At 35.6% G+C, this 61,053-nt stretch overlaps 3 protein-coding genes and 2 non-coding genes across 7 annotated transcripts; 2 read left to right on the top strand and 3 right to left on the bottom strand.

Moving 5' to 3' along the window:
• The first annotated feature begins 13,262 nt into the window (after positions 1-13,262).
• Positions 13,263-51,205, top strand: LOC115452072 (homeobox protein SIX2-like). 3 transcript variants are annotated; one of them, XM_037437884.1, is made up of 7 exons: positions 13,263-13,478; positions 26,284-26,805; positions 33,207-33,417; positions 34,095-34,222; positions 34,942-35,046; positions 37,192-37,250; positions 47,735-51,205. In XM_037437884.1, the coding sequence occupies exons 2-7, from the start codon at positions 26,701-26,703 to the stop codon at positions 47,892-47,894; spliced, it is 768 nt and encodes a 255-aa protein (XP_037293781.1). In that variant the 5' UTR covers positions 13,263-13,478; positions 26,284-26,700; the 3' UTR covers positions 47,895-51,205. The 3 variants fall into 3 exon arrangements, with proteins under 3 accessions (XP_037293781.1, XP_037293784.1, XP_037293786.1); XM_037437887.1 differs by having other exon boundaries at positions 13,263-13,557; XM_037437889.1 differs by lacking the exon at positions 13,263-13,478 and adding an exon at positions 22,607-22,795.
• Positions 19,783-19,854, top strand: Trnae-uuc. Its single transcript has one exon. It is a non-coding gene; the product is annotated as a tRNA-Glu (tRNA).
• Positions 42,922-42,993, bottom strand: Trnae-uuc. Its single transcript has one exon. It is a non-coding gene; the product is annotated as a tRNA-Glu (tRNA).
• A 613-nt stretch (positions 51,206-51,818) lies between the features above and the next one.
• On the bottom strand, positions 51,819-55,192 carry LOC115452069 (spherulin-2A). The gene is made up of 4 exons (XM_037437876.1): positions 55,127-55,192; positions 54,261-54,736; positions 53,603-53,784; positions 51,819-52,387 (listed from the first exon to the last, which is right to left on the bottom strand). Exons 1-4 carry the CDS (start codon positions 55,129-55,131, stop codon positions 52,136-52,138), a joined length of 915 nt encoding a protein of 304 aa, XP_037293773.1. The 5' UTR covers positions 55,132-55,192; the 3' UTR covers positions 51,819-52,135.
• Positions 55,193-56,276: 1,084 nt separating this feature from the next.
• LOC115452070 (spherulin-2A) lies at positions 56,277-57,547 on the bottom strand. The gene is made up of 2 exons (XM_030180523.2): positions 57,456-57,547; positions 56,277-57,225 (listed from the first exon to the last, which is right to left on the bottom strand). The coding sequence occupies exon 2, from the start codon at positions 57,218-57,220 to the stop codon at positions 56,321-56,323; it is 900 nt and encodes a 299-aa protein (XP_030036383.2). The 5' UTR covers positions 57,221-57,225; positions 57,456-57,547; the 3' UTR covers positions 56,277-56,320.
• Between the last annotated feature and the right edge of the window lie 3,506 nt (positions 57,548-61,053).

Here is a 61,053-nt window from a genome sequence, read left to right as displayed (position 1 = left end):
TATTTTTAAATTTATATTGATTTTATAGACATCTGTTAAGTATTATACCCCTCGTACTTAGTATCATCATCAGCCACATAAATGCCACTGGTGGACATAGGCCTACCCCAAAGAATTCCAGACGGACCTGTCGAAAGTGGCCGGCATCCGTGTTCCTGCGATCTTTATCAGGGAACACTAATTTATCTTTGTTTCACAACGAAATTAATTAAATAGAAAGATAGGGAGGAGTTGGAAATATTAATTGTCCACTTCCAACCATAGCAAAGTGGGAGACTAAATAATGAACTAAGGAGACGTTTTAACCTTAAGGATAGGGACGTTTACAATTAGATAAGCCAGTTGTAAAGCACCCCGGATAAAAATAAAAAGAAAGGGTCCTATAACATGAGCTGTTAGATTTCTTAAAATAATAAGCATGGTAAAAACGCCGGAAAGCACGGAATTCTCGTTTCGTATCTACTAGGTCGATATAACAAGGTTATAGCCGAATATGACAAAATGTCCAAATATTTAGATTTGGCACACGAAGTTACTGTTATGAGAGATGTAGATTCTACAATTATTGTCCCAATTGTCGTTTCTGTCCATGATACTAAAGAGCCTCAACCAACACCTCCAGAAGCTCTCTATTAGTGATGTAACGAATGTCATTTTTTGAACATTCGCGAATGCGAATGCGAATGCGAATATCTGCTACCGACATTCGCGAATGCGAATGCGAATGTTTAGTTTTTGTTCAAATTTGGCGCCAATTTACTATGGCTAAATAGTTAATTAATTGGTATGTTTTAAGAAAGAGTTATAGTTTATTGTAGAAGAATATTGTTTTAGTTTATTTAATATATTCTTTAGATATTTATTCAAGATGATAATTATCTAAACATTAAAAAAGTTATGTAAAGACTGATAAAAAATTATAGAAGAATTTGTTTTTGTTTCTTTCAAATGCTTTTAATTTCTTACTTGCTATTGTGTTACAAGATCTAATGAGAATTGAATTTTTAAGTTTTATTAAAGTAAACGAAATAATTTTGTGTTGACCTCAGAGCGCTGCCGTACCGCACATGCAGTAGAACTATGCCACTGAGGCAGTCTCCTATTATCTTCAAATATTTTTTTTCTGATATTGACATTCGCAAAACATTCGCAGAAATTTTGCGAATGCGAATGCGAATGCGAATATCCAAAAATATGCGAATATTCGCGAATGCGAATGCGAATGCGAATATTCGTTACATCACTACTCTCTATAAGCCTTTGATTCAAAGGCCAAATGCAGAAGGCAGTATTGCTGGACACGGCACGCATTGTGAGGAGATTCCTCACTTTGAATCTCTAACCGGTGGTTTGGGTCTTGAGGCTCGCGATCGAAGGGTGTTTTTTTTAAAATATTTTTATGTGTATTTATATTCTTGATATATGTATAAAAATGTAAAAAAATATCTTTAAAATAAAGATAACAATAAATGCGTAGTATATCCCATCCACAGACCCAGTATAATTCCCATCTTTTCTACAATAGTCCCTGCACCTTGCAAGCGCTGTCTTTAGCTGTATTTCCATAAGTACAGACAGAGAGAACTTGGAAGGTGTATAAACCCTAACTAGACTAATGTATCTTAAAGGGGCCTCTACGTGTAGGATCCATGTCCCCACGCCATTCAAAAGGCCTTTATATATATATAAATGCCTAGTAATGATACCGGCTATACTACCAAAGCATAACAGCGCATTTATTGCTTGACAGCAGGCATAGACAAACTCTCTACCCAAATGAAATGATTTATTTGAACCCGTAAAATGTTATACATTATTTAGATTCTGTCAATATTAACTCTACCAGTTCGGAATGCAGTTCTCATCAGAGGTGAACGGGCAAGAAACTGGTGTTGCTCTTTTCAAAATCAGTTTAAGAGATGGTCACATTCAAGTCTTATTAACTACTAGGTTCCGCCCGCAGCTTCGCCCGCGTAGATTTCAGACTTCAAAAATGGAGGAGGTGCTCAATTTGTCGGGATGTTTTTTTAATGTATGGTGGTATGCAGGTGGTCCGATTGTCCGGTCAGGGTCTGATGATGGGATTCTGGTGAAATCGAAGGAAGCATATAGCATGATTCCGTATTCACGCGTAATGGCTTATTATTAGCGTATTTCATGTATAACTTTGGTTTTTCTGTACCGATTTCTATGATTCTTTTTTATGGAATATTTAATAATGTTAACTTTTTTAATTAGCGATGACTGAGAGTGTTATAAACGTAAGAGTAGACAAATATAATGAGAAAGCTTCGAACTGCTAAGCTATCGGGAGTTACACGTGTTATTGTGAGTCAATCATAAAAGATAGACATAGGAGAACATTTCCGTCATACATGATTTCTGTGTAGCTTTAACCATTAAGGTTGCACACGCGACGGAAGCTTAAAAAATGGAGGAACTTTTCCCGTTTTCCCAACATTTCCCTTCACTGCTCTGCTCCTATTAATTGTAGCGTGATGAAAAGTATACTATAACCAGCCCAGGAGTATGAAAAATTATTGTACCAAGTTTCGTTAAAATCCGTCGAGTAGTTTTTGTTTCTATAACGGTTATACAGACAGACAGACAGACAGACAAAAATTTTACTAATTGCATTTTTGGCATCAGTATCGATCCCTAATCCCCCCTGATAGTTATTTTGGAAATATATTTCATGTACAGAATTGACCTCTCTACAGATTTATTATAAGTATATAGATTATCGACTCTACTCTGAGCTGGAGGCCCCAGGTAACGTCTGTCTGTCAGAGAGTCACCGGTACCCTTCGTGCTCTTTACCGTCTGAAGAACTTTCTCCCGCCCAAGACCAAGACTCTGCTGGTGCAAACCTTAATCCTTCCTATAATCGACTATGTTGATTTGTGCTATTTTGATCTGAATGCAGACTTACTCAACAAACTAGACCAACTTTTAAATAACTGCATTCGATTTGTGTTTAACCTCCGTAAATATGACCACATTTCTTCCTATCGTCTACAACTTAAATGGCTGCCTATACGTCAGCGGCGTTCGTTGCGAGCACTAACGACTTTATTCTCTTTTCTTAACTCCCCTACTCCTCCTACTTACTTATCTTCAAATTTCCAATTCCTCTGTAATAGTCACAATAGGAACCTTCGCTCAGCTAGCAATCTTCTCCTTAAATGCCCACCTCATAGTTCTGACTTTATTCACTGTTCTTTCGCTGTCCAATCAATTCTTCTATGGAATTTACTCCCAACCGAAATCAGATCGTTGACCACTCGGTTTGCCTTCAAAAGGAGAGTTCGACAGTTACTGCTAAATGAAGCGGTAATAAGTCACCACCTTAAGTAATAGTCACCACCTTATCTTATAATATTGCATTATATTTATGTATTCTGATACTTATAATGTTACTTATATTGTATTTATAGTTATTATAGGTATTTTGTATATTTTTCTTCTTTCTCAGTGTCATATTGCCGTGATGCACCTACCATGATTATCTCTGCACCACCCTAAGGTTGGCTGGTAGAGAATGCCTATGGCATTAAGCCCGCCTGTATACATTTGTATATTAAGTGCAATAAATAAATAAATAAATAAATTAACATAGAATCAGATTTAGTAATTATAATAAAACATCAGCTCTATATTATGGCGTACTTATAATAACTCCTTACTAATATTTTATGATATTAGTCCAACTAGCAAGCACGGGGATCTTCCTCTAGACCAGGCATCCTCAAGCTACGGTCCATCTAGCCTTTGCTTAAAGTCCACTGATTAGCAAGAGACCAATTTTGCTTCAAAAATTTCACTAAAACTAAAGAAACATTTCCTAAGATACCTTTAGTTGACCTTTATTTATTGATTGGAATGACGAGATGATCTTGCCATTCGCCTGATGGTAGCGATACGACTATAAACAGTAGAAACAACATCCAACACCTTGAATTACAAAGTATTGTGAGGTCCACTTCCACAAATACCGCCTCTATAAGAATAAAAACATTCATTGTGGATATTTAGTTAAAATAAATAAAATGTATAATTAATTATGTGTTTAGTTAGGTCAATGACTAGATGGACTTTAAAGCTCGGATAAAAATATGGTGGAGTGTAGCTGCTTAAGGTTTTAAGCCATGGCGAAGTGTGTTCTCATATATTACTATGTAGAATTCTTAGGTTCTCTCAAGATGTTTTCATTCACCGCGATTTATTTAGAAATCGTATCCACATCCTAATGACATCAAAGCTGTTGAATAAATAACAATTATGGGCGTGAAACTCTTGGCCTGGTGTTAAGGGAGGGGTCGCCACGCCCTCCTCTAAAGCCTTCCATCTCGTGGTTTCTCGCTCACTCTACATCATTTGAATAATAAACAATGTTTTTATGAGGTAAGTTGATAAATTAATGTTTATGAGTTATAACATTGAGTGTGAAAAATGTGTTTGTATGTTTAAAAATAAAATGGCGTCGAAAGTGTGCGGGGAATCGCTTTTTATTTTTGGCAATTTATAATGTATATAAAACAGTTAAGATATAATTTAAAGAAAGTTTTCTTAACAAGTTAGCAGAGGTTAGGTTCTTTTCGAATTTACATTTATTATTTTAATGTTGGATAGCCCACTTATCGAGGAAGACTATAGGCTATATATCATCACGCTATGACCAATAGGAGCGGAGCATCAATGAAAAATGTTGCAGAAACGGAAAAAAACCTTTTTGAGAGCTTTGCTTGCATGTGCTGAGTAAACGGTTAAAGTTAGACAATAAATATGTATAAAGGAATTGTTCCGCTTAAAAAGTTCTATTTGTATTATAAAACAAAGTCCCCCCTGCATCTGTCTGCGGATCTAAACGCAAAAACATTAAAACTAAGTACTTAACAGATTTCCATGAAATTTGGTATGGAGATGATTCGAGCAAAAGCTATTAAAAAGATAATATTCAGATTAGAGCATTCCAATTAGATTAATTGACTCATTATTCTAAAGCCGTTATTTACTGGTGGTAGGTCTCTCATATGTGAGAGTCCGCCTGGGTAGGTACCACCGTAATGTCTATTCCTTCCGCCAAGCAGCAGTGCAGTTGTGTCACTTTCCCGTGTGTAGTCACTGTTGTGTTACAGTTTAAACGACATTGTAGCCAGTAAAACTACTGGACATAATAAGGCTTAACATCTCATGTCTCAGGATGGCGAGCGCAATGGAATACCAAACAATACTTTGTAATTCAAGGTGTTGGATGGTGTTTCTACTGTTTATGGGCGGTCGTATCGCTTACCATCAGGCGAACGGCAAGCACGTCTCGACATTCAAAACAATAAAAAAAGTTAGATTTTTTTTGAAATTAGTACATACGAACATTGGGGTGTTCTGATCAATAGCCTCAACTAACGCGAAGCTTCAGGCGACAGATCTTTATGAGACATTATCCATATGCTAATGGACGGTAAAGTCTTCCCTTTGTCCAACGCGAAGTCCCCATGGATAGCTGAGTTGTCAAAAATTTATTATCAAAAATCGGAGTAAGGAAGTTTACGGTGTGATACTATGCCACAAAAAGTAAGTAAAGCCGTTGGTCCAGCGTCTGATCTCTCTCCAGTCATGTCGGATTGCCGTCTCACCGGACTATGAGAGTGAAGAAACAGAGAGTGCACCTGCGTATTGCGCACACACTTATGCACTCTCCTGCATGGCTGATATCTCGAGATTGGCAGCCGTGGCCGAAATCAATCACGATGGTCGCTATCTCGGCGAATACAAACATCCTACATCTCAAATGGATTCCCGCGTTCTACTCTTTAAGACAATTACTCTTTATAACAAAACCAAACGCAGATAAGAACCATTTGTCTAAGATTGCACTCCATAGGGAGATGATATACTAAGGCGAATCTTTGATGTTTAAAAATATCTACAACATGAGTAAAAAATTGTTGCACAGATCCCATTTTAAAGTCGTATAAGACAGAATAATACTAATAAGATTATTGTAGAATAAAAACAATATAGTTATAATTTTATCCGTAAAACACATTAAGATAGATAGATAGATAGCGAACAGACTTGATAAAAGTCGCAGGAACACGTTGGATGCAGATCGCTTTTATAAGTGCATTTTAATCTTTAAGAGAGCTCAAAAGAAGAATTCATTTTGCTGAAGATTATAATATCAATATAAAGACTGAGAGTGAATGAAAACCCCGTTTTATATTTAAAAACGTTTCAAAAGTCCTGTAATGAGATCAAATTAATCCGACAATTCTATTTTCAAATTTTCTCTCAAGCCTTCGCCACAAGAATACGTAATCGAATTATCCCCAGCATTTAAATATCAAAATATAAAAATCAACAAGCATAGCGCAATAAATAATGTAGGTGTGGTACATAAAATCAATAATTTGATGGTGGCGGCGATAAAATTTGTCATTCGGGGCATTCCTGGCGTTGTCCCGGGCTGTCCGGGGCCTGCCCGGTGCTGCTCGGCGAATTTATCGACTGAACGGAACGGGGTACGGTTGGGAGAAAGTACGATCGTTCATATTTTTTACAATTTATTATAATTATAAATGAATGGATGTGGACATTTGTTAGGAGTAAATACTGGAATTTCAGATTTGGAAGTTTGGATAGATAGACCATATATCTAAGCTACTTTTAATGCCGGAAAAGTTCATAGCAGATATTTATCAAAGAAAAGATGTTTCTTATGGTGTTTCTAGAGCTGATTAATATTTAGTTTTCTGGATTCATTAGAGTTTTATGTAAATACTACTGCGACCTCCATTAGACTTTGTAAAAATAGGAAGCCCCGTTTATTTTTTTTGTAAATACAATTCTGTGACGTGATGGGTATGTCACTTGCACGATTGTTAGCGTTTAATCGTCTTTACTTAAAATACAAACCACTTTATGAAATAAAATTTTTTGTTTATATTTTCTCGGAATAAATTCCTAGCACACAGAAGTAACATAGCTTCCTATTAGTGAATTATTCAATTTTTTTACTGGTTGAACCGATTTTGATTCTTTGTTTATTTGAAAGCTGGTGCTTCCCTTGTGGTCTCATATAATTTTTCATTATTGGACCCTTGACTTCGGAGATACATTAGAAAACTCGTAAAATGATGTCAACTATGACACCTATACTGATGTTTACTAGAAAGAAAAGCAACAAAAACTTTTCAACAAAAACTTATGCCGCCTTCAAAAACCACTAAAAACCAAAAAAATATTTAAAATTACCTATAATACCTATACTGGTTATTAATTTTGGAGTCGATGGCTAATTTAAATTGATAGTTAAGCTAGATAAATACATGAACAAATGTACGAAAATCAAAGACATCAAACTATATAGTTAGTATAGACTGGATATCACAGCCAAATTTTTGCTCCAAAAGTTATTACTAATTGGTAATAAGTCGCTGTCTTATTTGAAATGTCCATATGACAAGTCACAGCGTCCTTGGATATTAATACAAAAATAATATATTTACACAAAATATGCTAATATTCGCGTTAAAAACGTGCAAATCATGATATTGAAAAATATGAAGTATTTACATCGATTTTGCTATTTCACCGATTGAGTAACCATAGCATAAGCGCGAAATTTTTCTATGACAATCTTCCCTATGTCCGCTCTATATAATTTTAGAACTCTGATACCGACAGCATTAGCCCGGTTTTTTTATATTCGTGCGAGGGCTGAGGAGACGAGATGAGAGCATGATGCTTCGCTGTTAATGCGATACGTTAACTCACCATTTATGTTGCAACCATTGATTTACATTAATTCTCAGTTATATTTAATTGTTACTTTCTTTATATCGTACGTGGTTTGGACGGACGGGCCCACCGCGCGGTAACGCGACACCCGCCTGCCCGCGAGCTGTATCTGCCTCGGGTTCCCTCACCTCATTACCACCGGGATAGGGACCGGACTAACCTTCAGTTCGGGACGAGATCTCACCCTCAAATACCCATTGCTCCTGTGAGAGATTGACAGAGCGGCAGTGGCGATGGGTCCAGTGCCGGATTTATATTTTTTATGAGTCCAGGCCACTTTATTTCCGCCGCCCCATGTAGGTAGGTTTATGTATGTAGGTTTCTAAAATACTTAATAATTTTCCATTTGTTTGTATTATGGATGGCACTAAAATTAAATAAACGAATGATTAATTAAATCGAGTGAGCGTCCTCTGAAATCTGCCGCCCCTAAGAGGCTGCTGCCCATAGGTCGCGGCCTATACGGCCTATTTACAAATCCAGGACTGGTAGGTCCATATAGCCCGATGTCTGTCGACTTCCTTTCATGTAGAATCTAATTGTCATTAGATTTGCAGTTCGCATTCATATATATTAGTACCTATATGTTTTGTCAGGTTCCTTTTCGGAAAATTTCACCAGTCGCCACTGCAGAGTGGTGTAGTTTGATTAGTCTACTTTTATTCCGCAATAAATTAATCAAAAGGATAGGGAAGAATACGAAATATTGTCCTTACATAGCAAAGCGGAAGACAATAATGAACTTCGAGACATTTTTATCTCAAGTATAGGAATGTTTATAACTAGAAAAGCCAGTTTTTAAGCAGGTATGGTCTATCAGGGTCGTAGCTAGTGTTGCCAGGTGTCCCGATTTCCGCGAGACGTTCCGATTTTCAGAGTTCTGGGGACGTGTCCCGATTTGCATCTAATTGGGACCGTAAATGTGCTGATATTTATTGATTAAATTTATCAAAAATCACTTGCGCTGTAGATATAGTTTTGTTTGTTTGCTTAAAGACGCGACTGTACCGCGATCTATGCTTTACCAACAATTTACCAACTTTAGCAAAACTTACAGTATTTTTTTTATGTCCCGATCTACAACCATAAATCCCAATTTGTTTTACCTGTTGCCATGATTTTAAAGAACTAGTACTTAGCAACACTAGTCGTAGCTATTTTAGGGCTAGGTTACACCGTGACCTCGGAGGGTTGGGGCCTTGGACCCTGACCAGTGTCTTTTTTAAGTCACTGTTCTGTCTACTATCAAAGCAGCTTGCTTTCTATAAAGTTCAAATGGTCTAGCTAGACGTAATAGGAGTCCGCTGATATCCTTATAAGATTTCTGGAGAGCAAACCCACAGTGTAGAACAGCACATTTGAGATATTTTATTTGCTATATTATACATGTTTAAAAAGCAGCTCATAGTAAAGCGGTTTCTGGTTGTAATAAAACTATTATGCGGATTATATCGCAGTATTTTATATTATAATTTACTCCCGACGTATAAAAAATATAATTGTAAAATAAAAAAAATATTACATAATTGTAAATGTAGATATTGTAACTAACTTTGCGGATGACCAACACCTCAGTCGGCTCCGTGGCTACGAAGGCTGCAAAGTCCTCGAAACGTCGTGAGAAAATTATAATATAAAATACCGCGATAAAGTCCGAAAAATACTTTTATTTCAATGTCAAACATTCGCGTAAACATAAAAAATCATTATGGTTTCTGTTCCAACATTTAATCCCTTTAGAAGTTTTTGCGTTTACTTCTATCTCGTGCTATAAAGAAGTGCTACCAAGGGTGAATAGAGCGGCTTCCATTGGGTCAGAAGTGACCAGATCAGGACCAAGTTTTGGGCCATGCCTCATGCATGTTGTAGTTAATATCATTTATCAGGTATAAACACTCTTATTGCTTCGGTAGTGTTGCATTGCGTGTGCTGAAAGCCGTTCAGAGATCCGGTGTTTAACAAAATTATATTAGGTTTTTCTGATCAGTATCCCGGAGTCCGCTATTTGTGCTTAATATGGCGATAGGGCCATCACATCATGGGACGGAATATACTTGGCGAATAGATGGTGCCTTGGTTGCACCTCTGCTTAACCTTCGGGTGACATGATGCGTGACTCTATATTACATTTTCTACTATAACTTCTCAGTCCGCCTCGTGAGCATGAAGGCTGCAGACTTAAAACTTCGGGAGAAAATTATAAAAAACGGCGATACAATTCGTAAAATACTTTTATTTTATGTTTTAAACATAAGAAATCTTTTTTACTATTTATATTATAAGATTTTAAGGTACTTTAAACGCTTGCCTTCTAACAAACATCTTTACAAACTTGCATATAACAGGATAGTATCACATGACTGATTTAATAAAAAAATGGCGGCAAAAATAATTTCCAAACTTGCAAGTCTTCATAAAATTAATAACAATATGGGAACATTCACCCTAATCCAACCCTCAAACCCCATAAACACATTGTCGACACCCCACATTAAAATGGAGAGCCTCTTGATTTGTGTCAGAATAAAATATTGTTTACTTTGTGCTGTATTTTGGCAAATTTATGGTTTCGGACTTTATCACTTTAATATAGTATTCTTGTTATTTTGGGCTATTTCACGAAAGTAACAAGGCACTCTTCTGATGGTAATATAATAGATAGGGCCTAAAAGTATTGTGATAGTTAAAATTAATAATTTCAGATATTGCTAGAATTAAATGCAGAAGCTGTAAAACGATTTGAAATGAAATTTGTCATATATGTAAATTACGTCCCGCATTAACCTATGAAGTAAATATTACTCTTCACCTAAAACTGATATTTTAATTTTATCCGAGAAAAGTAAACAGTTACATTTTATAGGCAAAAAGTATTTCGCGCCCTGAGTCCCAAGCAACACCGAATAAAACGTTACATCACTCAAAATTAATGAAAAAAGTTACATCACTCAAAACGAAACTACCATACTACCATTAAAATAAATTTCCTTATCCCTAAACAAAGGAGTGGCTGTACATTTTGCTTCCTTCCAGCTGATTTGGCGGTAAAAAGATTTCAATGGCGCAATGTGTTATCAAGATCTATACATTAAACCTATTGATCCTTTGTAGTGTACTTGACTGCCGGTGTTTGTGGATAAAAAAAAAATCAACGAGAGTTGAGAGCGAGGTGATGGGTTCTGTAAGATTTTGTATCTAGGACCTGTTTTTTTTCTGTCAGATAAATTTTGTAATTTCGCTATAATGTGTTTTATAATACTTCTGGAACAATTTTATCTAATAACCTAGAGTCATTATAGATGCCTGAAAGAAATCTAGGTGTGGCTTTCCCGTTGTCTTTTGATTTTGTACGATTAGCGAGTTGCTACAAGGTTCTTAAATTTTTATGGTCGAATAAAGATTTTATCGTCTGAATTCCTTTTATTTCTTAAAGCTATTTAAATATAACTTACAATTGTCATGTTAGCACAACAATTTGTCAATTACATCGCCCTTTATGAAAACTGTAAAATCATCAATTAAGCCAATTAAATTCTAATTCACAACATCCGGAACCCCAAAACTGTCACCCACTGTGACGTTTCAAAACAAGATGTCTGCCACTAAACGTCATTTAACAAAAGGCGCGGTCCCACAAAAGGCGCGAACAAAGCCCGCCAAATACGCGTGTAATGATCGCATTCAGAGCTACCAACTTAACTTTACACATGTACGAACCTTATCACATGTTGAGAAAGTTTAAATTTGGAATGACAAAATGGCGGGTTGTTTTTTTTTTAATTCTTTCATTGTGATGAATAGGTCTGAAATGAGCAAACTAGCGGGTCCCGCCTTAGATAATAGATGTATTTGTTTTTTTACGGATTACACGGTTCGCTTTTCTTTAGATATTTGAGGGTATTCTTTGAAGGATAGGAAAGAAATTATAGATTATAGATGTAATACAATCCGCAGTAATTTCTCTTTGGTGCGTTTAATTTAAAGTTGGTATTACGAGTCAGTTTCTGTTTTGCAATATCTAGAATTTAAACAAATACTTTCTTAATATTGGATCTCATAAATATCTGATTCTTTTTTTTACGGGCACTAAAAACAACATCGTCTGATCTGACATTTGATTAGGCAACGTTTTAATTTCCCTAGTAAAAGAGGTAAGTATATTATTCTCCAGAGATATTACGTCTGGCGTAAATATTAAGCCAAAATGTGATATATGCTATAAAAATATGTTAGTTTTGCTGACCACATAGCCGGTTAGATCCGAAGGGAGAAAAGAAAGAAGTGTAAAAAGAATTGCTTAACGATTCTTATTTGAATATCTTTATCAGTTAGGTAATTTATGCCCAATTTGTACTATAAATAAGTGACATTACGGCTGTGTAGATTGTCACTCACCAAAAATGAGTGCACTTTTCGTTACTTATTAAATTTATTCATTACTCAGTATAATGTAATAAAATTATTATTCATAAAACTTATTTATAGCTACGTAAGTAGAATTCCGTGTATCAAAACAAATGAAAATAAATAATTAATGCCGCTAAGAAGACTATTTTTACATCTGCACTTTGATGTATTTAGCTCTCCTTTAGGGCTTCGACTTTTTAGTTCACCTTAAGGAAGTTTCTCTATGTAGCCTTGCTTATACAGATCCATGCTGAAGAAGATTAGTGTCAAGGTAAGAGACTGTAGTGGACGCAGGTAGTGGACACACAATCTGAACAAAAATTGTCTCAGTCTTATCATAAAAAAGATCCGTATAAAATACCTCTATCTCTTTTGGGATGTGTGGTACCACAGACAGACACACAGATAGACATCTTAAACTTATAAAATTCCTCTATATCAGTTGGGGATTAAAGAGAAATTCCTACTGAATCGTATTCAAATTGGTAGTCAAGTTATTTCACTCAAATATTGATATGGGAGTCGGATTGTTTTGGTTGCCAATAATTTGAAGATTGAATATTTGGTTGTATTTGTTTTCATTAAATTGTAAGCCAATCATGTAATTTTATCCAATTCTGGTCATAATGTACCATTTTCAGGGAATCCATTTTGTACACTATAATTTTAAATGAAAGGAACATAAAATCTCTTTTGATCAAAACTGCATCCGCAATGTCAGTTACGTTTCAAAATAATGTGGAACGCGCTTAAATTCTTTGAATTACATCACTGTTCTCTATTTGAATGATTTAATCATGTCAGCTGTTGGCCAATTGCGGGCTTTATGGAGCGCGGCAAAAATATCTCCACAAAATTTTCAGAAATCGTTAACCGGTCTCCGTCAACAATCCGCCTACCTACACAACAATCCCAATTGTTTCAAAATCTGAAAAATGGCGAATCTACGCGGCGACCAATAAGAGGCGTTACCCGTCTACACAGCAAACCTTCGCCATTGGCTCATTCAACCTCTTTAATTCAGCACGACCAATCAGAGAGCGGGACGGAAGTTTGAGTCAAACTAGTTCCATTTTCGCTTTCGGTTCGTGCGCACGCATTTTTTGAACGGAACGGCATTTAAAAAAATATCGCTTTTCGAACAGTTTTCTTTGTACTGGCCAGTGTGTGTTTGTTGTTTGGAAGTTTTAGTGGCGCCATTTGGAATTTTTGAATGAACGTTAAAGTTTCCTGAGCGTACATCGTAAATAGGTTGTGTTTCGTCACTGGTGAGGATTTTATTTTTAGCATTTAGCTTGTTAAAGTTGTTGGTGTGAGACCGATCTTAATTTAGCAGTTCACACGAGTGTGAGTATGGCACGGGATGCCTTCCTTATTTTTGAGCTCGGCTCCCGTCCGTCGGCCGGCTGTTTGTTTAATACCAAATGCTGTAAAAGAATAAAAAACAAACATCATTAAGACTACTTAAAGGGTTCTTCAACACACGTGGCTTTATGATTTTATATTTCTTTTTCACATTTTATATATCGTTATAGCTGAAAACATGACTACGTCTGAATTACTTTATAAAACATTATTTAAATAAATAAATTACATAAAAATATCTTTCATTACAGAATTTATTAAAACAACCAATAAATAAACCACTTAAATCGTCAAAATTGCAGAAATACACCATAATGTTTCAAGAAAATATTCTAAGCAGTAATATAAATAATGGAGTATTCAAAAAGATCATAAAAAAAGTATTTTAGGTAACATTTAGTATCTACGGGGTTCATAAAAAAAAAAGAACGATATATTCATAACAATTTATAATTTTTATAACATCTTTGATTAATAATATTTTTGTTGCCAACATTAGCGGTTAGATAATAAAAAACATCTGAGATTACTGTTTATTGTCCCATGCAAAGAACATTAAAAAAAACAATCTATCGATAATTTCTTTTGTATTGCCATCAGATACTCCACTTGTTTGCTTCATTTATTAAAAATAACAGTTAGTCACGCACCTCCTTTAATAACGAAGGAAGTTGGTTTTTACCTAAGATAGCCTAATGCGAGTTGTTAAACTTCACATACTTTTACAATTATTATGGAAAATCATCGAAGTTATTTTTTTATTGCTTTGAATGATGAGACGAGCTTGCAGTTCGCCTGATGATAAGCGATACAACCGCCCATAAACAGTAGAGACACCATCCAACAATGGATTGTTTGGTATTCCACTGCGCTCGCTATCCTGAGACATGAAATGTTAAGTCTTATTTTGTCCAGTGCGACTGGCTACAATGTCCTTCAAACCGGAACCCAACAGTGACCACACACTGCTGTTTGGCGGCAGAAGTAGACATTGCAGTGGTAGGTACCTACCCAGGCGGACTATCACATATGAGTGACCACCAGTAGTTTTTTCGTTACTTTATATTTTTATTCGCTTTTAAAGCCTTCGGTGTATCAGTAGTGTCGGGTGGTCTATCCTCACATAGAGAATTACGTGGAGCCTACCCACAGGTTGAGGCAGTTCACTACATTTTTTTAAACTAACCAAGACTATCAAATCTGCAAGTACGTGGAAGACACCTTTTGTACGGTGGTCGGTATCCGGGCGGATAAAAAATATACAATTTTTGTGATGTATACTCCAACCGTTATTTGTGCATGTTGTGTTAGCCTTTAAGTGGCTGTTGCACATGTTCATGGTGCCAAATAATTTAAGTTTGTAATGAGATGTGTAAACAACTGTTGGCTGACCTTAAATAAATAAATAAATACCACCAGCAATTTTAATAAGGGGTCGAGTACAACTCTGGATCACGCAACAACATAGGTCCTCGCAAAACTATGCCTATAATTCTAATTTATATAAAAATCAGTTGCTACATGTATCTATGTAGAGCATCATTTGAGCACTTCTCCATAAGCATATCAGAACTAGGTTTGGTTCCAGTACAGTTTACGCCGGTAGATCAAAATAATTTTACAATTGAGTACAATATCATATTGACAGTTCCTACCACCAGCAGGAATGTATCCCGAGCATTATAAGTTTGCTGGCGTATGGCGTCTTTCATCCGATACACCTGTCTTTAAATTATAACTAGCTTTCGCTCGCGGGTCGGCTTGCGTAAAAAAGTTTTTCGGGATAAACGTTCCACTGTACATTATCCCGTGATAGAAGTAGCCTTCCCAGGGTCATAAACTATATCCTTACCAAACACCCAAGTACTTAAGTCCTTTAGGTATTTTTTGAATTAATCGCGTTCAGACAGGCAGAAAAATGCGACGGGGGACTTTATTTTTTAGTATATTTTTTAGAACTCTTTTTGAGAAACAATTCCCTTATACATGATTGCTTCGTAACTTTAATCGTTTACGCAGCGCACGCAACAGAAGTTCTTAAAAAGGAGTAAATGTTTCCCGTTTTTGCAACATTTTTTAATGATGCTCCGCTCCTATTAATCATAGCCTGATGTTATATAGCCTGTAGTCTTTCTCAACAAATGTGCTATCGAACACTAAAAGAATTATTCAATTCGAACCAGTAGTTCCTGAGATTATCGCGTTCAAACAAACAAGCTCTTCAGCTTTATATAATAGTATAGATTAGTATTTACAGCTATGTATTTCGTCAATATATTTTGTATTGCATCTCTTGAGTATGTCTAAGATACCACTCCATTGCCTTTTCTACTAAATGAGTAGGTATTTCAATTCAACATTAAAGCTAGGGTAATTACAAGACTTTAGCCTAATGCGAGGTTAGAAAATGCAGAGCAATACCATACAGATCTTCATATTACGTTGCTATAGCTACAGCTTACGATCAGGCGAGATACTTGCTTCTATGGCATTATACTAGCTTTTGCTGTCGACTTCGCCCGCGTGAAGTTTTCCCGGGATAGAAACTAGCCTAATCTTGCCAGGTTCTTAAACTATCTCCATACCAAATTTCATTAAAATCCGTTCAGTATATTGAGAAAATCGATAACATACAGACAGAGAAGGGGGCTTTGTTTTATAATATGTATAAAGAAGATGAACAGCATAACATTATGTAAAAGGGTCAAGTACCTTTGATCACATCCTCATGGTTAATACGAAATTATTGTGCCCTTTTAAAATGTTTATGAAAATAGTTATAATTCGCCACTTTATAAAATTAAACTTAGGTAATGTTAAATTATGTTAAAACCTGTGTAAACTGAAACGACAATAACAAGTGTTAAAACGTGCTTTCCGATTTGTATGAATATGAAGGAAGAATGAGGATGAGTTCCATGTATTATCAGGCTGTTTAAAAAAAAAAAAATATTTCTTGCCTATTCAGATGAACTACCAAGCGGCTGCAGGCAAACAGTATCTCATTTGAAGCAATAGGTGTATTTGCAGTAAGAATCACAACTTTAATATATTTTATGATATAACCGCTTAACTTTTTTTCTATCATAAGTCTAGCGACCGAAGTTGTTCAGCTTTATACGGATAATGTGACAAAAGTTAAAAAACGAATGCGTTAAAAAGTGAAGTAGATTGAATGATAATATGACCGAAGAAGTATTGAATTATTAGGAGAAAACAATTTCATAATTGAAATAATGAAAAATCAAAATCCAAAACAAGACGTAACAATATAAAATAAACCAATAACCCAAACAAAAACAAAACTTCACGTTCCTCATCCTTTAACAAACGTAACAAACCACGGAATTTTATTATCCAATTAATTATATCGAAAATTATCCCTAAAACACATGTTCCACGACTGTCATTGTTTATCGAGTGGCGCGGACGTAATTTTTATCGTAATGCCGTACACGGTCATTAATTAGCCCCCCGCTGGGTTGCTATCATAAAAAAATGTTTTTACGACCGGGCGATTGTATCTGTGACGTTAGGCCTATTTGATATCGTCCAAACGTTCAAAATAGCGTATGTCGTGTTTAAATTAATAATCTGGTGGGAACATTTTAGGGTTGAAGGTAAATATTTGTTATAAAGTAATTAAGGTAAGTTCTAAGATTATAGAGCGAACATTGGGAAGATTGTGATACAAAAATTTTGCGCATATGTGATGGTTACTCAGTGTACCGAGAAATAGCAGGAATCAATTAAAATATTTCATATTTTTCCATATCATGATTTGAACGTTTTTAATGCGAATACTAGCATATTTTGTGTAAATATATTAATATAAATAATAATATCAGCCCTGTATTATATACTTGTCCACTGCTGAGCACGGGTATCTACTACTGAGAGGCATTAGGCCTTAGTCCACTACGCTGACCTAGTACGGTTTGATAGAGTTCACACTCTTAAAATTCCTATAGAGAACATCTCAAGTATGCAGGTTTCCTCATAATGTTTTCCTTCATCGTTAAAGCAAGCGATAATCACTCATAATTTTAGAAGAGTCAGAGGTGTGTGCCCTTGGGATTTGAAACTGCGGACATTCGTCTCAGTTCGAAGATGATCCACACTGAATAATCAAAGCGCGCATACGACATAGCAACTTAAACGGATAACGTCACAAACATGTTTTCGGAAATAATTCACATCTAGCGATGCTACGTGGATATCGTAAACTAGTAGAGATAGCGATCGATATTTTGCATAAAATCGTCATTAACAACTCAATTCGAACATTACGAAACAGATATTAAATTTGTTTCAATAAAATATTAAAATAATTTATTGTCTACGATTACATGGATGCCAGATTTTATCTTGTACAGTAACGGAATCTGATTATTAATGTTTTATTTTTTAATAAAATGGTGTAGATTTGTTATAAATTAGTTAATAGTTAGTGAAAGGCTGGTAGGTTAGCTAGGTTAGGGCTTTTATTGTCCTCACCGGTGAGGATCGCGACACGTTTCTCCCTTATTGCTTATTTAAAAATACATATATACATCATTTTATTTATTCTTCCCTGCCAGCCCGAGCTGGCTTCTTTGTTACTAAGTATATTTTTCATTTATTTTATTTTGAATATAAATTGTCTTTGTATATATAAACTAATTTAATTAAGTGATCATTAAATATGCTCATGTACCTTGACTTGTCATAAGTGCAACTATGTTCGCCTACGTGATGAATAAAGCATTTTTTTTTATTTTTAAATAAACAAATTTCTTGCAGCACGCTAAAATTGAGCTTACTGGTGGTAGGTCTTATAACTGCGAGTCCATCTGGTATGGTACCACCGCAATGTCTATTTCTGCCGCCAAGCAGCAGTGAGTAGTCACTGTTGTGATCCGGTGTGAAGGACATTGTAGCCAGAGTAACTACTGGACATAATAAGACGTCATTTCATGTCTCATGATGGCGAGCGCAGTGGAATACCGAACAATACTTTGTAATTCAAGGTGTTGCTGTTTCTACTGTCTATCGGTCGTATCGCTTATCATCAGGCGAACGGCCAGCTCGTCTCGTCATTCAAACCAATAAAAATATAGCCTATATGTTAACCACGATCTATATCTGTGCATATTTTCATTCTAATCCATTCAGTGGATGATCTTCATTATTTGTATTTATATTACTAATAGAACGATTTTTTTCTACACTTATAATTTAGATTGAAACACAAGTAAACTGAATTTTCCATTATTTTTGTATCTGAATGACACTCCAGGCGTGGGTTTCACCCATTGACATTGTTTTTGTCCGTGGAGCCAGGCCAACAAAATGTTTACGATTCTTGACAATAAACAAGCTATTAGTCTTGTTAGTCCAGCAATAACAATGTATAAATTGATACGAAGACGTATAACTCCTGTTCTGAAGTTTCTGTTCGATGGCCAGGTCGGAAGATAAGATTTTTTGCGTATAACCTAGAGAGTTCTTCACAAAATACATACTTATAATAATATAATAATAATATCAGTCCTGTATTATATACTGTCCCACTGTCAATAATAAATATTTCTTTCTTTCATTTAAATACAATGAAGTATGTGCGGCGATAGCCTAGTTGGTTTTGGAACGGACTGCCGAGACGAATGTCCGCAGGTTCAAAACCCAATGGCACACACCTCTGATTTTTCTAAAAAATAATTATGTGTGCAGTCTTTGTGAATTATCGCTTGCTTTACGGTGAAGGAAAACATCGTGAGGAAACCTGCATACCTGAGAAATTCTCTATAGAAATTTAGAGGGTGTGTGAAGTCTGCCAATCCGCACTAGGCCAGCGTGGTGGACTAAGGCCTAATCCTCTCAGTAGTAGAGGAGGCCCGTGCCCAGCAGTGGGACGGTATATAATACAGGGCTGATGATGATTATGAACTGCTGTTCCCAGGTTTCGTTTCGATGGCCAGGTCGGATGTGAGTTTTTTGCGTAGTATCAGATTGCAGTTTTGGATTTATGCTACATATGGCGATAGGCTTCACTTATCACATCATGGGTCGGAATACGCACTGCGAGTTGCATTAGTACGCATTCATGGTACTGGAATTGTGTCATGTGTTTATAGTAGTAAAGATGAACTAACATCAGAGTTTTCAATAATTCCCGTGTTCCTTTGAATATACAAGAATCCCTAAAATTTCGTCCTAAACTCAACATCCCGTATGGTCTAGTGGCTAGGATACCTGGCTTTCACCCAGGAGGCTCGGGTTCGATTCCCGGTACGGGAAAAACACTTTTTTATAATTTAAGGCATACCGTGTTGTGATTTATATAAGCCACTAGCTGACCCGACAGACGTTGTCCTGTCTAGGTATGCATTTGAAGTACGCATTCTATCAATCGCTGACAATTATTTCAAACAACTGACAGTTATGTAAAATTAATATTGTCGTTAAGTATTCTTAAATTTTCTAATTTACCGCACAATTTTTTGATTTTTTCTTTTATAAGAACCCGCCCCTGACAATAACAAACACAACAAAAATAGTGAAATCGGTCCAGCCGTTCACGCATGATGGCGTGACCAAGGGAAATAGGGATTTATTTTATATATATAGTTAAGTGGTAGATAGGTTAAAAATTACCTCTACCTCAGCTTATTTGACCTGATCTTTTATTTCTACTTTTTTATTGGGTCTGTGGTGTTTCTGAAACTTCGAGTCCTGACCGTTCATTAGCGCATGATCGCAATATATGTTAAACAGTATGCAAATAACATCTGGGGTTGTATACTACATGGACCTTGTTGAGACTAGACGGAATTTCCGTGCTTTCCGCTGTTTTTGCCATGCTTATTGTAATCAAATCTAACAATCCATATGGTAGGATTCTTTCATTATTTTTTTATCCGAGGTGCTTTACAAATGACTTATCTAGTTGTAAACGTATACTTGAGGTTAAAATGCCTCCTTAGTCCATCATTTTGTCTGCCGGTTTGCTATGGAAGTGGACAATTAATATTTTGAAGACCCTATCTTTTATTTGATTAATTTCGTTGCGAGATAATGACAAATAAGTGTTCACTGAGACTCGGCGAGCTTCACCGCTTGGTGTTATACAATGCCACTGCTAATCCTGGCTTATCTCTTTCTGTTCTTTTACTGACATAATACCATGAGACTTTCCCGCCCTCACACCCACCACTACAACTCCTGTAAGCCAGGATCAGCAGTGGCACGCATTTTATGACACCGAGCGGTGAAGCTCGGCGAGTCTCAGGGAAAACTAATTTGTCATCATCCCGCAACGAAATCACCCAAATAGAAAAATAGGAAGGAGTTGGAAATATTAATGAAAGAACAGAAAGTAATAATTTGGTGAGACGGCAATCTGATATGACCGGAGAGAGATCAGGCGCAGGACCAACGGCTTTACGTGCTTTTCAAATCACACAGTCGCAATTATTTTTTGCCTGATCCGGGATTCGAACCCAGGACTACAGCGCAACGCATTACAACTACACTGAGGTAGTCACGATAGGCCTACCACCTAAACAAAAACATGACAATCATTTTCGTTTATTTTTAACCGACTTCCAAAAGAAGAGGAGGGTCTAAATTACTGTGTATTGTTTTTTATGTATTTTGGATTTGGGTTTAATTTTGTGTTTTTTTATAAATTAGTAGACCAAAGTTTTCTGGCAATCGACCCTCTTTACTATTACATACTACTACTATACTATAAACTAAAACAATTTCATTTGAACTCAGTTTTAATTCAGTTATTTAAGAATGTTTATAGTTATAAAGGTTGGGTACAAACCGCTAATAGTGCAGTGATTTGTACAGCGGTCATGTTGTAGTAAATTGTCGATAAATCTTGTGTTTTACAGCTGGTGTTGTCGATAAGGATCGGACGCCACGTGGGGTAATAGTGATGGGTCGCGTATCGATAACGATCTTATTCGATGTAATGGCTGTTTATAATTATATTGCGATGAAATATTTGAATTTAGAAACATTTAATTTAAAACTGATGTTTTTTTTTATTTGTTTTGACGTGTTATTTGGGACAACTGTTTTGGTTTTGATTTATTCCGAATAAATTCTAAGTGATTTCAAATTTATTGGAATAATAAAGTAGAAAAAATCTGGAGCCTGGAATCATAAAGCACTTTTTTAGACTCCTCTATGGATAGGGAAAATGAGATAGAAATAATATTGTGAACTCATAGGCTTCGTAATTTTTGTTTGAGTAACAACCGTATGACCATTATTTTATTTGTAGTCTAAAAATATCCTCTATAGTATTATTTAATAAATCCAATAGTCTTGGATGTCGTAAAAGACTACATGCTGGCCAGTCTATTACTATTAGCCTGTCAATATTGGACCCCAAAATAAATATTATTTATTAAATTAGAATGGTAGGTCTAAGAACAAGAAAATTAACTGAAATACAACACATAAAACCGGTAGCTAATTATAAATAGAGAGAAAGGCAGAATATTAATGAACAATCCAATACCGTATTTGTGTGAGATAAGTGCGTTTTTAAGCAAATGAGCAGTCGTTGGACATAGGAAATATTAAATTATCGCCAATACATGTTAATGTATTATAACCTTTTATTAATTGAATTTTATTTCTTAGAGTAAGATTTGTGTGATATTGTCTTTGTGTCACGAACTTTAATTATTGTTTATAACCCAATCGGGAAAATAAAGATTTCATTTTAGGGCTCAGTTTAGTGTTTTCTTTAGAAGTTCCTTCTTTTGCTGCAAAAAGGCGAGGTTTATTATATAACTGGTCAGGCTGAAAATCAATACTGTGACGTTTAATCAAATGAATGAATGACATAATTAATCTTTTTTACTCTCCTTATGTACCTATTTGTTTTATAATTAAACTGTTTTCTTCTCTTAAATCAGTTTGTGGCATCATTTGGTTTCCAAAAAAGTACAACTGAACCACGCAGAACTTAAAATAACAAAGATCTACACTGTTTTAACAACACTCATTAAGCTATATATTGTTTATCCGAAAATGCCAGAAACTGTATTAAAAGTACTTGGAATTCATCGCTAGTACACTATGCGTAAATAAACAGAGCAGCTCCCAGGTGGACTACAGCATGTCTATCAGGCATCCACCAAATCAAAGGAACCCCAATGATTCATTATGGAAGACCGTGTGCGACATCTTGGAGCGAAGCCAACGTTTTCGTATTGTGAGGAACTTAACCTAAATTCATTCAATTACTTTAAATTTAGATTGGCTTTAATGGCCGGTTGACTAAAAAGATCATTAATTTTATACTGTTTGAGTTCGCGCATTCGTATAGATATAAGTCTATACGAATGATATAATTCGTATAGATATAAATTCGTACAGAGTTAATGTAGCTTTTGGTAAATTAATTTTTAGATGGAGTATCACAGATTATCGCGATCAAACAAACAAACTTATTAGTATTATAGAATAGTACAGATTATCCTAATGACAAGTGAACGTAAAATATAATTAATCACACCAACTATAATTCATATTAACGATGATGCAAATAGTTTGAGAGTTTTAGCGAGCTAGGAAAAGAACGAATGATTATTTGAGTTTCAGGCTATGACTGAATGGAACGAATTGCGATGTTGCTGTTATATTGAAACTTCTATCATACCTAAATACGAAGTCGCCTTCGAAAGTAAACAATAATTTTTCTTCACTTCTGGTTTATTTTGAATACCACTCTTTGTTTAATAAATAAGAGTAAACTGGGCCACGTCTATAAATACGTGGTTAAAATATTTAGCTAGTTCTGTTATTTAACTTGTTTTTAAAAATAGTATTCAATTTTAGGTTACCAAAAAAAAGAGCATCGAAATTGTGCTTCGTTGTAGTTAATTTACTAAGGAAATATTTTTCTTTCATTCATGATCTGAATTTTTTTATTGCTATGAATGACGAGACGAGCTTGCCGTTCGCCTGATGGTAAGCTTTACGACCGCCCATAAACAGCAGAAATACCACCCAACACCTTGAATTAAAAAGTATTGTTTAGTACTCCACTGCGCTCGATGTCCTGAGACATGAGATGTTAAATCTTACTATGCCCAGTGATTCATGCTTAGGAACATCGTATCAAATTACATTATTTAATTATTTTAATGGTTTTCTGGAAAGCATAACAATTAATACGTTTCATCTATTCCTTCTTTCTTTCACGTCATGTAGATATGTTACTATGGATTTAAACAAAGCACTCAACGTCATCAAAATGAATAAGTGTTAGAAACAACATTGGTGAAAGTGGCAGAATTGTTATAACTATCGAATATCGATAAACATTAAACCATCGACACAACATCACTGGCCTCCCGTCAACTCCATACATCAGGAGGCCCTCCCTCGCGATCGTGTCAATGATAAAAATTACTTAAAAACAACCAAACATTTAACATTGTGCCCCTCGCGACCCTCTCCTGTCCCTTTCACTCTCGCAAGAATAAGAGTAATGGAAAAGGACAGCAACAATGCACGCATGTGAGAAATTTCAGCCTTTGTCACTTGAAATGTATGGTGCGTTTTTGATTGTTTTAGATTTTGTGTCGCATTAGCGTTGGTTTAACGCTGCTTGAATTTTGGGAATTGTAGTAGCGGTTCGATTTAATGGGCAAAACAAACATGCCTTCATTATAAGTATTGTAAATACTTGTTACGTTGCGACCTGTATATTGAAATTGGATTTCATTATACCTACGTTTTCATATACGTATAAAAAATAAAATTATTTGACACAAAATTGCTGTCATGATCTTCATATTTTTTTTGAAAATGTGGCGGAGAGTCCTTTTTAATCGATTCCTGCCGGCTTCCCTTTCGTAATTTATGTAAAATCTATTTATCATTACAATGATTTGCAGACCGCATTTATGCATATTAGTACCTATATGTTGTGTCGGGTTCCTTTTCGGAAAATTTTACCATACGCCACTGGTAAAGGCTTTGTTTATATTGATAAAAATATAATGTTATGCTAAAACTGCACGTTGCATGAACACTGAAAAACATTTCAATACACCTTCTTAGACCCAACTCTTGGTAGTCATAAAAACGCGCGTTTTTTTTACCGTTTCCCAACCGCAATGCGACGTAACATTTATGACAGAGTTCAGTAAATCTCGCGTTGTCTCCACACTGAATCTCAGCTGTACCTCAATGCGCGTGACGGTATTTCGGTGATAAAATTATTGTAAATGGTCGCGACCTCTTTAGTAGAGTTTCTCGATTCCTTTGATTTAATGTATCACTATTTTATCTTGAAGGATGACAGATTTTATAATCTGTGGTTGTTCAGGACAAATGATTCTAATTTTGAATTTGAACGAATATTCCATTTTCAAATTAAGTGAAATAAAATATGGCGCACGTATGACACAATTTTTCTTGCTAATATTGGCAATTTAAATCCATATTTTCTAGCACATTGTTCTACATTTAAAAGTTAAGAGGTTCATGTCACTTAATAGTAAACGGTTTGGTGTCTACATGGTACTCCACCATAACTTTGAACGATTATGTCATAATGATCTCAGAAGATTATAGAGATACTTTGCTTCAATGAAAGTTATTTAGAAGTGTAACCTTAATAATTATAAAAAGAAAGCATCGGCCAAGATTTTTTTATTTTCCACACAATTTGTCATACAATACTTTAAATTTCTACTTGAGATGTCACTTAAAGGTGATATTGGTTTAATAATCACCTAGGATTACCGAGATATTGCGTGAAAGACATCTTACATATACAAGCCTGATTTCGACTTTACATTGTTTCTCATGTTACAAATATGTTAGAATTGCAACCTACTTACCGTGTCAAGGTTTAATATTTGTTACATTGCTGAGACAGCGATATGCGAAAGAATTGATCACCTGTTAACCACGTGTAACATTTTAGTATCTGTAATAATATAGTTATACTTTTAAAGGCTGGGTCTGATCTAGATTTTGCTGGTAGGATGTATTTTATATCCGCCCAGATAGCGCGGTACACAAGGTGTTAAAACCCGTCATAGTGGTCCACGTAAGTGTCGCGTTCCGGGATCAGTCTGTGTATATCTGGTTACTACAGTCTGGTATAATTGTATCGACTGCCAAAGGATAATCATCTCTCGTCTACATTCTATATGACCTCATTCCACTTACCACCAGGTGTAGTGGGGTCACTTTGTCTTGCTCGTATAAAAAAATCTAGGTATTAAATAGCTCTGGACAATGATAATATTCGCTTCTTATCAATACCATATAAGTCATGAGTACTTTGTTACCCCTTATTTTTATCATAGATATTTGTCTGGCTAGCTCCCTTTAGATCGGGCCCTGATTAAAGGCAACCGTGTTAGGGTAATTTCGTGATAGTCTGATATAGCACTTAGGGATAATGTAGCTTCCTATCAGTGAAATAATTTTTAAAATCGGATATAAATTATAATATTTGTGTTAATTAGTCATCATATCCGATATGAATTTCTACCTCGGCCTTTGGTTGTGTGAATTCCCAATGTGGAATGAATTTAAGTTTACATAGCCGCTAAATCAATGCTATGAAAAGTTATCGCTCCATAAAATAATTATTGATTCCTACAATTATAATAATATATTAGGTAAACTACTATACTTTGTCAATTTGGTATTTAAATGATTTTGTATTGTTTCCAGATGTATTCAGTGACGACGGTGCTTTCAATAAGATGAGAAAAAAGAGGAAAGTCAACGCCAAGTGCAGATAATATTTAAAAAAAATAAAATAAAAAAAAAATACAAAGTGAATCAATAAAAACGTGTTCTCAAATCGGTTGCTAACCAGGCAGGACTGGCACGTTCAAAAACAAACAATTTAAATTTGGAATACAAGCAATCGAACTTTAAAAGGTGATCAGCTTTGTTTAAACATATTTCGGACTGCTTCTTTTAAGTGGACAAACAAAATATTTGAACGCATTTAAATTTCGAACAAAATAATCAAAGACTTTCAAACGTGCATTCACGAAGTACTTTTAAGTGACGCGGTCGGCCGCGTATTGTGGTAAAGTGTCGGAGTGCGGTGTCAAAGTGGCGGGAGACGAGCATCTGGACATGCTGGGGGGTCCCGAGTGGGGGCAGCGGGAGGCCAGCCCCCCACGGGACGCGCCTCTGCCCAGCTTCGGGTTCACACAGGAGCAAGTCGCTTGCGTGTGCGAGGTAAGACAATTATGTGTATTTTTATTGACATTATATTGAATTCTAAATATGAATTTGAGACGCGTTTAAAGTCAGATCTACAATACATTGGTGACGCCTTGTGTCATTTTCTCTGAGATGTCACAGAAAAAATTACACTACGGTTATAATTACATCAATGATCGTTTGAAATTCCAGGATAAACAACTTTATACCAAAAATTAATACTAAACAAAACCTGTTTGAGATAATAAATAAATAGATATAAATTAATTAACTGAAAATGGCATAAGAAAGCTATTAATTAAATAAATTAAAAACAATTGAATTTTTACTCTTTATCCAGCTTTATATATTGAGATACACAAATAAAAAAAATATAGAGTCTGCACGAAAATGGGAAATTTACGCAAACTTTTTTTGATGCCAATTGATCCTGGTGCTTATAAGGATCAAAATACTCTATACTATTAGATTTGATTACTTTAAATGTTAGAAATTTCTATCTTTCCCTATACATTTTGTAAGACATACGACTTCAATATCAAATACCTCACATTACATATTGTTCAGCATTTTATCTTATTCCTGTTAATTGTACCATGAGCGTAGTTGACTCCATTTTGATTTTTTTTTATCCTTACCGATATCTTGATGACACTTAGACCGTATACAGAATGAGAGGTTGATTAGAAAGATAATAGCTTGGAAAGGACCGTTAAGAAAAAGAAGGAAGGGAGACCTTGTGCTAGATGAGAGGAAGGGATCATAAGATATATGACTCCAAAAAGCATAATCGAGAGGTGACTGAAATTCTTTGGAGGTCTTCACATATAGAGGGGTCATTGCATATACAATACAAATAATTAAAAGTGATTTGAAATCTTTATTTACTTAAAATTATTTGTAATAAGTATTAATTAGTGAAGGATATAAAAAATATATATTATGTATTATTAAACAAGAAATAAAAGGTTTATTATTATTATATCCTATAAAATATTATTCTACAAGAGGGAGTAATTTAAAGTTAAGCTAGTGTGTTGAACTAAAGTCAAAAGGTTTAGTAGTAGAGAAGGCTCTAAATTACTTCATAAGCTGCCTAGATGTTAAAGTGGTATTACGTACGAGGACTCCCTCCTCCAGTTTCAGGTTCGATTCCTGGTCGAGTAAAGTGAAATCGTTCAGTCTGAGGTTTAGAATTGTACCCGGTAAATGGAAATACGCACGCTCTATTACAAGGAACTTAACATTGCTGGTCAAATATATGTTGCATCTCTGCCTATCCTTGAGAGAAAAAGCATGATGGTTGATTTTTTACATTGTAATTGTTATGTTAGAGTTCTCAGAAACACACTTGTACAACTTCGTAAGCAAAACAACGGAGCAGATAGGTATTTCGCTTAGAACAAAACTTATAATATTACACTGCCTTTGGTACGCGCTTTTTTATACGGACAAGGCCAAATGATACTTACTGGTGGTAGGTCTCTCATATGTGAGAGTCCGCCTGGGTAGGTACCACCGCCATGTCTATTACTGGCGCCAAGCAACAGTACGTAGTCTATTGTGTTCCGGTTTGAAGGACATTATAGCCAGTGTATCTACTGGACATAATAAGACTTAACATCTCATGTCTCAGGATGGCGAGCGCAGTGGAATACCAAACAATACTTTGTAATTCAAGGTGTTGGTGTTTCTACTGTTTATGGGCGGTCGTATCGCTTACCAACAAGGAACGGCAAGCTCGTCTCGTCATTTATAGCAATAATAAAAATAACCTCTTGTGTTCCTGATGGTAAGCTCAGTTAGTTTAAAAAAATATTTTAAGTATCTTTACATTATCTCAAACACTTCCGCAAAACCTTTAAAAGCTCTTAGACTATTTTTGTACTGATAACGATAACTTTAAATTGGAAGAGCAGAAGTGGCGTCCTCAAAGGAGGTTTCTATTTTCTGGTTAGTATATAAATATTCTTGTGAGGGTATTTGTGATGCTTTTTGTTTTTAAAACACTGGACGTTTGGCAGACCGAAGCAGTTTGTCATTAACAAGTCGTATAAGTCAGTTGGTTTGTGTAATATTTGCGAAAGTATATCTGTAGTCAATGATAATTCTTTGTATTTAAATCAAAATCGCTTCAGTTTCTAACAATCCTACTAATTATAAATGCGAAAGTTTGAGAGGATCCATGTATGGTTTGTTTGTTCCTCTTTCACGAAAATACCATTGAACGGATTTGGATGAAACTTTACAGTAATATTGGTTATATATCAGAATAACATTTAGGCTACAATTTATAATGATTTTGTGTAATTTGGTCATAATATGACGATAAATATCAAGTAAATCGGAGTAAAAATTATCCCGGAAAACTCCTTCACACGGGCGAAGCCGGGAGCAAAAGCTAGTAAATTATAACTGTAGAACTCAACACCGACGCTCTACGAAGTCTGCAGTCGCTGAACACTCTGAAGGAGGCTCCAACCATTATCTGCGACTAGACAAGCCACAAATCCTCGCCAAAGAACACCGATTCCTGCTTAGGATGATTCGCGAGGCTATTGAAATTAAAAACATCCTAATTTCAATAGGGAAGATGGTTGGAAGCTTGCACAAGCCTGGGATCCAGTTCTACATTTAATTAAATCGGAACTCAAAAGACCGGCTGCCAGACTTCAAGACACTGTGAGCTCATTCTGCGTAGATCGGACCACCAACGGCAATAAAAAAAGTATATATTTGTAAAATGTAGGTAGTTACTGTAACTTTGACTTTGCGGATGAACAACACCTCAGTCCCCCCCGTGACCATGAAGGCTGCAGTCTTCGAAACGTAGGGAGAAAACTAAAATATTAAAACCGCGATAAAATCCGATAAATAGTTTAATTTTAATGTAGAAATCAAACCAGCGATCCATCTCAGCCTACACACCGTAGTCAAAACAAACCCACACCTATTAATTTGGCCAAAACATTTCAGTAATTGCTAGGGTGGGTTTCGTGGGGTTGCTAGGCGCCCGGATATCCGGTTGCGGTGGGCGTGGCTTGGGGTGGTACCGGCTCCTCCCTTTATATGCTCACGGCGCTACGAGAAGGGATAGTCGTTTTATAAAACTTAACAATAAAAAAAAGTATTAATGTAAAAGAGTATACAATACCTACTTATAAGATAAAAATCTGCATTGTAAACTCATTCTTAAAAATAAGTTTGACTGGGTTTTATTATCTTAAACATTACTCAGTCGCAGCTCGGAGTGAGGAAGTTGGCGGTGTGATACCCCCGTGCCTCGGAAACGTAAAGCCGTTGGTCCTGCGCCTGATCTCTCTCCGGTCATGTCGGATTGCCGTCTCACCGGACTATGAGAGAGAAGGAACAGAGAGTGCTTGTGTATTGCACACACTTGTTCACTATAATATCGTAATACCAGGCTGATTTCAGTTGAGATTGGCCTTTAAAATAAAGTAAATCCTCTAGTTTATTTTAGTGACGAAAAAACTATTGTTGGTATAGAAAAAAGGTGATTTCCAATTTAGAATTTGTTTAGCTACTTCTGTTGCTGAATCTACATAACTGTAAATATTGTAGACATAAAAATTCTACGAAATCATTATATGTATAGACTGTGGACTGTGGACTCGAAGGATTTGTTCACAAAGGGAATCTGGTAGTGTCCCGCGTGTGTGTGGTCTCCTCCAATATTTGCCGAGATTCGCACACATGCGCCGGCATCCGGAGTTAACTTAGGCCTAAGTAAATACGCAGTGCAAAAAAGCGCGCCTGATTTTTGCCTTCGCGGATTTAAGCAAAGATAAACATTAACAAACGCTTCATTGACAATAAGTCAAAGTAATTTCAAGTATTGATATTTATTTCTTCACATTTTTGACTAACTTTCGACATTTGTCGTTGCGAGCTTGGTGCATTTGCGCAGTATTTTCTTATTCATAATTTTTTTTAATTCAATGACAAGACGAGCTTACCGTTCGTCTGATGGTAAATACGACCGCCCATAAATAATAATACCACACAGAACGAACTCCAAAGTACTGCGTGGCACTCCACTGCTCTCGTCATTTAAACCATTTATTTTTCTACACACATAAAAACAACAAAAAGTATTAAAAATACACACACAGTAAGTAAATAGGCATACGGCGGATTTGTTGCATTATGTGTGGTGGAAGGGTTACCAGTTCAGTATACGCTGTTAAACAGCTCTCATTTCCAGCTGTACCCCACTAAGATATAGGCCAGTGTTCCCCAACGTGGGACCCACGCCCCACAGCAGGGCAATTTGATAGTTAAGGGGGGCAATTTAAACAGAATTTTTAGGTTTTCTGTTGTAATAAATAAAATAATTATTGTTAGTTATAATATATAAAAAGACAGTTACAAAGGAAATAGAAATTTTGACAGACAATAGCATGAAGTTTGGTTCTACAAGGTTTATGTCTACATTCCAATATTTTCATTATATGTTTTGGAATTTTACTAACGATGTTTTGATGACAAATTAATAGTGATTTCTTACTAAAACTTATCATTTATATTTCTTAAGGGACCAAAACATTTTTTAAAGGTTAACAATTATGTATGGGGTGCATACAAATTTTAGAAATGTTACGGTGGGGCATAGCCTAAAAAAGTTTGGGAAACACTGACATAGGCAGTATGAGATATAAGCTGTTGCCTCATAATGCTCACTTAATAAAACATACAGAACTTTGAATTACAAACTGCGTGGCATTCCACTGCGCACATCACACTGAAATAAGTCTCATAATGTCCGATAATTATGCTGGCTACAATGTCCCACAAACGAACATAACATTTCATACAAACTGCTTGGTGGTAGATATAGATATTTCCGATATCTACACGGCCCATTGCTACCACCACTAGTTTGAGTGATTTACTACTCGAATATTATTGCATTCGTGTTGTTTACCACCAGATGAAAGGCTTTATCGTTACCTCTCATTTGTACAAACAAAATATCTATATTACTCACAGAAAAATTAAAGGCAACATCACACTTTCATTCAGAAATACACACGCCATATTCACACTAAACTACTAAATGATAAAACAATCAAAATAAAACCGAGATATTTGCGAAAATTTTCCTTATTCGAAAATGACAAAGGTCGTGAAGAATGTCCAAATGACCTTAGTACGATATATCTGAACATTATAACTTCAAACCACCCTCTTATTGTTACCACTAGGGCTGTAATCCCATCAAAATCAACCCTCTAATGGGGTATCAGTTACCGCGAATAATTTGCGCTGTGAACAATGCTGCATTGTGCCATAGCGCGTGTCGAAAACTACAGGTTTAGGTTGTTAACGCGTCAGGTAATTAGTGTGGTAGTTTGGGAATTTTAACGCGAAATAGGGATGTTTTATAAGGTTATTATGTATGTGGATTTGATGTTTGAAGGAAAAATATGAAAATTGTATTTTATTAAATTTTTGTACGTGCGCGGCAAAGTGAACCCATTGCATCTGATGGTAAAAAGTCCAATAGAATGTCGACTGATGAGAGATGATTATCCCTCGACAGTCGACACAATTATGCCGGCCTGTTGGAACCGAATATACAGGCTGATCCCGGAACGCGACACACTTACGTGGGCCACTATGGCGGGTTTTTAACACTTTGTGGACGGTGGTCGCTATCCGGGTGGATATGAAATATATCCTACCACCAACTAAATTCTTTCCCACAATGTCTTTATAAGGTTTTTGTAGACTAGCGTGGGGGACTAAGGCCTAAACCCTTTCAGTAGTACAGGAAGCCGTGACCAGCAAAAGGACAGTTTATACTTAATACAGGTCTGATATTATTATTACTAAATCAAATATGATAGCGAAATAAAACTAGTTTTCGGATTTTTCATTTTGAAGAGTTGAGCCTTCATGGTCACGGGGCGCACTGAACATGAAGGCTGCAAAATCTTAGGAATACTCCTTGCGCATCATTATACAAACCGTTCTTAATGAAAAGATACAACCATATCCTTGACGGTTTCCACCAGGTGTTCAACATGCTGGTGTTTAGACTCCTCTCGAGGTGCCTCTGCTCTGTTACAAAATAATAAACAATACCTTGCATTATGAAGGCAATAATAAACTAGATCTCTGACATATTTTTTACGGGGTAGTGATAAATAGGGCAATATGCAAAAAAAATATTTACAATTTGGTTCCGTGAAGCATAGTTATCTTTACTAATGAATAAAGCTGAATAGTTGGTTTGTTTGAACGAGCTAATCTCAAGAACTACTATACCGACTTTGATATTTTTTGTAGTATTAGGACACATCTTTGAGTGCTATAGGCTACTTTCTATCCCGGGAAAAACTTTTTCAGTAGATCTGCGGACAAAACCTAGTCTAAAATAAGTCTGTCCCCAGGTGCTGCAGCAGGCCGGCAACATCGAGCGTCTCGGCCGATTCCTCTGGTCCCTGCCGGCGTGCGAGAGGCTGCATGCGCACGAGTCGGTGCTCAAGGCGAAAGCCATGGTCGCCTTCCACCGAGGCAACTTCAAGGAATTGTACAGATTGCTAGAGTCGCATACATTTAGCGCGCACAATCATGCGAAGCTGCAGAGTTTGTGGTTAAAAGGTGGGTATTTTTTTTTTTATTGTTATAAGCGAAACAGTTTATAGCTCGATTAGGAAAATAAATAATCTCGCCATGTTGTCTTAAATGTGGACGTAATTTCTAATACTGATAACTATAAAATGCAAAAGGAAAAGTGGAGCTTCTAAGGCAGGTTTTTTATTTTCCTGGTCACGCTGCAAATAGACTTCAAATGGATGTTGAATTAGTTGTTAATTATATACTAGAAGAAAATATTGTTGTGTACAGAGATTTCATCTATTTTAGTTTATCTTGTAATATTTAAGTTTCTTTACACCACTGGACTGTACCTCAATTAGTTTTTTTTGTCTGATTGAATCAGGCTATATATTTCTAGAATTAAAAGTTACTTATATCTTAATCTAGGATCGTCTATTTGCTATTGTAATCCAAGTCCGTTCAGCGACCCTGCGTTTATTTTTAACATGGAAACATCTTTTCTTTGTTTTTTTCTTTTAATGACGAGACGAGCTTGCCGTTTACCTTATGGTGAGCGATACGACCGCCCATAAACAGTAGAAACACCATCCAACACTTTGAATTACAAAGTATTGTTTGGTATTCCACTGCGCTCGCCATCCTGAGACATGAGATGTTAAGTCTTATTATGGCGACATCTTCACAAACCTTCGCAATAAAGATGAAATATTTGTCACCAGCACACTACATGGAGGCGGAGAGGTTGCGCGGGCGGCCGCTCGGCGCCGTCGGGAAGTACAGGGTTCGACGCAAGTTCCCCCTGCCCCGGACCATATGGGACGGCGAGGAGACCTCTTATTGTTTTAAAGTTAGTTTATCACATAATAGTTTATCGTTTATTATTTTTAGGACCCGGCTTTGAATCCCAGGTCTGGCTAAAAAAATTGTGACTGGGTTTTGCCAAAAAATACTCAGTCGCAGCTCGGGGTCAGGAAGCGGGCATTGTGATACCCTGATGCCTCAGCCATAAGTGGGCCTCTACCCATTAGTGGCGAAGGTGATATTTTCCGAAAGGGAACCCGATTTAACATATAGGTACTAATATGCGTAATTGCAGTCTGCAAATGTTTCTAATGATAATTAGATTCTATAGAAAATACATATTATAAAACAAAGTCCCTTTTCTGTGTCCATATGTTATTGATTTCCTCAAAATCTACTGAACGGATTTTTATGAAGTTTGGTATGAAAATAGTTTAAGACCTTGGGAAGGTTATAGGCTACTTTCTATCCCGGGAAAATATAAAGCGGGACTTTTATCCCGAAAAACTTCTTGAGATACATATATAAACATACTATACATACATAATGATGTAGAACTAGCTTTTGATCGCAGCTTCGCCCGCGTCAAGGAATTTCCCATTGGAAGACGGCAGGAATCGGGTTATATAGACCTTTCGCCACTGATAGCCATAATATTGTAGACAACAAAAGAAGGAGAAACCTAACCATATCGCGTATTCCCTAAAGTGAGATTAGCATCTAATGCCATACCCATAAGTTTTAATTTGGCTTGTGTTTATCCAGGAGAAGTCGCGGTCAGTGCTGCGGGACTGGTACCTCCACAACCCTTATCCCTCCCCTAGGGAGAAAAGAGAGCTGGCGGAGACCACGGGGCTTACAACTGTACAGGTCAGTTATTGCATACAGCAATATGACTTCAATTAATTGTTCTAAGGTATACTAGCAACGTTATACAGGCCGGCATAATTGTGTCGACTGACGATAGTCTTGCCAGTCAACTCTTTTTTTTATGACGGAAAAGTGACCTTACTACATCTGATGGTAAGTGAAGTGGGCTTCAATAGAATGTCGACTGACGAGATATTACTACTTTGCAGTCGACACAATTATGCCGGCCTGAACTGGATATACAGACTTATTCTGGAACGCGCTGTAACATAAATTTACTTGATCAGCTGTAAGTCAGCCGCCATCTTGCCTCTTAATCCATGAAGCATCGGAATGTTTGCCGGCAAACATGACAGCTACTTGACATTTATCTAACATGAATATACCTTATATAGTACATAATAAGGTGACACGCGTAATGTCATGTAGCTGTCATGTTTGCCGGCAAACATTCCGTTAAATTAGGAACCGGTGATGTTTTTGACAGCTATTTAAGCAATTCTTAACCACCTCTTAACGCTAAAACAAGTTTATATGTAAGACTGTGTACAGGGTCATTTTGACATCGCGTTACTAAATGATACTACATCTTCACCTTTGCGGACATTGTGCCAAAAATTATTAATTAATATCGAATATTTTCACAAAAATCCTGGTTTTAGTTTTCGGTTTTTTTGATTATTTTCCAGTTTAATGCTAATATGGCGGGTACGTGAAGTATTTCTGACTGGGTGTTGCCGCTGCGATGAATGCTTGGAGTAATAGTAGTGGCATTAGGGGGCTTAAATTGAAATTAATTTTCAATAATATTTATTTTGTTCAAAACTTACTTTCTTATTTTACATCTACACCTCAAGTAGCTTATTGTAAAGTGTTATTTCCAAGTAGATAAGTATGTGGTTTCATTTAGTAACGCGATGTCAAAATGACCCTGTATATGGTGAAAATCACTGCCGAGGACTGTAAAAGTATTAAAATAATTAGGAGTAGATATGTATAAAGTATACAAACAATTATAAAAAACAGCTACACGGTAACACGAGACGTCTTAGTTTGAGGAAACGTTGCGGCGGTGTCGAGTTCCTCACCGCAGACTGGACGGATCACTGGCTATAGTAGCCATGTAGCTACGTACCCGTGTAGCTATGTAGCTACGAGACATAGAAGTCAATAGACGAGAAATTAACTTTTTTAAACTGAGGTTTTGATTGCTTTGAATGATGGCATTATCTAAGTAATTTATAATTTACAAAATAGAAAGTAAAGGTCATTATATTCCTATTTAATATAAGCAATTAACATTAAGTACAGTTACATTTTTGTTCCTTAATTTTATGATTGTTAACGTTACTTATTTTATATGTTATAATTGTTTTTTCCAACATATCAATGCATGCAGTGGCAACTAAAGTAATGCATTTAAAATATTGTTAGTCATTTGTAAGGTTCAATTGTTTGTATGTAATTACCACTGTTTGTTCTTAAAATAAAAAAATTAAGAATTTATTTAACGGGAATATATCTTTTGAATATGCTCCAGTTAGTAAGTGACGAAGAACTGGATGCGAAAGGTAGAAGACAGGATAAAATGGCGCATATTGGAGGTTTATGTCCAGCAGTGGATGATATAGGCTGAAGATGATGATGTGCTAAGAAAATAGGAATAATTTTTTAAATTGATTGTTTTATATTTTATATGTTGTTACATTTTTATAAATAAATATAGCGCAAGAAAAATGACTTTAATGTTCTATACAAAAAACTAAGTATCATCTTAAAAATAATTAAATTATAGTGCTTTAAATATCTGATAAAATAAATAATTTGATGGGGGTCGGATATATTTTATATCCGCCTTGATAGCGACCACCGTGTAACCGTGGCCCACGTGTATCGCGTTCCGGAATCAGCTTGTGTATATCCGGTTCCAACAAGCCGGCATAATTGTCGACTGTCGAAGGGTAATATCTCGTCAGTCGACATTCTATGGACTCCACTCCACTTACCATCAGATACGGTGGATCACCTTGTGCAAGTACAAAAACAAAATGTTTATTCATCACGAAGGTAACATAATTTCAGTTTGAAAAGACAAAACACATAATTATAAGTAACATTATTAGATGTCGTTTTTTTTTTGTGCAGGTGTCCAACTGGTTTAAAAACAGGCGGCAGAGAGACAGACAAGCGGAACACAAAGATAGGTGAGTGATATAAACATTAGGTATTACATACTGTCCCACTGCTGCACGGGCCTCTACTACTGAGAGGGATTAGGCCTTAGTCTACCACGCTATAGTGCGGATTGGTAGACTTCATTCTCTCAAAATTCCTATAAAAACTTAGGTATGTAGGTTTCCTCACGATGTTTTCTTTCACCATTAAATCAAGCAATAATTCATAAAGAATACACACATCATTTTAGAAAAGTCGCACATCTATCTACTGTATAAAGTTTAGTGTAAGTAATATAATATAATGGAAGAATTATCTAAATATATATAACTCAAAGGTGACTGACTGACTGATATAGTGATCTGTCAATGCACAGCCCAAACCACTGGACGGATTGGGCTGAAATTTGGCATGCAGGTAGATGTTATGACGTAGGCATCCGATAAGAAAGGATTTTGCTTAATTCTACCCCCAAGGGGATAAAATAGGGGATGAAAGTTTGTATAAATCTTCTTAGATTTTCGACTTATTGAACTGAAATTAACGATTGGAGTAACTATGATGAAGACCATCGCTTAAATAGAATTTTCATAAATTCAACCCCCATGGCTATAAAATTAGTTTGAACCTATCAGTACCGGGAACATATGTAGCAAGACTTTTATCATACAGTGGACTTTTATCCCGGAAAACTACACGCGGGCGAAGCCGCGAGCAAAAGCTAGTTATAAATTATAAAAGCCTTTATTTACAGTATTATATATGATGTATTTATTTATTTTATAGGTATGTGTAATGTACTAATTATTTATACTTTTAAATTACTCTATCTTACTATTTGTAGATGCACATATCTTGTTTATCTGCCCACACTAGGATCGACTGGTAGAGAAAGCCTTTGGCGTTAACTCTGCCTAATACTCTTCGTATGTAAAGTGTAGTAAAAAAATAAATGTAATTAAGTATGTATTCTATTAAAGCTGTACGTTATATATTTCTGTTTGTTTATCGTCAAAGATAAAAAAAAAAAAATGCAACACAAAAATAAATGACTTTGTTTATGTTTTATAACTATGAAATATAGTTAGTAAGTTGATTTTAAATAATCCAAGCCCTCATAATCCGGCAGCGGTTATCTACAAAACGTATCGACGTGTAAAATCAGTTTTTATGTGGATATATCGATGGTAACGCATCTGTTTGTCCGTCCGCGCGTAAAACTACGGGATGCCGTAAATAATGCGCGAGAGTGACACGATAGAGTGGGTTCCGTAGTAGGAGTACATTTTTACATTATGATAAACCTTGTCATATTTACTATAGTGTTAAGTTATTTTTAGAAACGCTTTATGTTCCTTAGTAAGTTAAGTGTTGGAAATAATTTTAGTTATTTTTTTATTAGTTTGAATTTTATTTTATTGTTATTGTCTTAATATTGTTAAATTTAGAGTTAGATTATATTGTTACATGTAAGTGTTTTGGCCAAGTGCTGTAAACTTTCATTGAATTATAAATAAATAAATAAATTGACCCCTCCGTGACTTCAAAGGCTACAAAGTCTTCGAAACGTCGGAAGAAAACTTAAATATTTAAACCGCGATATAATCAGAAAAATAGTTTAATTAAAATAGTTTGTTAATTTATAATTGTGTCTAATTTACTCAGTCAGTCGATATTCTATTGGACTCCACTTAGTATCAGGTGGAGTATCATATTGCCGCGCCGTTTAAAAAAAAACAAATAAAATATAACTAGAAACATTGTCATGAAACTTCCGTCGTGATAGTCCAGAGATCTTTTATGAAATTAATAAAAACATCTTTTGCAAGTTTTCTTGCTAATCTAAACTTCTGTTAAAAGTAACTTAAAACTTATTAGGCCTCTATTTCTTAACCTTGATGTTTCTAAACTTTTTGCGATATTTTGTAAAAATACTTTACATATTGCAAAGGGTTCTCCATCCCGCTGCAAAGACGGAACCCTAAACGTTGTCATAACAATAATTTACAGCGTAGCGAGTTTACGTTTCCAAAACTGTGGGTTATTGGGTGGTCCATTACAAAAGTTTATCGGCCCGCATAGCGATGACGACTGGCGACTGACGACAGTCTGGTGACGAAAGATGGACATTATGTCTATTTCTGTAGTTATATACACAAATAGTTTTTAAACCAAAAAAGAAATGGGGTATTTAGGAGAGGTATTATATTTATACATAATATTGTAAAAGTCCTTAAAAGCTATCTACTATCTATCTGTATGTTATCGATTTTCTCAAAGTCTACTGAATGGATTTTTATAAAATTTGGTATGGAGATAGTTTAAGACCCTGGGAAGGTTATAGGTTTTCTAACCCGGGAAAATATATAGCGGGACTTTTATCCTGGAAAAGTCCTTCACGTGGGCGAAGCCGCGAGCAAAAACTAGTTATGTATACATTATGAAAGTACAATCAGAATTTCGGTATATATGCAAATGGTAAAGCTATGAAGAGTTACAGTTTCCATGAATCCCGCAAATTATGCATATAATACGTAGTAACAAATACTATATAGATCACACGTCCCGAGTCTTCATCAATTGACTAATGGATTCTAGAAAACCATAATTTATTTATTCATTTATTATTCACCATATCAACATTGCAAACACAAACACGAATTATAGTTAAGAATAAGAATCTGGCGTTTACAATAAATATAAATGTGCATTAATTGAAACATTAAATTTATATCAGACTACCTTTAATTTTACTGGTGGTAGGCCTCTCATATATCAGAGTCCCCGTCACGTCACATACGTAACACATTTTATCGAAATCCGTTCAGCATTTTGCACTTGTAACAAATTCAAATACTTGCCATATTATGAGCATGATAAATTATTTGTATGATAAAAGTCTGCTGACCGTGCGAATGAGGTAGGTAGTGAAGTAATAAGGAGCTAGACATAACAACTAAAAACTGCCTGCGCCTGCAGTCCGTCTCACAAAACACACACAAAGGGGGAGTGCGTACGTTTGTCTATCCATTTGGCTGGCTTCGAACGTAACCTGATATCTTGAGTACATCCCTGGAGTGGATGCTTTTGGAAAATCAACCTTATTTAGTGTAGTTATGGTTGAAATTATAATGAGGCGGTGAAACCGCTCGACCGTTGACTAAGGTTTGAATTTAGAACGGGATTATTCGAAATTTAAAATTATGAAGTATATTAATTGAATCAGGAACTTGGTCGTTCAGCCAGGATGGAAGCTAGTTTAGCGTAAATATGGTGACTTGCGAATTGTACTGATTAGTTGAATGTTTTATGACCGTGTAACCAAAACATTATCATTGTAAAAGTTCATGGGCGATGATGACCACTTTTGCATATATAACAAGTAAATAAGGAACTCAAAAAAATGGAAGTATCACAAACTTATAAAATTATTGTTATAGTATGTAGTATAAAAATAATTGTTCTATTCAGAATACTTTTACTTAATCCCTGATGCGAGAAACTCGTAAAACTTTCATCTAGACTTTTATAATATTGAATTACATTACGAGCCATGAGCTCGCCTGAAGTTGTCACTTGATGTTGATCAAGGTGTTATGGGTGGGTAGTCAGACACAAATCCTAAATCCCATAAAATCCAATAATTACACAGACTACAATGTCCTTCAAACAGGAACACACATTATATCTGATAAAGATCTAACCCATACCATATGACCATATCGGGAATCAAACCTTGGACTCCACAACGCTATTACTGCAATAACAATTTATAAATACTATACATAGAAAAAAACAATGTACCAGGGAATAAGCGGCCGCGACGTCTCTATTTGGAACTGAGCGCGCGAGCGAGACGGCCCTATGCGAGTGAAAGGGACGGATATACGTAACCCGACACCGCCACATCTGCGTCCTAAATGCGGACAGGGCCGCACTTTGTATTATTTATTATTATTTATATTTGTACAGTGAACTTTGTATCGGACATATAGTTATGATTTGATACTAGTTGTAAATGTACTAAACGATGAAATTTATGTCCATCAAAGTATATCTCGAGGTATAAGGCTTAAATCTATAAACGGTTCTAATTGGTATCCGTAGGTAGATTTCTTAATGCACCAATTGAATAAAGTTTGAGATGAAACAACAATAAAAAAACAATTGTATTTTTTCCTCAATATCATATATTGTAGTTTATACATTAAACTGATTTTGAAAAGAGCAATACTAGTTTCTTGCCCGTTCTTCTCTGGTGAGAACTGCTTTCAGAAATGGTAACTAACTAAATAATATATAAATAATATATAAGTAATATTTTACATTTCATTTTATGCTGACTTACCTAGTAAGATAAGAACTAGATCTTATATCAATTGGTTTAAAATCTAAACTGATTTAAAGATGGGTATCGGGTTAGTTTATTAATTAAGGCTGATAAAGAATATCCAGTGCAATATTGTTACAAAATCGAACCCTGCAGAAAGAGACAAAGCGAATTTACGATTAATGTAGAGGTATCTTTTTACGTTTATATTGAAGGTGCATGAACGGCACTCATCTTGCAAACCTATTGGAACCATTGACGTATATTCTATAGACACGAACGTGCATATAAACTATTTGTTCAAAATCTGAACTAAAATGGCAACCAAAACGTCACTGTTATAACCGATTTATTCACTTGAACATTAAATAATTTTACTTATTTGACAAATATTTTTTATTCAAATCCAGGTTTACACTTAGACTAGAATTCTTATATCATGAGCGCCACTCCGTACACAACCACAAGCTGTCAATATTGACCATACTAGTCAGTTTGAATGGATTGCAGTGCAATTCAGTTTTAGTGAATGTTCGAAACGCCAAATCTAGTACGTAGTACATATATACCGAAGATTGGAACCAATTAGAATTTTAGAATAACGCACTTGCACATCAGTGGAGAAAGGTGACATATTCCGAAATGGAATCCAACACAACATATAGGTACTAATATCTATGAATGCAGTCTCCAAATCGTTCTAATGATAATTAGATTCTACATAAAGGAAGCAGGAATCTGGTGATATGGACCCTTTGCCACTGTTGTTACATTTGCTTTACGTCAAACTCTTCTGTCAATATTTATTGACAGCTCTGTATACTGCCCTGCTAAGCTCAAAAGCGGTATCTCAAAAAAATCAATATCCTGATTTTTATGTCGTCAGATAGCTTAAAGAAATACCCATCCAATAAACTTACTTAAATAACGGTATCTTGTTTAGAACTTGTTAAAAAAAATTAAAAGTTTCCCTATCTCAATTTTACATATAAAACTTACAAAACTTCGATTATCTCGAAATAAGGTTTCCCTGACATACCGCTTTGGCGCTTAGCACGGCAGTATAGGCACGTCCTATTCCCTATGTGTATGGTTTCAATCTGAGGGTTTCAACTTTCAATTTTGTCAAACGTCAAAATATGGAAACACTTGTAGCGTAGTGGTTATTAGAGTCTGCGGTTCGATAAAAACCCAAATAAATGTATTATTTGTACTTATCTATATATGTCAATTAACTATATGCACATCGTAAAGTCCTTTTTGGTTATAAAAATCTATAATAATAAATAGTAACTCGATGCCGTTTATTATTGGGGGAAAATATAGTCCTATAAAAAATCCACTTGGTAATGAAGTAGTGAAAAAAGTGCTTCCCGTACCGGGAATCGAACCCGAGCCTCCTGGGTGAAAGCCAGGTATCCTAGCCACTAGACCATACGGGATGTTGGTACTGTCGTCGAATTTTAAGATTGTTTGTCTACTATACGAAAATTACTAGTCTGGGGCATTTAAGATGCCTTTCCACAATTGTTCAGCGGTATAAAAATGAAAGGAAATGATTTATTTGAATCCGTAAAATGTTATACATTATTAAGGTTCCGTCAATATTAACTCTACCACCAGTTCGGAAAGCAGTTCTCACTAGAGAAGAACGGGCAAGAAACTCTGGTGTTGCTCTTTTCAAAATCCGCTTAGTTATAAATTATAGTCCTGGAATTATATTTAACTATCTTTTGCTCGCTTCGCCCGTGTGAAGGAGTTTTCCGGGATAATTTATTTTTCCGACTTACTTGATATGTATCGTTACAACTATTATATTTTGTCTAGTTTAACATTAGGTTACATTGTCAATAAAATGCACATTGGAATTCTGAAGTATAAATCAAAAACAAAACGACTATAATAATTTATCCGCATATGGCTTAAACACGTTACCTGCATTGTAGAGGCTTAAGACCTGTTCAAGACCAACGACGTGGAAACAACGCTTCGACGGCTTTAATTTAAATTTCGGCTTTCGTATTTCGCGTGTTTTTTATATCCTTAAAATTGAACTGGCTTTAAGGCTTATGTATTTATTTATTAAGAAAGATACCCTACACAAATTACAGACAATAATAATCTAAACTACATTACAGTGGATCTAATGGCTAGTCAGAATCCTTATAGAAGTGTATACAACTTATTCACATTAGGTAACACGTACATGTATTGTGGTGCTACTGTTGTGTGTTGTGATTCTTGGGTCGAGTAAAGTGAGTTATGGTCAATATCAGCCTGGAGTATGCCTGAATGAATGTGCCTGATATGGTTGCTTCTTATCACATCACGGGACGGAAAATACGTCGAAGAAATGCATGAATCGCATTCTGTCTACCAGTTGCGAGTGGTAAATTTTTTCAAAAGGGACCCCGACCCAATATTTAGATACTAATGTGCATAAATGCTGCAAATCGTTCTAATGATATTTAAATTTTACATACTTAAGAAAGGCAAGTCGACAGGAATCGCGTTATATGGACCATACGCCACTACTAGCAATTCTTAGATGTATGTAAGGTCAGGGACTCTATTCCGTCTGTAGGGTCGAATCCATCGTCCTAACTACGGGAGACCTATTCCAAGGATAGCTTCGATAGCCGTATAGGTAAGAGTAAAAAAGTCCTTATTTAACTACACGGCTACCATAGCTATCTTTTTATTAGAACGCCCGTAATTGCAAAAAGTCGGATATTTTTTTATTGCTTTGAATGACGAGACGAGCTTGTCTTTCGCCTCATCGTAAGCGATACGACCGCCCATTAAACAGCCAAAACACCATCCAACTTTGAATTATAAAGTATTGTTTGGTATTCCACTGCGCTCGCCATCCTGAGACATGACGTGTTAAGTCTTTTTATGTCCAGTAGTTACACTGGCTACAATGTCCTTCAAATCGGAACACAATACTGACTACACACTGCTGCTAGGCGGCAGAAATAGACATTACGGTGGTATCTACCCAGGCGGACTCTCACATATGAGAGACCTATGAGTCATGTTCCTTGACTTATAAGTGCAACTATGTTCGCCTATGTGATGAATAAAGCATTTTATTTTACCAGTAAATATCTGTCCCCGTAGACGGAATAGGGCTCCCTTACTATATGTCTTTATGTTTGAGGTTAATCCATATTATTATCGTTTACTGTTGACATACATTGAGAATGACAGGCGCGTCCGATAATCTGGTAATTCGATACGCGGGCCACCAGCAATTTTGGCTTTTTACATGTGAATGACGGGATGAATGAACCGCTAGCCTGATGGCGGCTCCTCAAACAGTGGCAACACCAGCTTTTATTAAATACGCTGAGCGCATCGCACTGAGCAGTAAATGTTAAGTCTCATTATGAATAATACCCTATGTTTTTCATACTAATAACAACACATTTGATCGCGGTTTGCCCTCCCCCGTGATCACGAAGGCTGCAGTCTTCGAAAGGTCAGGAGAAAAATTGTTTAATTTTAATGTCTAACATTCGCGTATACAAGAAATCATTAGAAAAACAACAGTTTTCCACATTGCTGCTTGAAGGTAGAATAACTGAACGGATTTGGATGAATTTAGGCACACGTTTACACCATGTTCTTGATTACTACATACTTTTTACCCCGTTAATTTGCTTCGATGGGAAATCGTGGTATTCTTTAAATCTGATTTATTAAATACAAGGCCGTAGGTCATTGTTTTAGGTACTTTGTAGCGAGAAAGGCTTTGTACGCAAAGAATAGAGCAACTAGAAAATCATAAATTCACAAAAAGTATTTCTATTCAAAAGATTTATAACACAATTGGAACGATCATGGTAGTTTACTTCCGTTGCATGATAGTTTATAGTTTTATCGAACTATTTAAATTCAAGGCTTCCTTTTTTGATCACAACACAAATTTCTCCATGCAGAAATCGAACCCGCATCGTGTCTGTAGTGAACAAATTCGGTGTTCCGTCGGCGCATGAGCAATGACGAGTATCCATAGTGACAGCCAGCCCCCTAAACATCCAAGTAACATGATACGCGCCACCCCAACTGCGATGCCTTTATTTAATAACTCATCCTTAATAACAATTCATTGAAAGTTTCGTAAAAAAAATGTTTGGTAGATTGTCAAATGTTTTTTAGTGCTTTATTTCATACTGGGTGGCATTGTTATCTATACTTATTATAAAACAAAGTCCCCTTTTCTGTCTGTATGTTATCGATTTTCTCAATCTGCTGAACGGATTTTTGTGAAATTTGGTATGGATATGGTTCAAGACTCCCGGAAGATTATAGGTTTTTTATCCCTGGAAAATATATAGCGGGACTTTTATTCCGGAAAACTTCTTCACGCGGGTGAAGCCGCGATCAAAAGCTTGTTGTTTATAAGTAGATATAAAAATATAACTAGGTATTATAAAATTAATTGTTGGCTGTATCCTGCTTGTGTGAAAGACTAGGGGTTAAACACTTTTGCCCTTATTCATAGACGTTTTTAAGGACGGAGTAAAACTGTGATAACAAGTCTGTTTCTCAGTGCTGACGGTATGGCAGCCTTCGCAGTGCATAGACATAGGGCCGTTGTGATTGGCTAATATTGAGATACAAAAATAGTAGATTAAAAACGTCTATGATTAACGGGGTTTATTTATGGTATAAAATGTAGCCTATCTTTAAATTTGGAACATGGTCTGAATCTATGCGAAATTTCTTCCAAATCCATTCTACGGCTTTTACGTTGAATAAATATTCAGAATTCTTATTGATAATAAGTAATATTCTACACAATTTTTGTTATTATTTTGTTGACTGACATGAATTAGGGATAGAAACTGACAGTTTTAATTCCACATAAATGGATATTAGATTTAATTTGTTCTTTTTTTTTCACAATTTTATCTGTTGAGCAAAATAGAAACGGACCGTTTAAATTCCACATAATTGGATATTAGGTTTAATTAGTTTTCTTTTCACAATACTGTTTAGCGATAATAAATAGGTATATAGTAAGACAGATTGACGCGGAACATGCGACCTTTCAGAGTAAGTTGTTGCTAATAAAGAGACGATGCTAAACATGTCGAGCGTCGTTGACCGACATGTTTAGCTACAATTTGCTAGTGGTAGGATATATTTTATATCCACACGAATAGCAACCACCGCACACATAGTGTTAAAACCCGCCATAGTGGCCCACGAAAGTGTCGCGTTCCGGGATCAGCGTATGTATATCCGGTTCCAACAAGCCGGCACAATTCTATCGACTGTCCAGGAGTAATCTCTCATCATTCAGATCTCACACTTACCATCAACAGCAGTAAGGTTACTTTACCGTGTACCTACATAAATAAAAGGCATTACAATCGATATAATAATACTACGTACAAGATTTAGCGTTCCGAACATTCACTGTGTTCAAATGATTTGAACCGATATACATTCAAACTGACTTTAGTATGGTCAATATTGACAGCTTGTGGTTGTGTATGGAGTGGCGCTTATGATATAAGAACTCGTGTATAAGTCTAAACCTGGATTTGAATAAAAAATATAAGTCAAATAAATAAATTTATTTGTTGTTCAAGTGAATAAATAGGTTATAACAGTGACGTTTTGGTTGCCATTTTAGTTCATATTTTGAATAAATAGTTTATATGGACGTTCGTGTCTATAGAATATACGTCAATGGGCATTAACTGAGATGAGATTTACAGTTGACAATAAGCATTACGTCGAATTAGCACATTAAACTACCACTTAGAAATCAGAGACGCGACAGGAAACCTAACCAGTTATCAGTAAACTTATAAAAATAACCTCGGACAGTGTTTTCTGATATTCTAATTTTCACAACACAGTCGAGCACAATTTTATCTTGACTTAGTGCAATCAGCCTTCAAGGAATGCGATTAGTAAGGATAGGTTACTTGCAAACAACTTGGGCATAGTACTTCGTGGGCTTTATTGCATTTAAGTATATCTATACTTATGTACTAAATTCCCCACCACGCGGTAGAGTTATATTGTTTGTTAGCGATTATATGACAGGAAGGTGCCAATTTGCGTCGCCTTTTCGTGAAATAATGTTACCACCCCAATTGACCTGCAAAGAAATATTTCTAATACTTTTATTTTTTACTAATTTTACTCTATTCTTTCCAGCGGCGGCGCGGGCGACAAGCAACTAGACTCATCAACAGACGACGACAGCGACGCGCCTGCGCACGCGCCGCAACCCCACGCGGTGCCAGCGCACGCCCCACAACCCCTATACCCGCTCTACGAACACCCCCTAGCCCATCTTCAGTATCACCACACGTGACCACTTGGGGTTCAAAGGGATCCAAATCCTGCCCCGCTTACGTGGGTCAAGGGCCCCCTGTAAATTTTGCATATATTTATTTAGTTGCGAACAAGTGCAAATGGCTTCCAGTCGATGGGTAGATAGTGTTCATAAAACTTTGTTCCGTACTTTATTTGTCAATAAACGTGTATACGATTTTTAGGTGCCATAGTCGGCACGACAGTGGTGTAGCGGTCTCGGGTTTGACCCCCGGGTCGAGTTGTGATCTTTTGATAGATTTGAAACTATACCATGTTTAGGGAATTGAAAAATAAAGTGTGAGAAAATATCTACACTAGCTTTTAAATTATTTCCATTGTGTTAGGTGTCATTGAAGGAAAAAACAAGATTTATTTGAAAATAAGTATTTTTTTCGATTTGGTTTTGCCCTTGTCTCAATATGGTGTAGTATTAAAAGAATTTAAAGTGTCTGTAATTTAATCATAACCAAATTGATAACATGTATACTTTAAAACAGACGTTAAAAATAACTACATTTACTTTTGCCTGATCACATCATTGTAAAATCTATCATCGGGAGGTCCACTTCCCATCGCTAGTTCCTAAATCCGACGCTGTCAAATTATACGCAAAATTGTAAAATATCAATGTAAGTAAAAATTATCCCAAATTGAAATTTTTATAATATACAACCATTGCCATAAAAAAAATGAATAAGGATTTTAGAAAAACTTGTTTATATAACCATAAATTTAATAGAATTATTTTATTCGTACAGATGTAAATAACGTAAAAAAAATATTAATTAAAAAATACTCAAAATATAAATATAGCTTAAGGTTAGCGCGCACTACAATAAAGATATCACGCGATATTTCATGCTATATGGAGGTAGCAGTTATATTTCGCTAATTTACACGCGATTATAGTACTACGTAGAATTACTTAAACAGGGTGTATTTTTGAGATGGGACAGTAAAGGCAGATATTTTAACACTTATAACAACTACCTACAAGACAAAAAAAATAATAAAGACTGTTTTCAAATATCACCCAGGAAGTAATCTTGGTGCGCGTTTTTCCTTTTTCATCATGTTCAGCCTTTTTAAAAGCGACCATATAACTGGATTTTACCTGTGATTGTATTCGTCATATTCTCATACATGTACTACATAAAAATACTCCGTGCAAGGCATTCTGTACATTTTAGATCAAAGCAATGAAACCTTAATATTATATTGCAACGGCACATAACTTGATTATTGTAAAAAACAATAAATATTTACCTTTGTTTTATGCTATATGGAGCGTAAACATTATCTAAAATGGACGAGTAACACTACAATTATCTAATTTGACAGTGATCAGTAAATAAGATAATTTGACACTATTCTGTGAAAGTATGTCAAGTTATGCGTTGTGTTGCCATTTGCCAATACAAATAAATAGAAATTTACTATTTAAAAATAATTATAGACCTTTGTCTCTATACATAATTCCAGAATAAATGTGTTAAAAAAGTAATCATCACTGAAAATGTATTTTATAAATGTAAAAGGTTCATGAACACTATTGTATTCCCGATTTCAGCACATTTAAGCCCATCGCACATAGACACATCGCATCGCATGGCATCCGGATAATTTCCACTCATAAAATAGCTGGCGATTTGCTTAAAGCATTGTATTATCGATTGTTTGAGAGAAAATTATAATATAGATAACTAAAATAAAATCCAAATAATTGTTTTATTTCAATTCATTCGCGTAAATATAAGAAATCATGAAAGATTCGTGTAGAATGACTGAGTTTCACCGCTTAGTGTCTTAAATGCAAGTCAATGACTAGTCTGGCTTACAATAGTTGTAGTAAAGATAAGTGAGATTTGATAAACCACGTCAACATGTTCTTATAGAGGTTTCAATGTAGTTAATTTATGATGTATTGACAACGTAACTGCTATTATAGAATTTTAAAATAAAAAACAATTTATCGGATTTAATTGCAGTTTTTGTCTTTAAAAATTCTCTCAACGTTTTAAAGACTTTGCAGCCTTCGGGAACCGCGCTAAAATCCGAAAACTAGTTTAATTTTAATGTCTAAGACTCGCGTAAACATAAGAAATCATTATGCTATTCTAGAATGTTTAATATTTACATTGCCAATATTACTGAAATTGAGAGTAAATTGAAATAATTATGGTTGTGTGCATAAACGAGATGTTACTGTGATGCTGCTATTAAAATACAACCGCCTATATGTTGATCCTGAAAACGTAGTCCATTTATCGCAAGCCTGATGCTATACGTTGCGGTGTGGTGTGCGCTGACATTTATATAGCAATAACTACAGTTCTATATATTTATATCCTTAACAATAAAAGTTTTTAATTTTAATATGGTTTTATATCTTGACCGGGAAAATAAAAAACCTCTATGTGTTAAAATATATAACTAATTTCTCCTCCTGACAGTAAGCAGGTTTTTTACTTTCCTGGTCAGGCTATAATTCAGTTACTCTCGTCAAATATTTGTGGAAGGTTAAGCGACGTTTAAAAACTTTTATAGATAAGGTCTAGAATAATTAATATAACCAAATGTAATGTACTATTGTTTAACATTATATTTATTATTTAGTTTGTAAGTTTATTGTAATTTATTGTGGGCCGCCATGTTACTACTAGGTTTTAGTTTATTTAAAAATCAAGATGAATTAACAAACATATCTTTCGTATTCTAGTACATCTACTTTTTTATATATATAATAATATCATCCCTGTATTATATACTGTCCCTCTGCACGGGCGTCCTCTACTACTCAGAGACATTAGACCTTAGTCCACCACGCTGGCCTAGTGCAGATTGGTAGACTTCACACATCCTTAAAATTCCTATAGAGAACTTCTCAGATGTGCAGGTTTCCTCACGATGTTTTCCTTCACCGTTAAAGCGAACGATAAATTCACAAAGAATACACACATGATTTTTAGAAAAGTCAGAGGTGTGTGCCGTCTTGGCAGTACGTTCCACATCCAACTAGGCTATCGCCGCTTCTAAATCATACGAATCACTAAAAAAAATTAAACAAATAATATGTAATGTCAAGCTTTATTCTAATCGGTTTATTATTGCTGTGTGTTTCTGTAGCAGTTATTATCGTTTATTAAAATCTGACAAAAATATTTGAACAAGAACTAAGAACAATCTAGAACGAACTTAGTATTAAAGATGGCGGCCCACAGCGTGTATGTATATTAATTAGTTAAGTAAGAGCATGATTTTGTTTATAGCTGACATAGCATTTTTTAAACAAACGTGTGCTGTTAATTATTAGTTGTTTTATTTATTACATTTTTACAGAATTATTACATCTCCTGATCTTCCATTTAAACTTACTGATGATAGATATTGTTCTTTCATTACTGTGGTAGTGTCAAATAACTTATGTCAAACTATAACAGTTCAATATTTTTAAACAATGAAGATATATTTGAAATAGAACCGTCATGCATTAAAAAAATAACTGAGTGTATGATAAAATTTACCAAATAACGTCAATTCATAGTCAATCATTGAATCTTAATTTTAAAATTCTGAGTATTTAGGAATTTTGACTGCCTCAGTGGCGTAGTTGTACGACAGCGCTCTGAGGTCCTGGATTCGAATCCCGGGTCGAGCAAAGTGATATTTGGGATTTTCTGCTCAGTATCAGCCCCGAGTCTGGAATTTGTGCGCGATATGGCGATAGGCCCGCCCCTTATCACACCATGGGACGGAACACACTTGGCGAAAAGTGAGTGCCTTGGTTGCGCCTCTGCATACTCTTTCGTGGATAAACGCGTAATGTTGCGTGTGTGTGTGTGCATTAGGCCGATATGAATCATCATTTTATATACAATATCGTATTTAATAAAAAAAGGTACAGACAATCAAAATGCCAAGAGACAATCTATTTCTTTCCTGTAAGCATTGGTGACCAATGCTCAGGTTATTTTATTTGAAATTTTTAAAATGAGCATAAATTAGAGTTTTACATCACTTAAGCTAAAACGACATTCTTACTCAGTTCAAATAAAAGGCAGAAAATTGATATCTTTCGATAGTATCGTAATCTCGAAGTTATATATTGACAATGGTTTTCTTCAAAGAGTATTATTTCAATCATTCAAATGTTGACTTATCGGTTTAAATAAATATGATATTCTAAACAATATTCATCATAATTACAAATAAAAGTAATAAATAAATTGATTTACAATATTAATTAAATTGTTTCTCTTCTGTCATAGGAACATTAAACTCTTTTATCAATTTTCCGTTTCTCAAATCACTAACAACTACTTTAGGGTTAACGTAGAAACAAAGGCAGACAATTTCTTTGAAAATTAATGTACTGTTGACATTACATGTGTTGAGGACGTTTTCGACTCTTGGACCCCAGAAATGGTGACCCATGTACGGTGGATCAAAATTTACCACCAAGTTACCTCTAACGCTGGCTTCGTATTCAATCTGAAAAGAAAAATAGCTAAAATATATTGAAATAAAAACTAAAAACTATTTAAACGGATTTTATCGCGGTTTTTTATATTATTATTTTCTCCCGACATTTCGAAGACTTTGCAGCCTTCATGGTCACGGGGGGGACTGAGGTGTTGTTCATCCGTAAAGTCAAAGTTACAATATCTACCAACATTTTTCAAATATACAACTTTTTAAAAATTTTATCTGTTGACGGTCCGATCTACGCAGAATGAGCTCACAGTGTCTTGAGGTCTGGCAGCCGGTCTTTTGGGATCCGATTTAACTAATTGTAGAACAGGATCCCAAGCTTGTGCAAGCTTCTAACCATCTTCCCTATTGAAATTTGGGTGTTTTTTAATTTCAATAGCCTCGCGAATCATCCTAGGCAGGAATCGGTGTTCTTTGGCAAGGATTTGTGGCTTGTCTAATCGCAAATAATGATTGGAGCCTCCTTCAGAATGTTCAGCGACTGCAGACTTCGTAGAGCGTCGGTGTTTCACGTCAGCTATATGTTCTTTTACGCGGGTCCCTATATTTCTTTTAAGCTAAGCTAAAATATACTTTAACATGAGTTAAACCTCTTTTGAAGGCGACGTATTTCATCAGAAAAAAACAATAAAAAATACTGTAAGATAAGTAATCTCTTTTGAAGACGTTTAATAAATATCATCCCTGATTGATTGGCAGCCTGACTGAGAGGTTTGGTTTCAAAAAATAATTATACTAAACCCACATTAAATGTGGAATAAGGATAGCAGGATATTTTTGAACACTGAATTTTAGATATTTCGCCATCTTGTAAAGATTGAACAAAGTTATTTCAACTACAAGTTAATGTCCGAAACTTTCGAGAAAGACATTTTTCCTTAGATATCAATCAAGCTTTATCTGATGGTATATTTTAGAATTATTGAATAATTCTAATCACTGAAATACGATCACTCGTTCGTGGTTCGTGTTCATTTCTTCATCTTTTTAATACAACGCCATCTATCAGCGTTTAAATAAAATACAGAACTAAATGCAAAGATGTCGCTCAAAGTTTATGATTTTACATCCGCACGAGAGATGTAATTTGAAAAAAAAAAGATAAGTAATTACAAGAGTTATTCTGATGTAATTATAATAATTATGTACTTATTAAATTTTCTTTTTAAAAATACCTTATTTTCCCCAATCTTACCTATATATTTGTATATCTACCTCTATATTCATAACGCCTTGCGTAGCCATCAGCTGCGCCTGCGCTGTCTGGGCAGCACTCAGCAGCACTTGTAAATACTCCGTGGATCCTATCCTCACCGCTTGTGTGCTCTCTCCACTCTGACCCCAGATCGACATGAAGGAAAACTTCGAGAATGTTCCTAACGTTTCTATTTCTATATCTGAAAATGGCGGTATTATTTTATTAGATAGTTCTTTTGTATATCTATTGTTGGTTTTATAACGAGGTACTAGTGATGTAGTTAATATTCATATTCATATTCGCGAATATAAAAAAAAATCCTACATTTTTTACAACACTACTAGGTACTATCATTTCGTCTATTGTTGTCTATAAAACTAAAGCGTGATTTCGAAATAATGCATTTCTTATGCTGATGTTTTTAAAAGTCTCTGTTTATTTAGTCGGGCTATTTAAATGACCATTTATGGGTATCGATGGAATTACAAAAGCTCTTTATTTTCTTTGTTTTTTTTTATTGCTTTGAATGACGAGACGAGCTTACCGTTCGTCTGATGGTAAGCGATACGACCGTCCATAAACAATAGAAACACCAGCCAACACCTTGAATTACACAGTATTTTTTGGTATATCATTGCGCTCGCAAAACCTAGTATTAAATATAACAATTCTTACCATAAGTTATATTCTGTCTCATAGACAACTTCTTGATGTCGATCCACGCCGACGACAGCCCAACTTCAGCCGTGTCCGTCAACAATATACTCACATTCGCCTTCTTAGGCGTTTTATTTTCTAAAATCCTACGCGAAAACTTTACCGGTTGCGTGATTATTCTAACAACCTTCCCTCTTTTTGCCACCAGTGATTTTTCAACCTGTTTCCACCTTTTACGCCTATAAAGATCGTCCCAAGGCGTCGGGCTGCGGAAAAAAACGTCTAGAGGCCGTTCGCCCAAGTATATTCGAAGACACTCCTTAATTTGGTCGTCAGTTATACCAAAAGTGATTCTTTCAAGTTCAGTAACGACATTTTCTTCTTCACCGTCGAATTCTAAATTTAAATTCGGTTTGTCGGTATCGATTTGGCATAACAGTTTGATGTTGAAGCCCGTCACTAGTGGCAGTAGAAAAATGACAAGGCATTTTGATCTGGAATGGAATTAAGTATTTTAAATTTCGAATGAAAAGAATAAAAAAGTTTGATACATCTATTACGAAGCAAAATTATTTCCTACTTTGACATTGCCAAAATCATTGTCTAACAACGCTGTAGCCACAACTTATAAATATTGAATTGAATTAAAACAAGCTATGAAGTGATTTATTTCTTACAATAGCTGAGTTATTGCCTTATTTGTAAGATATTAAACCTTCTTCATACTTCGTCTTTCCTTAGTCTGGTTTTTTTGTTAACATAAACAAAAAAGGGAAGAAGCCGTCTTAAATACCTATTTTAGTAAGCATGGTATCTACAGAGTTAATACATAATAAATAGTACCATTTCTCTTTGATTCTGGCAGATAATAATACATTACTCACCTCATAGTTATTCCAGGTCTTCATGTAACTAAGACTCGAAAGCAAATGTTTGAAACTGTAAAGAAATTAAACAGTTACCTGTAGGGCTAGCTAATAACTCCGCGCCGTGCATTATATTCAAAATGTACAGTATGTCAAGAAGCAATTGCCCCACTTACATTCCTCGATATTGGCGTCTTTCTGCACACAAGTTTTTTATTGGATTTATAGCTGGTACTACTAAAAACAAGCGATACTTGATTGTTAGTAAAATTACACATAAATATTACAAAGTCCAAAGAACCAAGAATACATTGTCGAATTTAAACCATATAATTTATTGTTGCTTTAGATAGCTTAGATTAAATCAAAGAGTTCTAAGATTGTCATACAAAAATTTTGCGCTCTTGCGATGGTTACTCAATATGCTATGAAACAGCAAAACACCTATGTATGTACAATACATATTCTTTTCATACCGTGATTTATGTTTTTAATGCGAATATCAGCGTATGTTCTGTAAATACTTTATTTTTGTATTAATATCTAAGGACGCTGTGACTGACTGAGATTGACTCGTCATACGAACATTTCAAATAAAACGACTTCTTACCAATTGGCAATAACTTTCGGAGCACAAATTTGGTCTTGATGTCCAGTCTATAACTATGTGTTTAATGTGTTTGGATTGAACTAAACGAAAATATGAACATTCAATTAAAAGAGTACATACTTACTAATTAATACTTACTATACTGTTCTTTAGTATGCTTCTACAAATGATTTAAGAATGTAGTTGATCGCCAGTTCGATTGGCTCTATAGGATAATGACTGTTACTCAGTTTCCATTACTGTTTTATAATTGTAATACCCGTAACCTTTAACGATCAGATGTCTCTATGGATCACCGGGACCCATATTGGGTGTAAATCTGCAACTTACATAATTCCGCTAACAACTTACATGTTAATTAATATAACAGTTTGATTTGAGGACTGAATCCTGAACTTTTATTTGAATGACTAACGGAATGGTTAACCTAGTGAACAACACGACAGTGAGAAGTGGGTTGGCTGTTTAGACAGCAAAGTTAGATGACACGGTGACCGAGCCGATTACAAGCCCAAAAGATCTGTGGTAGTTACAGGCAAGAAAAATTAAAACAAAAAAGAAGTTTAGAAAAATAATATAAATAATTTATTCGACAGCACATATTAGTAAAACTTCATTGGAGTAGAGAACATCATTTCATTAGTTTCCATTTTCCTCACAATCAGCTTAGGCTCAGTGTAATACACAATTTGGATCGCCTCTGAACTCTTCACAGACCTCCTCATATTTCCAGCAGCCATCACCGCGTCAACAGCAAAGGCCCAAAAACGATGACCTTTGTGAGCCTTGCTAAAGTGTGCAGCCGTAGATCCAGTTAAAGTGGCTTCGTAATCCAGCTGGACTCTCATCATGTTCTTAGTAACATGGAGCTCTGCCACCGCACTTTGCTTCGGTTCAAGAGTAATTGGAGCACCAGATTCCAGTCCAACTGTAAACATTTGAGTTTTGACTACCTCTTGACCCCATTTAGCAGCGTAAGTAAAGCCGTGATTGTCCCAAGACTCAGCTTTGATATCAAACTCATAATCAATGTCTTGCGGCGTCAAATCGCCTGTCGTTTCCCAAATAGAAGTGAGCGTGTTGTGGACATCTTCATGGATCTTGGCGGGGAAAGTCGAAGTCTTCGGAGTGGTGTTGTTGTACACGTGGGTTGTTAAAACCGCGGGATGGTTTGTGACGGATAAGATCTTCGCCCTCAGTGGAGTAAGGACCCTGGTGACCTCTGGCCAGTTGTAGGTTTTGTAAAGATCGCCCCACGGTGTAGGACTCTTGAGGAAAGCGTCGTCGGGGTGTTCGTTGGTGTAAGCATGGATGCTGTTCTTCAGATTCTCATCTGTGAGGTCGAAGGTGGTGACCTCAGTATCACTGATGGTGTCAGCGTCAGTACCGGCGACGTGTATTTGTCTATCGCCATCTTTGTCGGAGGCGATGATGGTGACTTTGATCCTGGCGTGGATGACCAGAGGTAACAGGAGAAGGATGGCTGCGCTTCGGGATATCATTGCATCTGAAATAGGTATTGTTTTATATTAACTTACAACTCCTTTCTAATGCAACCTTGTAGAGAACCGAGGGACACAAGGAATGGTTACTATGGCTAGAATGTCCAGTGATCTTTACATTGACAATACCATGAAACTTGGTTTATGCTGTATTTATCTTCAACAAAAGCAGATAGTAGACAATTAGTAACAGAAAGAAATAGAAATAATAGAATGTAAAGGAAGTTGAACTCACCTGTTTCTGTTAGACGTTGATCTCGAACTGATTGGTGTGAAGAAATTATGTCTTTTATATTGAGAGATTACGAGTGGGAATAATAACAGTCAGCCATTTCTGCACACTGCGTTAAAAATCTGCTTCGTTGACAATACAGATGTTGCTTGCAATTTGTATGATGCGATATTTTATTAACTGTCTAGTCATTTTTAAAAAGTCCGAAGATGTTCTAGTTTGTTCGCTCGGCTCGCATTTCTATTCTCACAACATTTATATCTTTATGCCGTGTGCCAAATTAAACATTATAATTATATTGTAATAATGTTTCAGTCATAGATTTCCCACGTTTTGTATATTACTAGTTTTTGCTCGGTTTCGCCTGCGTGTAGGAGTTTTCCGGGATAAAATTCCCGTTATATATTTTCCCAGGATTGAAAGCCTATAACCTTCTCAAGGTCTTAAGCTATCTCCATATAAAATTTCATAAAAATCCGTTCAGTAGATTTTGAGAAAATCGATAATATACAGACAGACAGAAACGGGTACTTTTATAATATGTATAGATTTTAATGTATAACAATCCGGAATTTTGGCTTTTTACATTTTTAAAAGGACACGAAAGGGCAATACTTAATAATGTAACCAACCATAGTTTATTATTATTTTAAATATACATATGGAATGTTATTTTGAATGGCCAAGGTCCAAACCCTCGCAGTACTAAAGAAGGCCCGTGCCCATCTGTAGTAAATATATTAATATGGGATTTTATTCTTATTAAAAGAATAGTTAAAGATGTTAATTATTCTCATAGTAACTGTTATTTATCTATACATATTATAAAACAAAGTCCCCTAAGCTCTCTGTCTGTATGTTATCGATTTTCTCAAAATATACTGAATGGGTTTAGTATGGTTTTTACTAAAAGATAGTGCAATTCTTAAGGAAAGGTTTAGGGTCATAGTACATTACGATTTATGAAAATTGTCTGAAATATAACGATTACTGTTGGTTACTGAGGTTAGTACTGAGGTTGCGTGGCTTTAAAAAATATCGGGATCTATGCGGGAAAAAATTGTGAGACAATGATCTCCATGCCGACGAGGCCGCGGGCACAGCTAGTCTTAATATAAAAATATTACTTTGTGTTACTTGTGAATACATTTACCTTTGACGACTGTATCAAGAAATAGTTTATGAAATGTCGAATTATATAAATTGCCTGCGACATAGGCCCGTGAAACATGTACTTTGATCTAGATCTGACAAGTTGAAAACATGTGTTTGCAATTCCTACACGCACGCGTATATCGCTTCCTATGTGTGGCGTTTATGGTTTGTTGGCTGAAGAAGTTTTGGTTTGATTCTCGGATCGGGCAATGCTGTACTGACGAGAGATCTTTACCCCTTGGCAGTCGACGCAATTATGCTGGTCTGTTGGAACCGGATATACACAGGCTGACCTCCGAAGGCGACATACTTACGTGGGCCACTATGGCAAGTTTTAGCACCTTTTGTACAGTGGTGGCTATGGGGGCGGATATAAAATATATCCTACCACCAGCATCACCAGGTACAAAGCTGATAATTATCAACTGTGTACACCAATAAAGAACAGTATACTCTACATTGGTATTGAATGTGGGTTCCTTTTCCATACTTAGCCTATAACAAGACTAGGCCATTGTGCATGACGCGAATACCAAAGATTCAATCTCTCCGACCAGAACAGGAGGATCTTCCTGGTTTCTCCACAGGCTACTCGTTGTATACCTGGAGCCCCGAACGTTTCTGCCCGTTGTGTAATTACGCCTTCGTACACCTTGAAGATGTGGCAAACGTTTCCTTTATTAAATAAACTTATTAATTTTAAACTAATATTTAAATAACCTCTCTACATTACTTTAAAATATAGAGATAAAAATATTTCCAATTTTTTTTTTTAAATATAATATATAATTAATGTTTTCGGAAGAGACTTTTCTATAACGAAATTTGTTTGCAAATCTATGTTTGTTGCAAATTGTAACGTAACATAAGATCACGGCTATTAAAAAAAAATAAAAAATAGTTTATGTATCACGTAGGCGAACAAAGTTGCACTTATGATACGTCAAAACAATGTATAGGAATAATAATTATTATTTAGAAATAACAATTAAAATTACTTATATAACTATAGACATTTTTAAATTAGGGATAGAATTTATAAGGAATAACAAGGTATAAATCAAAATAGCCAGCTCAGTCTGGCAAGTAGGGGGAAATAAAGATATAATGCGTCGCAATCCTCACCGGCGAGGACATGAGCCCTGGCCTGGCTAACCTACCAGCCTTTCACTAGCTAAGTGATGACTACCCAAAGAAGAAAGGCAGAAAGAAACTCCGAGCTTACTTTTTTGTCATCAATTGTTCATTTTCACCTGGAAAGTTAGACTGAAGCACTACTAGTATACTAATACTGGGGCTTTATATCTGTCCCATGATGTGATAGACGACGCAATCCATCCATCAACCTATATGCAGGATGTAGATCCGATCTACCCAAGTATTTGGGAATTTTTTCGCTACCTACTTTCCTGTGACTTTTATTTAGATCCCAATTGTACTTTTTTGGTGAATCTTATGGAGATGATGAGATTTCAATCAGAGCTGGTTGACCCCTCTCCACTTTAACCGCCCTTCTCCCTATCTGACGCCCTGGACGACCACCTGTCCTATTTTACGTAACTCATGTTCCGCTGCCTTCCTGATCAAGCCGTTTCCCGCAATGATTTTTTCTTTTATTAGCTGACCCGACTGACGTTGTCCCGTCTTAACTAAGAATTTGCAGCGCAAATTCTGCACAGTTATGTAAAATGATATTAAATACAGTTATGTAAAATGATATTAAGTTTTCTTAAATTTTCTAGTTTTGCGCGCAATTTTTTGAATTTTTTTTTCATAAGAACCTTCTCTTGATAATAACAAAGACAAAAAAAAGTGAATTCGGTCCAGCCGTTCACGCGTGATGGCGTGACCAAGGGAAATAGGGATTAATTTTTATATATATAGATGATAAAATTTTGTATGTATCAGTATCGTGACGCTTTTTTTGTATAAAATCGTAGCCTGTTTTGTTTTCCAGCGCTTAGGGACGCTTGATTTATAATTCAAAGTTCTGTGCTCATGTTGATAATAACGAGAGAACGACTGGGTCTATCAGAAACGGGTGAAGATCAGTTTAATCTTCTGCCAGTTTGAAATAGTTTAACATGTCTTAACTTACTAAACAATATCTAGTGTGAGTATGGAACTATGTTGCGGTTCTATGTTCATTTCCTCATGGTTTAGTGGTAGCGTATATAGGCCATGGATCGACGGTCCTGGGTTCAAGTTGGGTGGCGAAATATTAAGTTTTATAGATATTTTGTACAGAAATGGGCGAAAAGTGGGTGCACCAAAAAATGTTTTAAGCCAACCCCACATTACAGTGGGATCAAACAGAGAAAAACTTACATGGATTCATTTATTAAATGATGAAAATCTTATGATGAAACCTACATTAATTTCTGCCTACCCCGTACACACCTTGAAGATACACGCACTTCGCGTTATTGTTCTAAATATAACACTT

This window comes from Manduca sexta, chromosome 2 (genome assembly GCF_014839805.1).
Source record: "Manduca sexta isolate Smith_Timp_Sample1 chromosome 2, JHU_Msex_v1.0, whole genome shotgun sequence".
Lineage (NCBI taxonomy): Eukaryota > Metazoa > Arthropoda > Insecta > Lepidoptera > Sphingidae > Manduca > Manduca sexta.
This window is presented reverse-complemented; position numbering and strand designations above follow the sequence as displayed.

What these genes read in the sequence shown, in the direction of transcription:
- LOC115452072 (XM_037437884.1), top strand. Translation starts at nt 26,701, where the DNA reads ATGCTGGGGGGTCCCGAGTGGGGGCAGCGGGAGGCCAGCCCCCCACGG. An exon ending in AAGTCGCTTGCGTGTGCGAG is followed by an intron (nt 26,806 to 33,206) that starts GTAAGACAATTA and finishes GTCTGTCCCCAG; the next exon opens with GTGCTGCAGCAGGCCGGCAA. An exon ending in GCAGAGTTTGTGGTTAAAAG is followed by an intron (nt 33,418 to 34,094) that starts GTGGGTATTTTT and finishes ATTTGTCACCAG; the next exon opens with CACACTACATGGAGGCGGAG.
- LOC115452069 (XM_037437876.1), bottom strand. An exon ending in GAGACAGAATATAACTTATG is followed by an intron (nt 53,785 to 54,260) that starts GTAAGAATTGTT and finishes CGCCATTTTCAG; the next exon opens with ATATAGAAATAGAAACGTTA. An exon ending in AAGGCGTTATGAATATAGAG is followed by an intron (nt 52,388 to 53,602) that starts GTAGATATACAA and finishes TTTTCTTTTCAG; the next exon opens with ATTGAATACGAAGCCAGCGT.
- LOC115452070 (XM_030180523.2), bottom strand. Translation starts at nt 57,220, where the DNA reads ATGATATCCCGAAGCGCAGCCATCCTTCTCCTGTTACCTCTGGTCATC.